General features: G+C 37.1%; 1 protein-coding gene across 4 annotated transcripts; it reads right to left on the bottom strand.

The window, feature by feature from the left end:
- Positions 1-18,515: 18,515 nt before the first annotated feature.
- Positions 18,516-66,756, bottom strand: GUCY1B1 (guanylate cyclase 1 soluble subunit beta 1). Of its 4 annotated transcripts, XR_004247227.2 has the most exons (15): positions 66,624-66,756; positions 65,907-65,980; positions 50,806-50,906; positions 48,228-48,346; positions 35,760-35,957; positions 31,922-32,152; positions 30,544-30,660; positions 29,500-29,633; positions 26,018-26,215; positions 23,530-23,767; positions 22,346-22,486; positions 21,368-21,522; positions 20,886-21,012; positions 19,564-19,725; positions 18,516-18,961 (listed from the first exon to the last, which is right to left on the bottom strand). XR_004247227.2 is itself a non-coding variant. In XM_032148592.2 (14 exons), exons 1-14 carry the CDS (start codon positions 66,624-66,626, stop codon positions 19,702-19,704), a joined length of 1,860 nt encoding a protein of 619 aa, XP_032004483.1. In that variant the 5' UTR covers positions 66,627-66,756; the 3' UTR covers positions 18,516-19,701. The 4 variants fall into 4 exon arrangements, 3 of the variants coding, with proteins under 3 accessions (XP_032004483.1, XP_032004477.1, XP_032004500.1); XM_032148592.2 differs by having other exon boundaries at positions 18,516-19,725; XM_032148586.2 differs by lacking the exon at positions 19,564-19,725.
- Positions 66,757-68,321: the final 1,565 nt, after the last annotated feature.

Raw genomic sequence — 68,321 nt, 5'->3', positions numbered from 1 at the left:
CCTGGCATTACTGGAAGCTGCCTGAAAAGATAATGTAGAGATACAAGGGACAATAGATGTTTCTACACTAATGGAGCATCCCCTTCCCAAACATCCTGGGAAAGAGCACATATCCTCAGTCAGGAAGGATTTGATAAGATCTTGATTGCAATAATAGGGCAGCAACATAAAAATAAATGAGCTATCAAGCCATGAAAAGACATGAAAGAACATTAAAGGCATATTGCTAAGTGAAAGATACAAATCTGAAAAGGCTACATTCTGTAGGATTCCACCGATACAGCATGCCAGAGAAGACAAAACTATGGAAACCATAAAGAATTTTGAAACATCAGTGATTGACAGGAGCTTGAAGGAAGGAGGGAAAAATGAATAGATGAAGCACACGGGATTTTTAGGGCAGTGAAACTAGTCACTATGATACTGTAATGTTAGATACATGTCATTATGCATTTGTCAAAATCCATAGAATGTACAACACAAAGCGTGAATCCTAACATAAACTACGGACTTTAGTTAGTAATAAGGCATCAATATTGACTCATCGATTGCAACAAAAGTACCACAATCATACAAGATGTTAACAATAGGGGAAACTGGGGGTGGTGGATTAAGGGAGTATATGAAAGCTCTGTATTTTTCACTCAGTTTTTTGTGTGTTTGTGTGTGTGTGTGTGTGTAAACCTAAAACTGCTTTTAAAAGTGTATTTAGGCCAGGCACGGTGGCTCACGCCTGTAATCCCAGCACTTTGGGAGGCCGAGGCAGGTGGATCACCTGAGGTCAGGAGATCGAGACCAGCCTTACCAACATGGTGAAACTCCATCTCTACTAAAAATACAAAAAATTAGCTGGGGGTGGTGGTGGGTGCCTGCAATCTCAGCTACTCAGGAGGCTGAGGCAGGAGAATTGTTTGAACCTGGGAGGCGGAGGTTGCAGTGAGCCGAGATCGCACCCCTGCCTTCCAGCCTGGGCAACAGAGCGAGACTCTGTCTCAAAAAAAAAAAAGTGTATTTAAAAGTGGGGAGGCAGTGGCTCAAGATGATAGGGATTCCGGCTAGAGGAGTACATTTGTAGGACTATTACGTACAGACTAAGCCAATGTCAATGATTCTCTGGTAAGAACACTCATGTAACATTGCTATTTCCTGGCCAGAGTGCTGCAAATGAACAAGGAATTTTCCCATTGTACATTCAATTGGTTGGGAAGTAGATGGTCAGTGCTTCATAATGATTCCTAGTAATATGGTTTGGCTCTGTGTCCCCACCCATATCTCATCTTGAATTGTACTCCCATAATTCCCATGTGTTGTGGGAGATAATTTGAATCATGGGGGCCCTTTCCCCCATACTGTTCTCATGATAGTGAATAAGTCTCATGAGATCTGATGGTTTTATCAGGGCTTTTTGCTTTGGCATCTCCCTCAGTTTTTCTCTTGCCGACAGTATGTATGAAGTGCCTTTTGCCTCCCACCATGATTCTGAGCCCTCCCCAGCCATGTGAAACTGTAAGTCCCATTAAATCTTTTTTTTCTTCCCAGTCTTGGCTATGTCTTTATCAGCAGTGTGAAAACGGACTAACACACCTGGAATCCTATGTTGTTGAAAAAATGTATTTCTTGAAGGCTGAGTTATGGTTATGCTCCCCCTATTGTAAATGGAACCTGAAGTTTCATGAGCCTCTGGTAACTACCATAGTAGCAGGAAATGCATTTTATATAGAAAATCTGTGCCGGAAGGTTTGGGAAATAACATGATAACATCAACTGAGGTATGGTATATAAAGTAAAAATTTAATCTCTCCACTGAAGTTATATGTTATAATAAAAGATTTATGATTTTACTTATAGACCTAAATATAAATGAAAGGAGTAGACAATAATCCTAGAATGAAGATGTGTTTGTGGAAGGAAGTACCTGAAAATCTTGTTGATGTCATATCCATGGAGATTGAATGCCAAGGAAAAAACAAAATTAAGTTTGGAAAAGTTGTATCTGCAGTTAAATATCCCTAGCAAAACCTACTCAAAAGCAGGCAAATAATGGATAAGGAAGGAAATAAGTAGTTTAAGTGGCAAAGAATTATCACAAAAAACCTATGAAATTTTTGGACATGGTTAGCACAATTCAGATTTAACCAACATTATAGTTTGGCGTATTTCCATCCTATTTTATTTATATGAAATCATGCTATGTACATTAGCCTGAAAACTACTTTTCAATTTTACCCATTTAAAGTGTGTTCATGTTAACAAATAAAGATCTGGTTCATTAAACTGTCGCACAAAATTATATCCATACATATATTATGGTTGATTGATTGATTTTCCCCTACAAATGCATATTTACATAGTTCCAAATTTCCACATATAACAAAAATACTGCAATGAAATTCTGTATACATTACCTTTTGGTATGTACCTGGAAGTGAAATTGATAAAATTTTGTGGTATATGCATCTTTACCTTGACTACATATTGTCAAATTGCTCCCTGACATAACTGTACCAATTTATACAATCAATAGTAGCACATAAAAATTCAGAAATCCCCCATTATCTTGTGATAAAGATTTTTCCAAACTAATTTGTGAGCATTGATTTTTTGCTATAAAAGCTCAGTAGGCATTGAAGGGCAGATGGAATCTGAGATGTCCTAGAGAACAGGACATCATGGTAAAGTAGGAAGAAGCTGCAGCTGAAAGATGACTAGGTATCTGTGTAATTTTGATTGGATTCAGAAGATAGCAAAGCTGCTACAGAAATTGTGATGCCAAAAGAGTCAACAGGGTGAATGAACAGTCACACTTATATTTTATCACCTGTAACATGATGGAGGGTGTATTGTATGACTTTCAGGTAGGTATTGGCCAATCTACCTAAGATCGATATTGACCAGCTTCTTAGGTTGTTTTGTTGTGGTGTGACAAGATAATCGCAGTGAATGTCATAGTTACTGGGGAAAGAGTATTCTAAATAAGAATAGATTTCAGATAAGTGTTGGTGAATGAATTGCATTTTAACTATTTTTCTATAAATAGTGATCCTCAAAGGTTTATGAAATTTTTTTTATCGTGAACAAAGAACAAATATTTGAAATCATTCAGAAAACAAATAAATGTATGTAGTCAGCAAGGAATAAATGGCCAGCTTTAGAAAATATGCCTAATGTAAGGACTGTTGTATCTACTTGGTTGCTTATCTTACTAAGTCATCCCATTACTAACATTATGAAAGCCTAGTAGAGCTTCACTGTTCATCTGAAGGCAGAGTGAGTGTTGGCATGTAAGACATTACCTTTAGATTTAAGGTGATAGGAAGTTTCCTTCGAAGTTTCAAGATTTAGCAAGAATTAAAATGGTCTCAATGGAATGCCTATATCCAAAATCAGAATTAAGGATGAGAAATGGGAGGAACAGAAGTCAGATGAGAAGGGATTTGTATCTCAAATTTTCACTAGAATCAACTGAGATAAATTTTACCAGAGTTGGAAGTAGAAGTAGGGAACAAATAAGAAAAAACATTAAACACTGCCAAAGTGCTCAACAATTTCCATAACTGGTCCAGTAATTATTCCTATAATAGTGTCTGGCAACTTTTATGCCAATCCATTATTTCATCAGATCTTACACATCTGCACTAAATAAATGCCTGCAGAAAGAAGACTGTAAGTAAATTTTAAAAAAATAACTCAAAGGATTCAAATGTCAATTTTAAATGACATTTAGAAATTCATAGGCTAACAAATCACAGCATACAATTCAGTTATACAGGTTTCTGTCAGTTACCACTAAGATGTCTTGAATAAATTAATATATTTTTCTAAATCACTGGCAGAGTTTCTGCCGTTATTAATGTTGTAGAAAAAACCGAGTCCTTGTCACACGACCAGGAAAAGTTAGACACACAGACACTTTGAAGGATGAGGGGGGAACGAAATTTATTGGGGGGAAAGGAAAAAACACTCTCAGCAAAGCGTGAAGTGTTCCTGTTAATAGGCCCCCATCTCACAGATTGAATCCCAGTCACTACCCAGGAATAAGAGAAGACAGTCTCCTCCCCTCCGCAAAGGGCACTCAAACGTCCCGAGGCTCCCCTTTGTCCTCCTAGTGCCCAGGTGGGCATTATTCAGAAAGAATCAGTTGGAAAAGGAGAGGCCTCATGCCCGACCCTGCAGTCTGGTTTTTCAGCCTTCAGGCTGTTTTAGGCTTGAAGGCAGGGTTTCTCTGGGGGATCCTTGGCTACCTGCTCTCTCTGTCATTAAGGACAAGTCAAAGTCACCTTCAGGTTATGTCCCTTGTCCTGCTATGCCCTTTATTCAAAGGGTAATTGCTTACAACAGAAATGTACTTTATCCTTGTTTCTTTCTCTTGAATTCTAGTTGGGAAACAAGCCCTCACATTGAATATTTTTTTTTTTTTTTTTTACAAATAAGAAAGAAAAGAAAAAGAAAAACAATATATGATTTATTTTCAGACTGTTTATTGTAAAAATTAGTTCAGAGAAGATAAAGAGAAATAATTACTAAAGTTTTTGAGCTCAAAACAGTTGAATCCTGTAGACTGGATTGTTAGAACTTGGATAAATAAAGAGAAGGAAGCTTGAAAGCAAATGCCAGCAGCAGCAGATTTGTATTTGCATCGTGTGTTTGCAAAACAGCAAGAAGATTAGCTTAGAAGAATTGGAAGGGGAATAAAATTGAGTAATCAGAAGTCCTTTTGGATCAAAAGAGAATGAACAGATTGTGGGGATTTTTGAATTCTTATCCAAGATCTTCACCCTACCGCAAATTAAGAAAGAGCTACTGCAGTTTCTTAAATGAAGTGGTCAGAATGCAGTTAAGGCCAGAAAGAAAAGTAGGCAGTATAGTGCCAAATATTGGCAAGGAATATAGGAATATGAGAATTCTCATGCCCTAGTGATGGTAATGACCATAGGACAGCAATTCTGGAGATCACTGTGACAGTACTTAAGGCAAATTAAATATACACATAATGAGGACCCAGCAATTTTACTCTCAGAGAATGTGTGCATGTGGGTATGAGTGTGTGTGAGTGTGTGTACCACGTATGTATGTATATAAAATCTCTCTAGCAGGAATTATCACATAAAAACATGAAGAGACACATACATCACTACATTGGGAGTTGGGCACATTCTGGGATCCATTAGTAAAAAATATTATTTTGTAGACTGTTATATTGATGACCCCCATACCTCCCAGTATTCATACGCTTTGGTAATCTTCTTCCACTTTGGGCTTGGCATTGTGTTTCATTTTGACCAAATGGGTCAGATGTTATGAAGAGGTTTATTAAGAGCTTGCATTTAGGGGCTTGTCCCTTTGAAATACTTGGATCCAGCTGCCATGTTTAGGTCACATACAGTTGAAAAGGTCCTATGGAAGAGTACTGAGATACGTAACAAACAGCTAAAGTCTTCTTGGACAGTTGCCAGCTAAATATAGCTGAATGAGTGACTCTAGCCAAGGCTATACAGAACAGAAGCAGCACCCAGATGAATATGCTATTTTAAACCACAAAATTTATATTAAAATAACACAGAGATATGAAAATATACAGCAAACAAGGGAAGGATAACAACAACAACAAACAAGAGAAAGAGAGAGATAAAGAGAGAGAAAGAGAAGAAGGAAGGAAGAAAACCAAGTAGCTGCTGCTACATTGGAAATTGTATGATTGTTGTGAATGATTCTCTTAAAGGTGTCTATAAGCACTCATAATTAACACGATTTAGAGAAGGGAATGACACACAGTTGCATCATGCGTGGTCTTTTTTTTTTTTTTGAGACGGAGTCTCGCTCTGTCACCCGGGCTGGAGTGCAGTGGCGCGATCTCGGCTCACTGCTAGCTCCGCCTCCCGAGTTCACGCCATTCTCCTGCCTCAGCCTCTCCGAGTAGCTGGAACTACAGGTGCCCGCCACCAAGCCCGGCTAATTTTTTTTTTTGTATTTTTAGTAGAGACGGGGTTTCACCGTGGTCTCGATCTCCTGACCTCGTGATCCGCCCGCCTCGGCCTCCCAAAGTGCTGGGATTACAAGCATGAGCCACTGCGCCCGGCCCATGCATGGTCTTATATGTATGATACAGACAAGTGTAGAAAAAAATCAAGCTTGGTGATCTAGGCATGCTGGGGACAAAGAACTACATGCACAAATACCTCTAATACACAGAATGTATGACTCTATTTGGTCAGAGGTGGTCAAGAAGTCTACAAGACAAAGAAGAAAAATCCCCTCAGAACACCATTTCATTAGTAAATGCTCAACCACAATAAACATTGCAAAAGAAATGGAAATAAAAGAACAAAAAATACTGTGTACATTAGCAGAACACTTGTATCTCTATTACACATGTGTTTCAAAGTGTTTATAAAAACAAACATCCCACCACCAGACAGCAAAAAATACAAACATGCCATAAAATCATAATATACAATGTGTATACAATATTGTATACACAATGTACTACCTATGAGATTTTTTCCATATAATTCAATATATAGATATATCATTAATTTAAGTTTTTTATAAGTTAAATGTTTTCATTTTTAATTATTACAAATCATACTTCAGTGAACATTCTTAATCACAAAATGTTTTGCCCATTTCATATTATTTTCAGAGAATAAATTTCAAAGATTTCTTGATAATGTTTAATGTGTTTTTAATGTATTTCCAAATTACCCTTCACACGGTTAAAGACAAAGTAGTAGTTTAGGAGTATGTCCATTTTCCTGTATTGTCAACTTGTCAACTGCAAACAGAGTTTTTGGTTTTATTTAGAGACAGTCTCTTTCTGTCAGCCAGGCTGGAGTGCAGTGGTGTGATCATAGCTCACTGCAGGCTTGAACTTCTGGGCTCAAGCGACCCTCTGCCCCAGCCTTCCAAATTGCTGGGATTACAGACATGAGTCATCATATCTGACCAGTTATCATTTTTATATTCTTTAAATATAATTTATATAAGCAAGGATATCACTGTAGCATTGCTTATAATAATTGAAAATTGGAATTAATCCAAATATCCAACAAAAGAAGAGTTATGAAAAAATTGTGGATAAGCTATATGATGAAAAATACATAGTCATCAAAAACCACTGCCAGGAAGCAGTGAGCAGACAACTGCAAAAGGCGTGAAAAGGTTTCATGAGTGAGAATAGCAATGCATGCAGGATATTTCAAATATCTCCCTATTACATTGGATCGAGAGATAACTATGAACTGTCTCAGTTTCCCTGCGACATATATTTTCTTTCATATAATTAAACTCGTAGGTACTAAAAGGCTTGGTTGCTCTTGGTACACTCTCCTTTTGGTTTCTGGAACACAAGTAACTTGAACCTGTCATGAGCCCAAATACTGGCAGTCTGTCCCTCAGCTGCTTCTTTCAAATACTTGCAATACCTCCCTCACAGCATTCCAGTGTTTGCTCACTCATCACCTTTGCCCTTCATTGAGGCCAGCCCCAAATCTCAATTTCCAAATTGCAAGTAGCCCCACCCCATCCTTGCACTCCTGATCTCCCTTCCTCTGTGCTTAATTTTTTCCCCATAGAATACATCATCCTCTATCATTTAATTTACGGTTATATTATTAGGTTGGTGCAAATTATTTTTAATGGCAAAAATACAATTACTTTTGACCCAACCTAATACATTTATGATGTATTTTCTGTCCCCCTCTGCTAGAAGGTAAGCCCTCTGAGGGCAAGGAGCTCTGTTTATTTTCCATCAATCTAACCTATGCTCTTAGACCAGAGTCTGGCACATTGTGGGAGCTCAATTAATATGCGCTGAATGAACAAGTAGGTCTTGCTTCAGTGTATTAGGGCTGTACCATGTAGGCAACTGAAATGCACAAGAAAACTGGGCTGTACCTCACTACCCAATCCATCCTCAGCTTCTGAGTGTCGATGTCTGGCTATGCTAAAATGGTTGAGAAAATCATGGTCCAGCTACAGGATGAAATTTTATGTGAACATTAAATACTCACTCTATGTGGAAAAATGCATAACTATGATATTGACTGAAAAAAGGACTCAATATTGCATAATCTTTTACAAAAAAAAATAAACTGGGGAAAATACTGTAACTACAAGCATGGGGTTATTCCCTGAGGATACTTTGAGAAAAAAAAAAAAAAAAAAAAACTTTTCTATTATACTAAGGATGGTGTAACAGAGAACCATTTTTAAGTACACAAACCACTTTTTATGGTAAAGGGAATCTCACAAAGATATAGAATACTTTAGTTCTAAGTACCTGTTGATTAATTTCACTCCATGTTAGATCCATTACTCCAACTCTCCAAATTCTCTCCTTCCCTCTCCCCAAGTACTGATCTGTTCATAATTATTTTTATTGAAATCATTCTGTAAGGAAGAGTTGACCTTTATCCCTCATTTATTTATTATTTAAGTCATTTGCTTACATAAGTATGAGTTCAGGAAGTTTTCTTAATTATGTGGGCTATAATCCAATACTGTCATTATTAATTTTACTGCTCAAATCAGATTCATATGAATCACTGAGCAAATCAGGTTCTTTCTTCTCTTGCAATCTGATATAGAAAAATGGATGAAGATTTTATATTTTGGTGACATTTGATATTTGTTTTCAGTATAATTTGGCAGCATAAATAACTTAGGCTTGGGAAAATGGTACTTTGTAGTCATGAAAACAGTATTATTCAATGGTGTTAGTGATGGTAAAATATTGATACTTCTTTGTTATTATTCAGCTTAATTCATGCGTTAGTTTTAAAAGGAGCAAAACTTTCTAAATGATTTTTTAATGATGTAATGATGTTTTAATGATTATCGTAATATATTGATAGTAATTTTAAATCAATTTAAATCTAGTCATTAAAATGTGGATAAACATATACAATCCCATATAAATAATGTGCAATTCCTAAATTACTAAGTGAAAACCAGAGGGGGCAAGGTACTTTTTCTCTTCACTTAGAGTGGTTGTTGCTTATGGCAAATATCTGCAAATCACGTTCTCTTTCATGGCACCATTTAGAAGAAAGTGCATACACTATGCTTGAATGCTGGGATGTCTTTATATATATCAACAATGTTTTACTATCCGATGGTAAGGATAATTGCTAACAATTTAAAAATTATTCCCTTAACTTCATAATAAATTGTGATAAGTTCTAGACATTAATAATGCAAGAAAACAGATGCTACCTTTAGGTAGGCCAAGAGAGATTTAGAGGCACTGGGACTTGGTGAAGAGTGAAGATAGAAAGATTCCTCACTGAGGTGTCCTTTGGCTGGCACTGGGATGTCATGTGATTGAATACAGCCAGGGGAATTTAGAAACTTGAGAAGAATTTTTTTTTTTTTTTTTGAGACTGCGCTCTGTTGCCAGGCTGGAGTGCAGTGGCGCGATCTCAGCTCACTGCAACCTCTGCTTCCCGGGTTCAAGTGATTCTCCTGCCTCAGCTTCTCAGGTAGCTGGGACTACAGGCGCCAGCCACCATGCCCAGCTAATTTTTGTATTTTTAGTAGAGATGGGATTTCACCATTTGGCCAGGATGTTGTCCATTTTTTGACCTTGTGATCTGCCCACCTCAGCCTCCCAAAGTGCTAGGATTACAGGCAGAAGAATTTTTAATCTTGAGTGTTTTATATTCTGCACAGCTATTCCCTTCTGATATTATCCTTCAAATGTTCAACAATGCTTTGTTAAAAACTACAACGTGGTATCAGTCATGGATGTGCACATGTATATGATGGGAAGGCCATTCTAGTAAATAAATCTATAGTCAATGCAAAAAACAGACCATCAAGTGGAAAACACAGATACCTTACAAATTGTACAAATGCCATTCTTCTTCACCAACCGTTCTCCAGTATTTGGAGGAAGGATACCTGACAATTCTGAACCGCTACTATGTGACAAGGCTCTGGAACTGGCTGCTGGGGCTAATGAGTGGATGTTCAGTGTCTGACCTGATTTCTCCCACAGTCTATTTGACAAGAAGACAGTAAATCATTAAAATTGTAACAGATAGAAGAATAGCAATAGTCTTCTACTCAGATACTATGGAAGCACAGACCTAACTTAGATTGGGAAAGCTGAAAAATTTCTCCTATATTTCTGGAAGAACCTGTTATAAGCCTTAGAAAGAGCCCCCTCCCTCCCCAAATTTCCGTTGTCAGAAGCCCATACAAATAAGATGAAAATGTTAGTCATGGTGTCAGAGTGAGGAAGACTGAGGCTGACTACCTTTATGGAAGATTCCCTCCACATCCAGCAAGACTGCTCTCTTAGCAGCTGCCTTAATGGGAGGATACAGTCAAGGGCATTCTTTTCCTACTTGTACAGTTCATCAGGGTTTGCTGTTGGAGCTCATCAATCCCAAAATCTGAAAACTCTAGAACCAATCTGGGTATCAGGCAGAAGAATGTAAACCTTTTATACATAGGGAGCGAATTAGCATCAAGCTGTTTTTCCTCCTGCACAACATATAGGTTCTCCCGGTCTAGCCTTTATAATTGCTGTCTTGTGATCCACCTTTAGGGAAACATGTTTGCCTTCCCTGCTTCACTCCCCACTGCTTGTGCCCCAGGCTTCCACATCCTGTGGTTCAGAGTTAGTCGTAAAGTTTAGGGCCAATACCACCTGCCATATCTTCTTCACACTCCTTGCCTGCTTGCCTGACTAGAACTTTGTTACCTGACACACACTCATCTGGTGTTAAAACTCCCACCAGATGTACACCACTTGCCAGTCGCTTGCTTATTTTGTTATGAGATGCATCTGAGCATCCTAGTTGGAAGCTTGGGCTCTGGAATCCATTTGTCTGGGTATGGATACTGGCTTTACCCACTCACGCTCTGTTAAACATTTGGGCAGTTCCCCAAACTTTATGTGCTCTAGTTTCCTCATGAGTAAAATGGAGTCGATAATAAGAGTATATACTTAATAAATTGCTGCAAGGATTAAACATGTAAAACGTTCAAATCACCATTGAACTTGCAGTGACTGTAGGATTGCTCCCTGATTGCCATGCTGGTAGTTGTGAGCCTGAGGGGCAGCAGGGATCTGGTCACCCCTTATCTCAACTCTCATGTCTGTTGTTTGGTGGTCAGTTATAATACAGCACAATATTTAAAGAAATATATATTTTAAAAGCAAATCTTATAACTTTTACTATAGTATTAACACTATCTTTAAAAGAACTCTTTTTTTTTTTTTTTTTTTTGAGACGGAGTCTTGCTCTGTCGCCCAGGCTGGAGTGCAGTGGCACAATCTCGGCTCACTGCAAGCTCCGCCTCCCGGGTTCACGCCATTCTCCTGCCTCAGCCTCTCTGAGTAGCTGGGACTACAGGCGCCCGCCACCACGCCCGGCTAATTTTTTGTATTTTTGATAGAGACGGGGTTTCACCGTGGTCTCGATCTCCTGACCTCGTGATCCGCCCGCCTCGGCCTCCCAAAGTGCTGGGATTACAAGCGTGAGCCACCGCGCCCGGCCAAGAACTCTTTTTAAAAGTGCTTTACATGTCAAGATAGCCAAACAAGCTGTATACAATGAGTTTTGAATTTCAAACATTCATGAATCAGGAAGAACTTCTGGTAAATTCACAAAAAGACATATGGTCATTGTGACAGGAACATTTGCTCCTCCTGAGGTCTGAAGGGTTCTGAACATTCTGATACATTTACTGAGCGCAAATCAAGTAAAAATTGTTCATGTGTATTCAAGGGTACAAATCTTTTGGTAGTCAACCTTTGCATAATTCGCTTTCAGTTAATACTTAAGGTAATATTACTGTCAAGTGCAAAAAGAGTAAGTTGGGTTGACAGGGAAAGAACAACCTTTAACAAGAATACAAATGAAAAAAAGAAATATGATGTGGGTGGTAACTGACTGATGAACTAGATATTTATAAAGAGCCTTAACTTTGTCAAAAGATAATAGGTGCTTCTTAGTGCTTTATAATTGCTTCTTATTAAAAGACTGTAAAATAATTGTCAGGTGAAAATGTAAGATCCTTTATCATCTCAAATCGTGAAGTTGCTAATGTTAGCAACTTATAAAATAGTACACCTTTTCTGTAAATGTTGTTTGAGAAATACCTCATATAGAACTCATTTTCTTTATTACTCTTTTTATCACCATTTATATTATGTTGTAGTATATAGAATGTTAAAGTTCAAAAGAAACACTCTATTCAAAACTACATCTTATAAATCAGAATAAAAAATATAAACCTGCCTATACTCTTTTTTCTTAATGTAATGACCACTTCAACTACTCAGCTACTTGTTTTGTTTTTATAAATAACAAGGTTGATCCAATTTTCTGGTAAGGAGGAAACAAAACAATCAAGTATCTAAGATGATCGTTTTGGATGAAAGATCCAATCAATAACCTGTATATGTAGACCTGCACTGTTCAATATGACAGCCACTAGCTTCATGAGACCACTGATCACTTGAAAAGTGGCTGGTCTGAAATTAGATGTGCTGCAAAGTGTAAAATACACACTGATTTCAAAGTGTATAAATACACACTGATTTTAAAATACACACTGATTTTAAATATTTAATTAATGATTTTAAATGTATTACATGTTGAAATGATAATATTTTGCTTATACTGAGTTAAATAAAACATATTATTAAAGTCAGTTTCACTGGTTTCTTTCTACTTTTTGAAGTGTGGGTACCAGAAATTTTTAAATTTGAAAATCCACATGTCATATGTGACTTATATTTGGGCCTCACATTGTATTCCCATTAAACCATGCTGTTAGACATTACCCCTGCAATTTATTTTTTATTTTTTTTTTCTGAGCTGGAGTCTCACTCTGTTGCCCAGGCTGGAGTGCAGTCGTGGTATCTCAGCTCACTGCAATCTCCGCCTCCTGGGTTCAAGCCATTATCCTGCCTCAGCCTCCTGAGTAGCTTGGATTACAGGCATGTGACACCACGCTCGGGTAATTTTTGCATTTTTAGAAGAGACGGGGTTTCATCATGTTGGTCAGGCTAGTATCAAACTCCTGATCTCGTGATCCGCCCGTCTCGGCCTCCCAAAGTGCTGGGATTATAGGCGTGAGCCACTGCGCCCGGCAGTTTTCTAAACGGACTTAAAAACACTGTGCTTTAGAGGAAAAAATAGTTATACTAATATATTAAGAAATTGCAACCACCCATTATTCAATATCCTGTCCAATACTTACGATTGAGGATATACAATTATTAAACAGGTGCCAAAAGCATCACTGCACACACAAACTAGCACTGTGCAAAAGGCTTCCAACACCAGACACACTTAACTTCATAATGCTTCCTGCCTGTAATGCTTCTTCTGGCTACTGGCTTCTTTGGACAGACCACTAGTGTTTTTTGTCAGATCAATTTGAAATCTACATATTTCCTGAGACTTGTATTTTCTTCAGGCCCTGCCCTCACCTTGTCTCGGATTCCAGGACACAAACTTCTCAGGGACTCCCCTGTCCCCTCCTCTTCAGAACCCCAGTTGCCCGGGAGCAGAGGACTCAGTCACTGGTTTCACCCATGCATGCCTTAGACTGTAATGATTTTTACACAAAAATACACAAAATCTCTTTGATTACGTCATTTGTACTAGTACATCTAAAACTGTATGTAGTCACAGTGTCAGATTTAGGTGCTGTTGTTGTCCAGAATGATATGATGGTATTATATTTATGGGTATATAAAAATTATTAATACATTGAAATTTATTCATGTGATGCAGAAAACCACAAAAGGGACAGTATTTACAACAGTTTAAAAGTGTTTTCTAAGTTAATACTTTAATTTTATGTGACTCCTTTCCCCTAATGATCTAAAACTGGTAGGCAACTGTGGTCACTACTTTACATAATTGGGAAATATATTTCATAAGAATAACATTTTAAAAACCCCAACCTATATGTAATATTGATATTTCTTACCTGTAATTTTTTTTTTTTTTTTTAGAGGGGGACAGATTCTTGCTCTGACACCCAGGCTGGAGCACAGTGGTGATCTCGGCCCACTGCAACCTCTGCCTCCCAGGCTCAAGTGATTCTGCTGCCTCAGCCTCCCGAGTATCTGAGATTACAGGTGCCCACCACAACACCCGGCTAATTTTTGTATTTTCAGTAGAGACAGGTTTTCACCATGTTGACTAGGCTGGTCTCAAACTCCCAACCTCAAGTGATTCACCTGCCTTGGCCTCCCAAAGTGCTGGTTTACAGGAGTGAGCCACTATGCCCGGACCCTATATTTAAGCCCTATTTGGGATAGACTGTACCACAGCAGTTGTGTGAATACATATAATTGAAATAGAGACATATATTCTCTCCTTGTTTTGAGGTCATCAAGAATGTGACTGTTTATTAAACACTTAAATTTAGCTAACATAATTAAATATTATAGGGCACATTTTTAGTAGAAATACATAACATTAATACTGTTATACACTAACCAGGACCTTAGTCATTTTGATTTTAGCTTAGAGTCAAAAAGTCCTCACCCAGGTGTTTACCTCAGATTTGTTTATTTCTTGGAAGTTAGCTTTCCAGTCTTTCAGTTGATCTATTCAACACTACTAGATTGTCAAAACTTTAGATTGTATTCCCAAAAGGTTCAGGCCAAAATCCTAGCACAAGAGTTACTGGAAAAGGGTACTGATCCAGACCACAAGAGAGAGTTCTTGGATCTCATCCGAGAAAGAATCTGAGGCGAATCCACAGAGTACAGTGAAAACAACTTTATTAAGAAAGTAAAAGAGTAAAAGAATGGCTACTCCATAGAGCGGTGGCATGGCTGCTGGACTGAGTAAACTTATGATTATTTCTTGATTAAATGCTAAGCAAGGGGTGGAATATTCATGAGTTTTCCAGGAAAGGAGTGGAGAATTCCCAGGACTAAGAGTTACTCTCCCTTTCAGACTAGATAGAGTAACTTCTGATGTTGCCATGGCATTGGTAAACTGCCATAGCACTAGTAGGAGTGTTTTTTAACCTGCTAATTTATTATAATTGGCATATAATGAGCAGTGAAGATGACCAGAGGTGGCTTTCACTGCCATCTTGGTTTTGGTGGGTTTCGGCCTGCTTCTTTACTGCATGGCATTTTATCAGCTGAGTATTTGCTTAACTATTGTTCTACAAGAGTCTGTATTATTATCTTTGAAGCAAAATGTATTCTTAAGAATACATTTGTTCCTAAGATATTGGGACACCTGGACATTTCCTGGGTCTGTTCAGTCCTGGGTCTGTTCGGTAAACATTATTAACCTATTCCCTTAACTGTAGACATTCTGTAACTAAGAATGCCCAATGTCCTGGGAATGCAGCCCATCAGGTCTCAGCCTCATTTTACCCAGCCTCTGTAAAGATGGAGTCGCTTTGGTTAGAATGCTTCTGACACAAAAACCCTGGAATTGTTGTCAACAAAATGATGGGATTTTGGAGCAATAATTTACTTTGGATATCACCTTAACCAGCTCCTTTTTTTCAGGTGAGGTAACTGAGTTGTAAAGTTAAGTGACTTGTAAAGGCCACAAGATTTCCTTACCAGAATTGGACTCAGGTTCTTGATTCTCTGTACAGTGCTTTGTTTTTTGTTAAATTTTGTTTTGTTAATTTGCACTATAGTTCTCTCTGATATGGTATAAGTAGCAAGGAAGAATCACAAAAGCATTTTCTATTAATGTAAAATAAATTTTTTTCCAATTTTATCCTTATAAGTAAATAGTATCCTATTTGTATTTAATAACTTTTAACATGCGCTACGAGCAACTTAGTTTACTCATAAAAATATTGTACAAAACTATTGTTCCTATTACAAATTGCTTGTTTTAGCAAATGTTTTACCTTCCTGCAAAATTAGCAGGAAATGTTTTGGTGACATTTCAGGACAAGATACGTGTGGATAGATTTCATGCTATACAAATGGTCATAATGAGTAGAAATGATTATTTTTATTATATTGCTTTGAACTTGAGAAAGAGTGGAAGGAGTGAATTCGAGGTTGCACACAGGAAGTGACAGCTAGGAGACAAGATGAACTCTCTTCTGTGAGAGAATCTGTCCTTTCAGTTCTTTTTCAGATTTCAATTACAAACAGCATTCTCTGCTGCCCTCTAGAGGTTCTATAAACCATTAGTGAGGGTGGTACAAAAAAAAAGAAAGAAACCTATGAGGGAGGTAAGCAAATTATTTTTCCTTTCAATGACAAAGGAAATAGAACATATCATTTGGTGAATGAAATACAGATTTAAACTGAATGAAATAGTGAATTAGTGCTGAAATACATATATGTAATCTATAATATAATAAATATATACTATATAATAAATACATAAATATATAATATATAACTTATATAATTAAGAATATATACATTTAAAATGGTATTTAATTGTTAAAGTTTAAAACAATTCAGTTAAAACTGATAAACTGTTATCGTTTCACAACAGTTGGTTCTAATTTTTTGGTGGTTTTCATTGGGTTTGTTTCAATAATTGGCAAAGATAAATGTGTTCATTGATTTTTCTTGTTGACCCTCCTGTTTTTTCATGACATGTGCTGTCCATGATTCAACTATAACAATGTCTGTTGCCAATGATTTGTGAATTTGCATTTCTTAGATTACCTTTTAGTCTTCCTGAAATGGCAAGCCCAAGTTCCAACTCCTCTGACTTCTTCGTATTTCAATTTGATCTGGTTAGATCATTGTAAAAACAGAGATTATAATAATCACTCACCAGGTTACACAAAGGTTAAATGACTTCACCAATATCATGGAGCTAGTAACAGGTTGTTTGGAAATTCAAAGCAGTTTGGCCCAACTTGAAAAAAAAAAAAGTTCTATTCTCTCCACACATTAATGCTACCTGAAAATAATTGTTTTTCAGAAATGTATTCACCAGAACTTCAAAGCCATGCCTAATATTAGGCACCTTTCCTCTAAGCTCAGTTACCTTTCTACAGCCTCCACCACGTGTAATGGAACCATCAACTACCCACTAAGCAAGCCAGAAGCTTTCTACTTGGCCCTAACCTTCTCATCCTCTTTGGCCTGTGAGTTATTATGCACTTTTAATGTGAATCTTGCTTGCTCTTCAGTTAGCCTCCTGTCCTGCCATCACCTTAAAGCAGGCCTATGCATGAAGTACAGTAGCCCCTTAATGCCACCCTTAAACCAGGCTCTTTCCCTCTAAATCAGCCCCTGCACCAATGTCAGCATGATTTTCTCTAAGCACAAGTTTAACAGTGCCATTTTTGTGCCTCCTTTTTTCTGCAGTCTCGTTTATTATTTCTCATTCCCTTCAAATCTGGCTTCTAGCCTCACTGCTCGAAGAGGCTACTCCCTCCATTCCTTTGTTCAACAAATATTTGTCAAGTGCCTATTTTGTGGAAGGTTCAAGGAATATCTGGGGAAAGAGGAACTATTTTAGCCATAAGAAACTTAAAATCTAATAAGGAATCCTATATATAAACAGATAATGTGTGAACCATTGTAAAGATCTTGGGACAACAGGGGAAGCTAAACTTGCCTAACAGGGAAATTTCCAACAAGAGGATATTGAGCTGAGTCTTAGCAAGAAATAAATTTGTAGCAGAGTATGGGTAGAGGGTATTCAGACAGAGCAAAGCATAGAATTACAAAGGTAGCAACTAGCAGATAAGGCTTGTTAAGCTGACAATGTTTGCATGCTTTGCTAAGGTGTACAGACAATGAGTAGCATTTAAGTGATTGTAGGCAGGAGACAAATTTGGATTTGTAAAAGACCACTCTGGCAGCAATTTGGGAGTATGGAATGGAGGTGGCAAAGGTAGGAAGTAGATAGATTTATAGGGAAGATCTTGCAATTGTTCAGGTTACACATGATGAGTGCCTGGACTTAGGAGAGTGTTGGCAGAATAAAGTAGAGATTTAAAAACATGCAAGATGTAAAAACTGGAATATGAGGTATTCAAATGCAGAGATGTTTTGTTCAATGACACATCTCAAATATCTTGAGCAGTGCCTACCCAAAGTAGATGCTAAATAAATATAAGTAGGATTCTGGGAAGATTACAGTGTCACTGCAGTTTCTGAGTATTCCTAACTGTCCCCCCAAGAATAGGCATAACAACCATCCCCACTTCACCTCTTTTCTCTCAAGTTACTCTTTCTCTAAGTATTATTTCTGTATCTGAATATTTCTTCATTAAGAATATCACATATTTTCATTACTTGTATACATGTCTATCATCCCTAAATGATTCAGAGCTCTTTAAGTAAGCTGATGACATTCAATATTTAACTGTTTCCCCTTTCCATGTCCAGTCTTTATTTCCTGTCACTTTGTTGGTATTAAAAAGAAATATCGCATTTAAGAATATGCTGTCTATGAGGAGTCAGTGAAAATTTATAATGGTAGCAAATAGGCAAAATTGTAAAATGTATTTACAAAATAATGGCATTAATAAAATAACTAATGTTAATATCATTTTTATTGAAATAAAAACTGTATAGAGACAAGTGAAAAAAATAATTTATTACAGATTCTTTTACACATTAACATGGAACATTTATACATATATCGATGTGCTGATATGAAATACTAAATTTAAAGGCAAATATTTTTACACAAAAGTAGTTGCACTCTATTTTATAAAGATAGATATTAATAAGTTATCAGAGACATTTAAGAGCTAGAGGCCAATTATTCCAACAGTAATGCATTCTATGCTGAAGTCAAACTAAGTTTTCTGAACGTGATGTCCTGGATATAATCACATTCTTCTAAGCTAAGGAAAGGGAGCTCATTTCTGGGAATACAAGACCAAGAAGGGCTCTAACAGGAGTATCCCAGCAGTGTGTTTCCAGATTTATTCTTGGATGTGGTTGGAGCTCCCAACATTTAGCCTGAACTAATGTAACAGCTCAGTGTGAAACAATGCAGCTTTCTGTAACAGCCACCTGTGGTTAATGAGATTTAATACAGGGGATACAGTTACAAATGATAGCATTTTAGAAGAATTATAATTGCCACATGATTTGAATTAGTAATCAAATACTTTAATAACAGAAACATGTATTCTATATTTCTGAAAGGGAAGTAGCATACTTTAAAATAGTCACTATTTCCTTAGCACGATATATTAATTCTTACTTTGGGAGTCTGAAAATAAATTGCATTTTTCCCCTAAAACTTAGAATTCACTCCTTTAGAAAATGATTTCTATAATGATATACACCAACATGATATAAACTTTATTACATGTTATAGTCATTAAAATATACATATACATATATATGGAGCACTAAGCAGATTTGGTAAACCATGATATAAATATACACATGGCCAAATACTGTTCAGTTTCATTTAACTAAATTCAACAAATATTTATTGGGTGCCCACTACTTGCAGATCACCATGTTAGGTAATGCTTGTAGTAGATTTTAAGACACATGAAGCTCACATCATCCACATCAAAAGCCAAACTTTAGATAATATACTAAAGCCTAAAAAATAATAAAAAGCAGAGCTAAAGTTGAATAACGGATAGTGAGAGATATACCTAGAAGAAAGGCTTGGGGTAATGGACAAGGACAAAAGAAAATCTGTATCCATAGGGAAGAACTGCTCCTGGGCTTGGCATGTGTTACAAGAAAACTGGAACCTAGTCTGTACTCCTCTTCACCCCATAATCCAAGATTCAGTCATCATCCTGCTTTGTTTCCTTAAAAAGGCAGAAGAAAAGAGGGATTGATTTACAGTGATAGTGAGGTTTATAATATCAATTAAATATATTTTTCTCTTTATGAGAGTGTGATCCATGTTCACATCTACAGTTTCTGTAAATCATTCCCACCATAATTCTGGGAAAAACAGGACCGCATGACTAAGATGACCAATGTTTGAGGTAATTATGGTTTAGTTATCAGAAGAACATCAGTAAGCATGTCCACCTCATAGGAAAATGATTTAATGTTAAACCAGGTGAAAGAAGATAAATATTTCAAACCCTGGCATTCTATTCCCTTTAGAAATTATTATGCTCTAAAAGCATTTTTAGATAATTTATACATACTAAAAGAGAAATATGAGCATGTAGTCTTATCCCCCATGAAGAAACAACACATCAACAGGGTAACAAAGTATCAAACTTGCTTCTGATGCCACTCCTTACAAAAGGCTAGGAAGAGGCTAGCCATGATCTTAGTGTGTGCAAGGCCTCTATGAGTGGTGTGATTCCACTTTGGATGTGCCACTGTTCTGAAGTCCATTCTAGCACATGGGCTCTGCCTGGAGTATAATCATAGTACTAGAAAGAACTTAAATCTTCCCTAAGGAATTAATCAGATTCCAGCAAGTTAAAAATCACTCATCTATCTAGGAGAAACACATGAGGGACTAGGATTTACAAAATTCCCCAATCACTCCATAGAAAGATAGCCTGGCCCTTAAAAGGATCTTAAGCTTCATGGTTAAGAAACCTCCCATGAACCACAGCCCTTATTTAACAATGCTGGTGATCTCAGCCAACTTAGAGAGCTGAGGAAAGGGGTCAGGGGAGCCGCTCACAGCCCACTTACCTTTGAGCCAGACTTCAGAGGAAGAGCAAAACAACCACAATAGCAAGAAAAAAAGCAGCCTTCTCAATCCAGTCTGTTGGTTTTCATTTCATTAGAGGACAAAAGTCACTAAAGTATCCCCTAAAAAGTACTTATCATTGTAACTGGCTCATTAATGTTCAATTATTTCCACTGCTTTACTTAAAAGTTAATTTCTGTTAGCAAGAATGCTTTTCAAATGAAATACATTTTCAGTGATTATGCTATAGTTTTCCATGCTTATACTCTGTCTTAAGTACACAAATTACACTTTGATTAGTCATACCTCCGTTCCTGTATTTTTTCTGGATAGAAACCAAACTTGCATTGGTTCTTTTTTGCCCTTCATGGACACTGGGCCTCTGTGCTCCAAGTGGAACTGTGGATCTGAATTTTCTGGAGACATAAGACATCTAAAAGACAAGGGAAGGGGAGTAGAGAGAGAAGTATACAAAAGTTTTATGGAGAAGGTGACATGTATCACGTTATAAATCAAGATGGCAAGAACAAATGCTGAAGTTGTACTGAAAGGTAACTCAAGGCTTTAGAAACAATGATCATATCAGGATTTCCTAAGATGATGTGAAATCACATAAAATGGAAATAATGACACAATCTTCTCAAATAAAAAATAAACAATTCTACAAGCAGTGGGGAAGAGTGAAGGTGATAACTCTCTTAAAGCAACAAAATCTCTCAGAGAATTAAACCACATGCAAAGACACATTTTCTTTGCAAATCAGTAAATACCAAGACATTTTCTCTCACCTGTATGTATATTCAGACACATTTATTTTTCCCTTTTCTCCTGTGGTTTCTGTTCGGCTTGTGAGGTTGACAGTATTTCCAAAAAGACAGTATCGAGGCATCCGCTGTCCTATGACACCTGTAACTACCTCTCCAGTGTGTATCCCTATTGTTATCTGCAAAAAAGAAAGCTTTGCTTCAATCACTTTGATCACTAACACATGAATTTTTTTTTTAAATTTTACTTTAAGTTCTGGCATACAGGTGCAGAACATGCAGGTTTGTTACACAGGTATATATGTGCCACGGTGGTTTGCTGCACCTATCAACCCACTATCTAGGTTTTAAGCCCTGCATGTATTAGGTATTTGTCCTAATGCTCTCCCTCCCCTTGCCCCCAAACTCCCAACAGGCCCCAGTGTGTGATGTTCCCCTCCTTGTGTCCATATGTTCTCATTGTTCAGCTCCAACTTATGAGTGAGAACACGTGGTGTTTGGTTTTCCATTCCGGTAACACACGAATTTTTGCTTACTTTATATTACAGAATAATGTAGAGTCATCATATAACATCATAAGAGATGTCTATAAGAATTTCAAGCATATTACCGACAACTTCAAAAGCCCTCCATGAAATCTCTGTCTCCCCAGGGAAATATCCTATCTCAAGAGAAACATTTGAAGTCTGAAGATTTCAAAGATGTGAATCTAGTAACTTACATGAGACATGAAAGAGATTTTAAAAAATAAACTAGAAGGTACAAGAGGTTTTTTTCTCATCCCCATGACTTTCAGTACATGAAACGGACTAGATAATTTCAAACAGGTAGATAAATCTCCATGTCTATGAAAGAATGTAGTACAGTGGGCTGGATGAAATACTATAGTCTTTGTTGTCAAGATGCCCTTCTTTATACATGTTAATGATTTTCTGGACAACAGTATGAATCAATTATCCAAAAATGTTTACATACCATTATTACACTACTTCATTTACTAACCTGAACAGATTCACCATCTACTTGAACTTGGCCAGCAATTTCCATCATGTCCAAGGCCAGGTGGCAGATGGATCGTGCATGGTGAATGCATGGCTCTGGTAAACCACTCACTGTCATATACTTGTCACCAACAGTCTCCACCTAACAGTACATATATTTAGATGTTCACTGGTTAGCATAGAAAAGACTGTTTCATTTATTACCCTAATAAAAAACATTTTTTCAAGGCTACCAGCAACTTTAAGCTTCCTTCCCCCTTTAATTCTCTTAAAATTCTAATATATTCAACTCACTCAAAATGAAACCTTGCAATTACTTATAATTTACACACATGACGGACACTTGGGGTCTTTGATGATGGGCAGGTACAGACATAGAATTATTTTTCCTTTAGTAACCTATTAATTTCTCACCTCAGATCACTTTATAATTCAGAAGAATAATTTTTTACATTTCTCACTAAAACAGTGATGGCTTGATGGCATGGAGAGCCACCATTTGAAGTTCAGTGATTTATCACGGTCATTAATCATTTATTTTTATGATGTGCTCACCACATGCTACAGTGTACCTCAGAAAATGACTATAAAATAAATAGTCCTTGTGTAGTTATATTACCCCAGATACCTAGGGATGGTTTACTTAACATTCTTGCCTTTATGTAGCAATATTCCACTGACTTCTTTTTTCCAATATTATATTTATTTCTAAATGAAACAAAGGGCAAAAACGCATTATAAATGTTTATCTTCTTCAAGTTGATGTTATCTAAACGCAAATCTGAGTCCTTCTCATGCTCCATGACTTCTTTACTGTACAAGGCATTTATATATCTCAGTAAAAATGTCTCTTGCAGAGCACTAAAATGAATGCTATGTTTATACTAAATGTGATAAACAGCCTGTCCAGATTTGTTAGCCTAAGTGCAAATAAGATGGTGAACATTTCATTTTAACCAGGGAATCACCCATTCCATGAAACATTCATTGCGGTTACAAGGAAGAGACGGTTTTATAACAAGAGGCAATTATTTAAGAACATGGTAAAGAGTGAATACACGGAGGCTCACTGTACTCAAGGCTGCAGTACTGGAGCCAGAGAGCTGTGATGGCATGGCCTCTGGAGGAGAGGCTCAGAACGCCAGCCTCTGGATAGCTCTGCAGTCAGCGATAAAGAAGACTTGCCTTATAAACAAATGGGTTTTTCCGGGAATCAGTCAGTGTGTCAAATCTGGTGTAGAGGTCGTTGAGAAGGTTTACGATCTTCATGGCCCCTTCTCCAGATGCGTGCTTGCTACAGAAAGCATTGAAGCCCACAATGCCACTGAAGAGGATGGTCACATTGTCATATCTTTTGGCAGGCACTGGACGCTTGTGCCGCAGCTCATTGGCAACAGATGGAGGAAGGACAGAATACAGCAATCTGTTCAGTGGGATGAGGAGAAAGCCACTGTAAGAAATGCTGGGAAAGCCTTTAGTGTGTCGTTTGTACTTTAAAGGCCTGGATTCTAGCAGGACATCCTCTAAAATTAGCATCAAATATTAGCCGTATTTATAAGCAAGGATTTACAGAAAACATAAATTATTTGTTCATTCTAATCATATAAGACATCCGCCAGCCCAAACTAGTTCAAACCAAATCAAAATAAGCCAAGCAAACAGACAAAACAAAAAGACTGGTAATAGAAAATCAAAGTTTTCATTTGTAGTCCTGTATTCTGACCTGGCTATTATGATAGTCACGGTATGAAGATTGTCATTACCGGCACCTAAAACATGATATGAATAGCACAATAATAGAAACAGATTTGCCTCTTAGAATAAGAAATACATCTCTATTTTTGGTAAGTAATACTAAAAGAAGCAGAATTTCTCTTCAGTCTCATTCATGCCTCACTCCTCCATAGGAGAAACTGATAAAACTAGTGGAAGCTGGTCTGGAAAATAAAATATTATATTTCTTTAGGTACGACTGAGACTACTATGGTGACATCGGGGACCATGCTAAGGGACAAATGTTGTGAGCACACAGGAGGAGGATGACAGCTGCTGAATTTAGAGGGAAAGAAGCAGAAACTAGACCTATGAGCTCTGGACTGGAAGACTGAAGAGGAACAAATGAGGCCTTCCTGCCTTTTTCTTCCTGCCTTTTGCTCTAAAGCAAAAGGGCATATGTGGGAAGTTTAAATATGCAAAATGGAGCTGAGCTCTCAATGTTTTTCCTAGTCATAGTAGAATTTCTCCAGTCTTTCATTTTCAACTTTTAAACATTGAATGTTTTATGAAATATTACAGCTATATTTGAATAGTAAGTATGAACAGTAGAACTACTTAGCTTTAAAGAAAATTAATAGTAAATGGTTTCTAATGACATCACCTTGAAACCCAAATATCTACAAAAACCAAATTCTAAATCTAATAATCTAAAATATAATATAAGGATTTTTGAAGCACAGTAACTGGAAATGGTGCAAATAGTTCCTGAATGTGAAACCCACCTTGGGGAATCCAAACAAAGAAGTAGTTCTGTGATAAGTACTTATCAGCTACTGTTATTAAAGACAAGGCCTCTGTTTAACTCCCAGCAACTCCCAGTTTTGGACTCCTGGTCTAGGAAGAGAAGCTAATACTCTGCTTAGGCTGACAATTTAGGAAAAAAAGTGAATTAAGAGCTTTTTCAGTACAGAATATCTGGATATGTCATAATTTAAAGGATATATTATTTATAATGCTGGTTATTTATCTATTTATCATGAATGTAGATATTAGCAAATTGAGTCACAATACAAAAAAAATGAAACCTAGATGATTTTCTAATACAAAGAGCCAGAACAGAATATTGAGTAACTCAAACCTACAAACCCATGTGACTTTGAACGTTAGTCCTAAGGTCTTAGAAGCTCCACGAAATGTTTATATAAACATTAAAAAACCAACACATAAGAACCTGGGTAAAATAGCTTATAAATGTCAGTGATGTGCTTTTAATTAGCATATGAAAGCAAGGCCAAGTAGTATGCATGCTATGTACTTACTTAAATACATTTCTTGAAAATGAAGTATTATCTTTCATGTCCTTGCTCAATATTTCATAATTTAATCCACCACTCACAGAAATGTTTTATATTTTGATATTTTTGCTAATGTATGTCACTATAGATATAATTGTTGTCATTACATATGATATTGCAATTTGTCAGATTCATTTCTTTCTAATCCTAAATTCAAGGTCTCAGAAAATAAATTTTTAAACATGTAATGGCCAATGATAAGTTCATTGTGCAGAGTATCTCTCTGCACGTGGCAGCCCCCAGCATACTGAAGATGGTCAATATATAACTCTTGTATGAAAGAATGCATGAGTAAATGATAGTTAAACTTTAATTTTTGAACTAAATTTGAATTTGAGCTATTCTCATGATTTTCCAAAAGATATTTTGGCCTATATTATTCCAACTTGGCTTCTAAAAATAGCAGACATATTTCCACTACCATTAAGACTGGTTTATTTCCTTAAGCATAATTTCTTTTTAAAAGCAATGTGAAAGATTTTATTTACTACACCAGAGCTATTACAGGTCACATGGCTTTTTAGTCTGGTTCTCAATCTTAAATATAGTAGAGTCACATTATGTTATGAGTAACAGTAGTGCCCCAAGTGTTACATTCTTACGTGTCTGTCTTTTTCTTTTCATCTTCCAGGGCTCTTAACGTGAGCTGTAGCCTGTCAGTAAGGATTTCCAGCTCTTGGGTGAGTTTGTATTCCTCTCTAAATTGTTCTCCCAAAAGAACGAGATCGCGCGTGGCATCATGCAGAGGGATGTCACTTAGATACAGCCCTCTCCTTGTCAAATCGTCCAGGTTCATGACACTGTCATATGGAGAAATGAGGCAAGATCAGTCTCAACTTGTATACATGACAATGCAATCCTGATTTCTGTCAAGGAATCTGATCCTGCCACCTCCTACCATTCAAAACATCAGGCTGAAGACCATAGAATTATGGAGAATTGAATGAAGATTATGGAGAATTGAATGAAGAGTTTATTCTCTTAGATATTTAAACATCTACCAAAAAGCAGCGAACTTGAGATGTATTTTTACCGGGTTGCACTTTTTGGTGCCATCAGTCTAAATTGAAACGATCATGTAGAAAACATACGTTGAGGTATTTAACACAGGCTGTAATTTATTATTCTCAAATTTTTTCTCATCATAAGGAGAGGAAACAAATTTATCTTTATTCTCTTTCTCAAGAATAATAATGCTTCTTTTGAGATACTTTTATTTCGCTTTCTGTATTCTATGAATCTTGTAACTGGTTTTTTCTCTTTTGGAAACAATGAGTAAAAATTCCCAACCATGTTTATGACCCATCCTCAGCATGTAATTTATGTATCTAAGACTATGTGTCATTCTTACTTCTGGCTCTCATGTCTTCTTTTTCTTTGACAAATTTTTCTCATTTATTTGAAACATTATTCAATCCTGCTGAATTTTATGCATCATCATTGTAACTTGTGTCATTTCTCCAACAACATAATAATGTTTATTATTTTAGTGATGATCTGACAAGTAAAAAGTTAACTGCTTTTTAAAAATGTACTCTTTGAGGCTGGGCACAGTGGCTCACACCTGTAATCCTAGGACTTTGGGAGGCTGAGGTGGGCAGATCACTTGAGGCCAAGAGTTCAAGATCAGCCTGGCTAACATGGTGAAACGCGTCTCTACCAAAAGTACAAAAATGAGTTGGGTGTGGTGGCTAGCGCCTGTAGTCCCAGCTACTCGTGAGGCTGAGGCAGGAGAATTGCTTGAACCCAGGAGCAGCAGGCTGCAGTGAGCCGAGATCATGCCACTGCATTCCAGCCTGGGCAACAGAGCTAGACTCCATCTCAAAAAACAACAACAAAACCTAATTGGTTAAAATGGCATAAGGTTATATCTTTGGCTTGAATTTTTTAATGCAACGTCATTACTTCTGGCCACTCCAAATAATAATTACTCTAAAATGAAAAAAATTAATTATGACTTTGGAGAATCTGGGATTAATAATTTGAAGATTTTTGAATTAATCCTATTCAAAATTCTTTAAAAGGGGTGACTTTGCAGAATTTTGGATTAATGCAATATATTCTTAGAAGCAACGTTCATAAAGCAAAACAAAAAATTAGCATACCTGTAAGAACATAAAAGAATCAAAGATTTTACTAATGAAATACATGGTGTCTTTTAATTTCATTAAAATGGATATGTAAGTCCACTTGCAGAAAAAGATACATCTAGAAAGAGGCCAGATCACTGGCCAAAGGTATACGAGACCTGCCCATGAGCAGAGAAAAAACATGATTGTAAGTTCAAAAACTAATGGTCAAAAATACTCATACTGAGTTACAAAACTTAAATCATAAAGGTCTCATGGTTCTAAAAATGTCCTATATCATTATTTTAATGAACCATTAAATTTTTTCTAAATTTAAAAGAATCATCTTAGAATTATTTTACAAGTAAAACTACTTTTAATTGAACTTTTGTTTATGTAGTGTGAGTACAAATCTTCCTACACACCTGAGCACGTCTCATAGGACAATCTGCAATTTTCTCACTGGGTGACCAAAGTCTGCATATGGGAATTAACAAATAAACTCCAAATTTTCTGCTTTTATTTCTGAAGAAAACCTTTCTTTCCATAAATAGAAATTGCCCCTAATGAGAAGCTGACATTCTCCTAAGCTCAACCTGTAAAGAGGCAGAAGAAGAAAACACTTACTGATAGCAGATGGGACATCTTTAGATCAATGTAGCTTATTAATTTTTTTAAAAAGGGTTTATGTTTCTTAGTTTTGTTTCTTTTATTTTCATGATATTTATTTCTCAGGGAAAAGACATCCATATCCTTATATTATCTATTATTCTTATATGTTATAGTTAAATAATATTTAATTAATCTTAAATATACTTATCAGTTAATTACATGTTATTATTATTATTTTTTTTTGAGACAGTGTCTTGCTGTGCTGCCCAGGAGTGCAGTGGCGTGATCTCAGCTCACTGCAACCTCTGCCTTCCAGGTTCAAGCGACTCTTCTGCCTCAGCCTCCCTAGTAGCTGGAATTACAGGTGCCCACCACCACTCCTCGCTAATTTTTGTATTTTTAGTAGAGACGGGATTTCACCATGTTTGCCAGGCTGATCTCAAACTCCTGACCTTGTGATCCACCCGCCTCGGCCTCCCAAAGTGCTGGGATTACAGGTGTGAGCCACTGTGCCAATATATTATTCTTATTTGGCCTTATATATTATTGTTATGTAATGTATAATACAATAGTAATAATATAACAGGAGGTTGTTACAAAGTTTATGATATTTTTCAGAAATTTTAAGACCATTTTTTTATTTTTATTTTTTGAGACGGAGTCTTGCTCTGTCGCCCAGGCTGGAGTGCAGTGGTGCAATCTCGGCTCACTGCAAGCTCCGCCTCCGGGGTTCACGCCATTCTCCTGCCTCAGCCTCTCCGAGTAGCTGGGACTACAGGCGCCCGCGACCACGCCCAACTAATTTTTTTTTTGTATTTTTTAGTAGAGACGGGGTTTCACCGTGGTCTCGATCTCCTGACCTCGTGATCCGCCCACCTCGGCCTCCCAAAGTGCTGGGATTACAAGCGTGAGCCACCGCGCCCGGCCTAGAGAAGGTAAATATTTTTAATTTAAAATAGTTCAAACCCAGAAAAAGACCCTTTAGATTTCTTGCTAACATACTATAGAAAAGACAAGTTTTTGGTGTCAAATATACCAGTGTATTTATTATGCTATCCTATTAGCTGCTTTAAAAAATCGCTTTTCTACATAATGCCTATTTTGAAGATCCAAAAGTATAGAATTAGCTTACCGCAGATTATTTGTCCCATGGTGTAATGGCATAAACACTCCACAAATATATTAAGACATGGCAAATAACACAGAGTATGTGATTTCTTCTGAGTTCATTAGCAAATATTAAATAAGATTATCCTTGTTATAAAGCAATACATAACAAGGGCTATACAACCTAATTACACCTCAGAGAATATGTAAATGTAATGGAATAAAATATTGTGGCCTTCCTTTGTTAGCTAAAGATAGGTACTGATAGCCATTATAATTAGTCTAAAAATTGTTACCTTGGTGAACACAGAAAAAGTATGCTATCTGCTTCAGGTAAGTAGATCATTTGACCCTTCAGACGTAAGCAGCTGATCTCAGTCCCAGTCAGTTCATCCTCACATTCTAATTTCTCCACATCCAACAATCCTTCCTTGAAAAGGCAAGATACAACCATTGACGAATGCCTTTCTCCCTACCTAAGAATTCAGCAACAAGGACACACATATCTCATTTCCCACCAAACCACAAAGCAGAATAAGTGCATCATTAGAACAGGAGAGGGCCTTCCGTCAGAGATCTCTAATAAGCCTAGTGGCTACCTTGCAACACTGCAGAAAAGTGACCGTCCCCTTTGAATTCAGGACAGTAACTGTGCTACTCTTAGCATAATTATTTCAAGCTTTTGTGAATCTTTTTTATCCCCGATTTCCAGTATGGTTACAACATACATTACCAGACTCTCAAAGAATAAGCCAAGCCTCCCCATTCTCCCACCCTGTATTCGTACAGCAGCTGGAAACAGTCAGTTCCGAATACAGAAAGGATTCAATGGGTACTCTAGGAAACTGACTTTTGCTGTATCTATCCCAAGAACAGAACCCGTGAGATCCCAGCACTATCTAAATTATCAACTGTGTGAATATTTTATCACTTTTATTCACCCAAAAAGTGCTAGTAAGAACAATAGACAATTTAAGAAAGAATAAATAAGTGGTTTTGAGTGAAGTTCCAAAAAAAATCCTTTTTAGTTCTGATTTCTAAAATAAGGCACTGTAGCTGTACAGGGAGTAAAAGATGCTGTTTTTTTTGATGTGAAACAAGAGGCCGTCTCAGAAAGACAGTCTCTAAAATTTACCTCTGTTAATTTTAATCAGTTGATAGAGTCCCACTGCTCCTCAGGCGAACCAAAAATCAATGTTATTGCCTTTTAAATAGATCTTCCTTTGAGGTCTGGGTTTTATCTCTCCATACGTTCTCAGAGAATATAATAATTTTCCCCCCGAATACTTCTAATTTGTAAGATACCTTTCTCACATTTAATGAAACAATATCTTGATTACCTTGCTTCTCAATACAAAAACCGTATTGATGTGCGAAAGGATCCCGTGGAAACTAATATCAATATGAGGACGAACCAGTGAGAAGACAGACAGAAGGCTGCAATTCCCAGGCTGGAGCTAAAATGCAGATAGAGAGCAAAGAGTATCTCATCAGTTGAAATAGTTTTTATACTTTGATATTAATCACCTGATTAAATCAGCTCAGTTATATTTAAAACTAAAAAATTATAATTATTATAATTCAAGGGAAACTTAGCTGAACTATGAACCCAAATCTCAATCTATACAACTCGGTGATTAAATGGACATTAAATAGTTACAAAAACATGAAATCTGATATGGATTCAGATGACTAATATTGAAATGTAAGCTAGCACAAATTTACAATGCATTTTCAGAAGAAGAAAAAAATGAAAATTTATCTTTTAAAATGTACAGTGATATGTTAAATGTGCATGGCTTGAAATGTAATTAAAATACCAAAAACATGAGCGAACACTCTCTTAATATTTATCTAGAGGGCTAAAAGTGAAAACAATAGGTAACACTGATTGATTGCTTACAATTAACTAAGTGTTTTTCATATGCTTTCTATCCTCATGCCAGAACAAAGAGAAACAGGCTGAGAGAGGTGAAGTAACAAGTTGAAGGTCATACAGTGAGGGACAGACGGAGTCAATACCAGAGCCAGGGCAGCACACTACTCTGCTTCCATTTCACCTGATCTGATTGGGTTAATCCTGAATTTTCAAGACTCTTTAATTACAAGCAAAAAGTATCTCTAAACACATGCCATATACAACTCCAAAAGTTAGTATTTAAGAAAAAAAGAGTAAGCATAAAGGATTTTACCAATGGATCTGTCATAGAAGTCAACAGTAGGTTCTCATCATCAGCCCAACTGCTTCCTTTGATGCTCTTTCTACTCAATCCATGATCATCTCTATCATTTTGTGTTTTAGTGGGTGCTTTTTAAAATCTCCCCTTTTCCCTTAACACCATCAATAGTTGATTTTTAAAGTTATTTAGAGATGGTAGATATCCAATGAATATTTATTCAGTGAATAAATAAACATGTGAAAGGTGACTGTTACTAAAAAGTTACCCATTTTTTTCACTGAAGCAAGTATACTATTCTTACATAACATTCCTACCATTTCTGTATGTAATTATTATAAAAAAAATAGTTGTCCTAGGGAAAGTTGTTGTATGCTCAAATACACACGTAGTTCAAAATTAAACAATTTGTGTAACTTACAGTAAACTGCATATTACCTAATACGTAGTCAGAGGGTTAAATGAATGGATGCCTGCCTGTAACAATAGTATTTCTATGGGCTTTTGTCTCAGGCCCCAAGGAAGTGTGCTGTCATTTTACCTGGGGGAGAACTCTGTATATAGCATTGCCACACTGAGTGACCACTAGGTCCTGGTCAAATATTATATGAAAAGGAAAAGCTTTGCAGAATGTATATGGGCTGATGCGTGATTCCTGGGTGCCATTTTCTTCAAATCTGTCAAGATCTTCATAAAAATCCTCTTCTTTTGACTCTTTTTCTTCAATTAAAAATTGAGTATGATCACATTCTTCATTTCTTTGCTGAATAACCTGGATATCAAAGGGGGAAATGGCATGAATTGTCTTCATTTCAGTTTAATAAAAATACCTAAATATAAAAAGTGAGTTATGAATACTGCATTTAGAAGATTAATTACAAAAATTCAATACATATATGCAAATACTCCATATGTCTAAAATAGGAAAATATTTCTGGACTTTGATCTATAAAATTTGAAGATTGAATAGTCATTGTGAAATTACAAATCTGGTATCAGTTCCCCAGTATCCTATATGGTCTCTTTGGTAGAATTAGAAAAAAAAAGCACTTGTGGGCTCTGCCTTCTCAGCCAAGCACACTTGTATAGTCAACAATCTGAAAGCCATACAAGCTGGCACTATCAAATAAGATTACAATACTATTTTAAAACAATGGGAAATAAAATTGATAGAGATTCATATTAAAAAATAAATGCAATGTCATTTGTAACCATCAACTGGCAAATATATAAAGTTACAATACCAGGCCAGGCGCAGTGGCTCATGCCTGTAATCCTAGCACTTTGGGAGGGTGAGGCCGGCAGGTCACCTGAGGTCAGGAGTTTGAAACCAGCCTGGCCAACATGGTGAAACCCCATCTCTACTAAAAATACAAAAATTAGCTGGGCATAGTGGCAGGTGCCTGTAATCCCAGCTACTCAGGAGGTTGAGGCAGGAGAATTGCTTGAACCCGGGAGGCAGAGGTTGTAGTGAGCCGAGATCATGCCACTGCATTCCAGCCTGGGTGACAGAGCGAGACTCTGTCTCAAAAAAAGGAAAAAAAGTTACAATATTAAATTGGGTAAGGTACTGAAAAAGAGGCATCTCAAATATCACTGATGAGGGGGTATTTTGATTAATCTTTCTGAAGGATAAATTGACAATAGGCATAAAAATTCCTTAAAATGTTGTGGATTCTTTGATTTAATTGCAAATCTAGGAATTCATTCCAAGGAAGTAATCGTAATTGTGAGCTAATATCTATAATGTAAAAAAATCCTACATTTCTAAAGTATTATTCACAGGCAAATACATTATTAAAGTATAGATTTTCCTTTTCTTTTTAGGTTAAGAAATTGCAAGCAATGAGCCCTCTTACAAAGGGAAAACTCGATCTCAACGGGGAGGGAAAAAGTCTGGGACAACATTTCTTCAGTTACAGCTAAATAAAAACAAAATGTTGCTCATTTTTCTTTTCTTTTCTTTTTTTTTTTTCAGGAGTACACTGTCGCATTCTCTGCGATTTTTAGAAACAAATCACAGTAACTACAGATGGTATTGTATATATTCTTTTAGATATATTTTGTAGCAAAACTGGGATGTTACTACCTCCCTGTCAGAATAACTTACTATACTGGTTAAATATTAGTATCCTTATATATAATTTGAAAATTTTACCACATTAAGGTTGATTTCCCTAACTCATAGACAAGGCAAGAGAGTCAACCTTAAATGTCAGGCCTACTTTTGATGTTCTACTCTGTTTCTATTTAACTAGAGAAACTGAATTATATGTATCCTAAACTTATGAATTAATTATTCAATTCCAATTTTTTTGCTTCGATCAAACTGGCAAAACAAATAGCTTTTCTCATCATATTTTTAACTTCTCATTGGTATATCACTTTATGACATGATCTAGTATTAATTATGTGGTTCAAATTGTCTAGTATCTCTGGACCTGATAAACTTAATGTGAGAATGCCTCAAGAAGTCAAAACAGTGCCTTTGAAAAAATTAAATGCACAAAATATACTTATAAAATGCAAATATTTCAGAAGTTCATATTGAAGCACTTGAATAAATGATCAGAAGAGAATTTAAATATTTTATAAAGTGAACCATATAATTAAGTAAATACTTGAATTTCATACAGTTTGCTAAAGCCATCAATCTCCCATGCCAAAGATTCTAATACCACAGTAATAGTAGTTTCCAAGTGTGTCCTAATTTGTGTTTCTTTCTGAAGTTTCTATGAACCTACCTCTTTCTCAGTCTGGTTAAATAAAAATAAAACCAACAGTGCATACAATATGCATATAGGTTCACTCAGTACAGATGCTGTGTTTTTTCGGTTTTTTTTGTTTTGTTTTGCTTTATTTTTTTCTATTTTTTTGAGAACGGAGTCTCACTCTGTCACCCAGACTGGAGCGCAGTGGCGAGATCTTGGCTCACTGCAACCTGTGCCTCCCGGGTTCAAGCGATTCTTCTGCCTCAGCCTCCCGAGTAGCTGGGATTACAGGCGCCCGCCAGCATGCCTGGCTATTTTTTTGTATTTTTAGTAGAGACGGGGTTTCACCATGTTAGCCAGGATGATTTCAGTCTCCTGACCTCGTGATCCCCACACCTTGGCCTTCTAAAGTGCTGGGATTACAGGCAGGAGCCACTGTGCCCGGGCCATACTGTGTTAGTTTAATGTCAAGAACAAAAGATTGGAAATGTGAGGTATATACTATTTTGATTGAATACCAGTGAGCTTCCCAATCATGGATGAATTGTGATACTTTACCCAAGGCTTTAATTTTTAAATGTCTGCATTTGATAATGCCATGGTATACACAGTCCTACTTTCTATTAGGTTGGTGCAAAAGTAATTGTGGTTTCTGCCATTACTAATGGTTGTGGAAAAACTAACGATGCACCTGGGAATCACCAACGAGTGCCACATAAGAACTAACACCAACTTCTGAAAGAAAGAAAACCATGAACTGTAACGTAACTTTACGAGATTAAATACGTGGAATATCTTTCTAATTTAATTAAATGTTACTATTCTAATGTTGGATAATACTCCACTTAAGGGTTTTAGACCTCCCAAGTGTGTTACAACATATCTATGATCTATAAGAAAGAATTGTCTATTAGGTTTTCTATAAATAAAGGTTGGAAAAAGGTCTCTATCTCCCCACTTTGGCCTCAAGTTTAAGGCTACTGAGAATTGACTCTTGGGTATGAATATGCTGAACACATAAAAAACAGCCTGAGTGGGAGAAACTATAAGGGCCAGAGATAAAGAGAAACAGTGGTTCTCTTTGTTATATGGTTGCCCTATCAGTACCTTGAAATTATCACTCAAAACTAAGAGTGTGTATTATCAATAATAGCACAACTTTTAAAGTACCAGACCTGGCTTCTTTCACCAATTAACTTGATTAAAAACAAAAACAAAAACAAACACTTTCATTCACAAAATTAGTCATTCCAACTATATTTCAGGGCAGACAAAAATCGACAAAGAAATAATGATCTATAAAATAATAATTTTATAATGCCTTAGAATTTGACTATCCATATTATGGATATTTTGCATGCTGAAACCCACAGCTCAGTCAGTCACATATCCTTCTGCTTCCCAGCTGGTGTGTGTTCACAGGGAATGCAAAGTAAATTTCTTGTAGCCTTGAACAATATATAATTAGAAAAATCTGCCGCCAGAAGGAAAAAAATATCCTGTATAATGCACTCCCAGGCCAAATATAGAAGACTGTTGGTCTTTCCACTGTTATATACTTCCAGGAAAGAGCACTAACAGTGATAACTGCAGGTAAATTTAAAGAGTGTCATTTAAAATATTTTTAGATGTCATCTGTGTTCAGAAGTCTCCATTGCTGTTTGTTACCTTCATGTCTATTTCAGTGCCATGGATTTGTTGAGCCACTGTTTTGATGATTCCAATGACAATATCCTGAAGTCCTTCTCTCTCTGAGTAGTAGTGCAAAATGAGCCCTTTGCCCTTTTCTGCGTCAGTGCACCTGAAGGAAGGTGCACGCATTCCTGGGTAGATGGTAGCAAGGTGGTCGTGCAGAGCATCAAGGTTCTGCAGCAAAGAAGAAAGGGAGACCAATAAACAATGCTTTTGCAATGACAACAGACTCTGGGAAAGCAAGATATGAAAACGAGTCAAATTGGAGTCTGGTGGGCAGATCAGCAAAGCAGCACATGTAGCACATCCTTCACTCCACTGAGATATCTGGAAAGCAAGTGCCACAGAGAAAATGAAACTAAGATAGTAGAATTAAGAAAAATATCTGTGGCTATGAATAGTTAGCACATTTTAAGAAAAGATAAACAAGTGGGATTAAAAAGGATGGCTAAAACAGAAAAAACATAGTAAAGGGCTAAGGCAAAGATACTCATATTTACAAGAGCTTGGGGCAGTTGTTTATACGTGTTGTGATCAACAGCAGGGAATGTCCAAAGGACTCACACGTTTCCCTTCTGTTTATACTGCAATTCTAAAACTTAATTTTCAACTCAAAAAACTATGCCCAAATTATAAGCATATAAAACATAAGCATATTATTTTGTGATTTCTATTTAACTATTCTAACATGTTAGAAATTAAAAATCTATTTTAGAAACTAAAGCAATGTAATTTCTTCATGTTCTTTAGTACGCTATCATCAAGGTGGAGTTTCATAGCTAATCTGTGAAATAACTACATTTTGAAATGGAGGGCTTGGAAAACTAATAAATTGGTCAATAAATATTTTCTGTTCTTTGTAGCCTTGCCATGAATTTGGAAGATGCCACGTTTCCCTGAGTCTCAGATTACTAATATACAAAACTAATTTGTGTAAAGAGTACTAGAAGAAATGGTGTAAGCTATACATTTTATTTGGCCCAAGATGATTTTTCAAATAACACTCAGTTCATAACATGTTGGTGTGTGTGTGTGTGTGTGTGTGTGTGTGTCTGTGTGTGTGTGTGTGTGCTGCACATATATAGTAGGATATACACACAGCATATATAGTAGGATATACACACAGCACAGCATGGTATAGGAATTAAGAGCAATATGACTTAGGATCAAGTAGACATGGGTTTAAATAATGACTGCCATTTCGTAGTAAGGCTGCCAATTCGCCTAATTTTTCTAAGACTTTATTTCTTCTGGCAAAATGGAGATAACTTCAAACATGTATATAAAGCACTTAGCACATTTCAGATGAGGTTGGCAAAACAACTGTCTCTGAAAGATTCCCTTGCCTTAATCCCTGTGAGTGTGTTGTATCGCATGGTGAAAGGGATTTTGCAGATGTGATGAGGGTTATGGACCTTGAGTTGGGAAGATTATCCTGGATTATCCAGGTGAGCCAACCTAGTCACATGAGTGACTGTGCACTTAAAATTCAAGAAGCTTTCCCTGCTACATGGTGAGATAGAGAGGTACAGTGACAGAAGGTCAAAGAGATGGGAGTATGAGAAGGATTCAACACCATGCTACTGGTTCTGAGATGTAGGAGACTGTTGAAGGACTGGAGAGAGGTCTCCAGGACTTGAGGGCAGCTGCCTGCTGACAGTCAAGGAAACTGGGTCCTCAGCCCTATAACTGCATGGCACTGAATTCTGTCAATACTTGAATGAGGAAGAAAACAATTATCCCCAAAGGCCAACATAAAGAAACACAGTCCCGCCAGCACAGCACGCTGATGCAGGTCCAATAAGACCTGCAATGGACTTCCAACTTACGAAACCATAGGGTAATAAATTTGTGTCGTGTTAAGCACTGAAGTTTGTGGTCATTTGTTATGGTAGCAATAAAAAACAAATACACCAAGCAAGTAGTAATCTATTCACAACTGGTGATTATTTTTAAATAAAAAAAAAAACAACAACAAAACAGTTTCAAAATGTCATGGGCATTAACAGAGGATATCTTAAATGAAAGTACTGGAGATATGCCAAAATTAAACTATGGCTCTCATTCCACATGTCTCAAAGAGGTCAATTTAGAAAAACAAAAAAATCCAGTGAGATTACTGGGAAGAAACTAGAGTGAGAATGAGATGATTCTGCGGGTGTCCACATTTGAGCAATACTCTACCAGGGTGCCTACAGCATTAATTTTCTGTCCCTTCCACACATCCACTCAATCATGCATTCACTCTATAACGTTATTGTATGTGCTTTATATATCATACACTGTGTCATGTGGGCTGGGGGGCAGGTAGATGTTTGGATGCAGATCTGCATTATGAGGATTAAGCAGCTCATGGTTTATATCACAAATGGATGTGTAGAGTGGCTTTTGATGAGCAAACGAGGAAGCCAACAACTCAGACTGAAAGAATGGAGTTAAAATACTTCAAAATGAAGATGAGATTTGAGCTAAGTCATGAAGTTTGACAATCTAATCCAGATAAATGATTCAATGATCTCCTCAACTCGATAAATCTGGTGACTTTTTGAACTGTCTGCATCTACTGTTTTCTTCCCCACAATTACACCTGTTTGAGTCAAGCTAATTCTTAGCAAAAACATCAGTTCATCCGGATTGCCTCTAGAGGCTGCTATTGCTATGTAAAAGTAATCCAATATGGCAGACACTAAATATTGAAGAGCTATATATAACCTACAAACTCGAGTCCTAAAACTGTTTTACTTGGTTGAGTAGTATGAGAGGTTCTTCCAATGATGAATCATTCTCAATAGAACTCTTCTCTTAGAAGGGACGACCTGAGAACTGCTTCATAGCCCTCCCAGACCCCTTATACTTCTACTTATGTTGTGAAACATTTTGTGAAAGAAAATCGGGTGAGAAAAAAAAAATCACCAAGAGAGTTTTATTTTTATCTGCATTTCTCACAAAGTCAAAATTGAGCTTGTGGCTGCATTTAGAAAATGTTTCTAATAGAGTCAGGCCCAGGTACTGTGTTGTGGCTCACTTAAAAAAGAAATTGAGGCTGGGCACGCTGTCTCACACCTGTAATCCCAGCACTTTGGGAGGCCGAGGCAGGCAGATCACTTGAGGTCAGGAGTTCGAGACCAGCCTGGCCAAAATGGTGAAACCCCATCTCTACTGAAAATACAAAAATTGGCCGGGCGCGGTGGCTCACGCCTGTAATCCCATCACTTTGGGAGGCCAAGGCAGGCGGATCACAAGGTCAGGAGATCGAGACCATCCTGGCTAACATGGTGAAACTCTGTCTCTACTAAGAGGCAAAAAAAAAAGGAAATTAGCAGGGTATGGTGGCGGGTGCCTGTAGTCCCAGCCACTTGGGAGGCTGAGGCAGGAGAATGTCATGAACCCTGGAGGTGGAGCTTGCAGTGAGCTGAGATCTCACCACTGCACTCCAGCCTGGGCAACAAAAAAAAAAAAAAAAAAAAAAACAAAATTACCAGGCTGGTGGGCTTGGGAGGCTGAGGCATGAGAATCGCTTGAACCCAGGAGGTGGAGGTTGCAGTGAGCCGAGATCTCGCCACTGCACTCCAGCCTGGGTGACACAGTGAGATTCTGCCTCAAAAAAAAAAAAAAGGGAAATTGAACCAAACAATAACTTCAAATAGGCATTTTAATATTTTTTTCTATACAGAATGCTTACATATTTCCTAAATCATTGTATCAGTGTGCTTATATCATTTTCATACTCATCTTTTTTACTGGATTATTAAAACATTCCTACATTCACTCAAGCAGATAGCATAAGGCAATAACGACTTGCACCACTTATGTTACTGGCACCACTTATGCCAAGACAAGTCAGAGAGTGGATACAATCGTCCAAGTCAGTACTTCCTGAGTCACTAAAGATAGGCACTGCACCCTCACCATACCAAAAACACCAAATAAGAATGTTCACCTTTTCTGTCTTTTTGCGGTAACCAACTGTCCAGAGATTTACTGTGTTATTGAATTTACTATTAATTAATTGAACAAGTAAAGTGCTTTCCTGAATCATAAAAGATTGAACACCACTTAATGTAATATTGATTTTCTTTAGATAGCATCTAATGTAAAAAACACTCTTGGGATTTCTTGAGTTACAACCTTCCTTACTTGGCTTTACTCTTTCAAAATTTAAAGTAATTACCACAGCCAGACTGTTACAAGAAATGGGATTAATGATTAAAAGGTATTTTCATTTAAGTAACTTATATTGCTAATAAATGTGTCATCCTCATATACAGGCTGCAATTTTTTTTTTTTGCCACAAAAAGATTCTTACAATGGCCAAGAGAAAACCCTTTCTACATTTGATAATGCTATCTAAACAAAGATGATAGTTCATCCACATTGCTCTAACAATGTATTCTGGAGAATAAAGAGTTTCATATCAAAACTGATATTCTGTGTTATTTCTAAATATACCCACAGAAGCACTTACAGAAAGTAAAGAGCTGTGTGGCCGATTGCAAAGAAGTATGTCCATATGTATGAAAGTAAAAAAGACACTGAAAAAATGTAAACACTTATATTGCAGCACAAGTAGATTCCCAGGAAACAATGATGTAATCCTCAGCTATGCTTTGATTCATTCTTCTGGCCTTCATAAAATCAAAAAACAGGAAACATATAGAGAGTAGGTCCATTCATCTGTTTTGATATCTTGAGATACCTAAAGGTTTTAATTTCATCATTTCATTTCTTAATGTTCTAATATCATTTTATTGTTTTTCTACAAGCAAATGAATGTGGTTTTTCTACTCAGGAATTCTGCTTCCTGTCAGTCTAGTTTATTTTATCACCTTGCATTTATCATTTATAAAAGAAAAATTAGTTCTGGTATTCTGGGGTACTGTACTGGAGTTTCAGACATAGTACACTTCACAGATTTAGAAAACAAAAGACAACTTATCATTCCTTTGAGTAATAAAGTGTCACATCTTTAAAGATCTTGGAATGTTTCAAAATAAATGCACATTTTCTTTTTGTAATATGCATGCCAAAAATAAGTTCTTACATAATTACAGAGGTAAAGTCCCCAGAAGTCAACTACCTGATTTTCCTGTTTCAAGGACATCTAATTAAATTTTTTAAAGGATCCACAGAAATGGGTAAGACCTTGCCTTGAACCTTTTAAAGAAAAACATTTTCAGTCTCCAAGAATCCTTGTTTTAGTGGATGGGGAGAAGGGAGTTGCCTGTGTTGAGAATATTACTGCAGTTTAGATCTGCAAGAAATATTTAAAATCAGTCATTGCAAACCTCTTTTTGTTTTTCAATGAAGGAGGATGAGGTATAGGATTTTCTTTCTTTCTATCCCTCACACCTCTGAAAAATAGGGCCAACACCGACATTCTTTAATGAGAGTCATGTAATTTAAAAAAATATTTTGTTAAGTTTTATAAGAAAAAAGTCATTTTGGAATTTGAAGATAAAACACTTAAACAAAGTAGACCTAAGTAAAATGGAACATCAAACCCTAGATGATGAGAAACACCAAAGTAAATAGCATGAGATAGGAGTAGGAATTGAATGCTTTCATAATACTTTTCCTGCCTTTTCTTCTTGGAGCTGCTCCTTGAGAATTAAATAGCTTTCCAATTGAAAAGATATAGAGATTCTTTTCTAAAAGAAACATTGAAAATCTCTATTTAAAAAGAAACTGTACCAGAGTCACTAAAATTATTTAAATGGAAACAGCTTTAAAGCTATATCAGTTTATCATTACCATCCTCTCCAAGGAAATATTTTAATTAAAGAAAAACTGTTAAAATATTTCACTTATTCTACTGCTTTTAAACTCATGTTAAAAAAGATCCAGTCTATATAATACTGCATGTAACAATTAATCAATATTTTGAAAAATTATGAAAATATATACCAGTTATTCAAACTGAAAAGCCTTACAATTCTGGAATATTTCTTATCTTCCTTCACAAGTTTTTAAAAAATAAAACTATTTTTATTATTGGATTATAGAAATTGGCGTTGTGGATGCTGAGAAAACAGTTCTTTTTGAAATTCCAAAGTTAAAAATAAAGTGGTGCGCTTTTTTCTTAAGAAATATAAATAATTTAGGGAAGTATTAGAATTTTACAGCTGTTCAGGAAAATCCTCATAATTCCTAAAATAACCCTTTGCACAAACATTTAAGAATTAGATCAGTCATCAATCTCAGATTGTTCCTGGTGGCCAAATCACAATGTTGTATTTAATAAGCCAAAACCTGGAGCCAACAGGAATTGAAGAAAATCCCATTGCAGGCTGAACAGAGGCGCTGGTTGATAAACTCAAATATATCTGAGTTGAGTGAAAGACTGAAACTGTCACCATATCAAGGTTAGTTGAAGGAGCCAGTGTGTCCAGCAAATAATGAAAGAACATTGATCTAACTATTCATCTGAGTTCTAATTTAAATTAGGTCATAATTTAAATCCTAACTGTTCTCTAAAATTGCATTTGCCCACGTATATTTTCATAGTCAACCTGGCAGCCTTCGCTGCTCATTTTAATTGCATTTTAACTCTATAAATTTGTTGGGGAGGTAAAAACAATATAATGTAATAATAATGTAATACCATTGAAATTGAATGGGTAGCCCTGTTTGGGACTGACGTGGCTCCTATTCCCAGGGGTAATAGATTATCTTATCAAACACAGCTTTCTCAAAGCTCTTGACTCATTGTACAAGCATATACACACATATCAACACAGACATAAAATATAAAGGGAAAAATAATGCACAGGGTAGCGGTCTAGTTATCCATAGCTGTATGTCAAACAACTTTAATAATTTATTTGTTATCTTTCGTGGTTCTGTGGGTTGTCTGGCTAAATTAGAAAGTTCTACCCTTGGGACGGAATCAGATGGAAACTGGGCTGAAATTATCAGAATGCCAGAGCAGGCTGGTTTTCCAAGATGGATCAATCAAATGGCTGGCAGTTATTTCTAGCTCTTTGCTGAGAGCCCAGCTAGAACTGCTATCTGCCAGTCTACGCGTGGCCTCTCCATGTGGCTTGTGCTTCTCATTTCATGTGTCTGGGTTTCTAGAGGTACCATCCCAACAGCAACTGTTCCAAGATACCCTGGAGGAAACCAAGACTTCTTGTACTCTAGCCTGGGAAGTTTAAATATCTCACCTCTGCCCCATTCGATTGGTTAAATAGTCACTAAAGCCAACCCAGATTCAAGGAAAAGAGAATTTTACCTCCCGCAAGGAAGAGGCAAAATCATACTACAGAAATGCATGTGAGATGGGAGAGACTTGCAGTAATTTAGGGAAAATGTAATCTGCCATAATGCAATAGGACATTAGAGAGCAGAGGTGAGCGTGGATTAAGGTGGAAATAACATTAAACTGAACATTCCTTATCAGCTATTTTCTTATGAAGCTTTCAAATCTCATGTATTCTTTGCAGTCTTTTCATTAGTACACTAGAAACTTCCAATAGAAATTGACTATAGCGGCCGGGCGCGGTGGCTCAGGCCTGTAATCCCAGCACTTTGGGAGGCCGAGGCCGGCAGATCACGAGGTCAGGAGTTCCAGACCATTCTGGCTAACACGGTGAAACCCCGTCTCTACCAGAAAATACAAAATAAAAGAAAAAAAAAATTAGCCGGGTGTGGTGGAGGGCGCCTGTAGTCCCAGCTACTCGGGCGGCTGAGGCAGCAGAATGGTGTGAACCCGGGAGGCAGAGTTTGCAGTGAGCTGAGATTGCGCCACTGCACTCCAGCCTGGGCGACAGAGCAAGACTCCGTCTCCAAAATAATAATAATAATAATAAAAAAACATTAAAAAAACGCAAAAAAAAGAAATTGACTATAACAATAGCATGGAACCACACATTTTATTGTTAATTTATGAATAAAAAAGTGGAAAAACTAGACAAAATTCTTACTGAAATATGGTCCTGTCTTTAAGACAATATACCCAGGTAAAATATATAAGATCCAAAAATCAAATTTTAAAAATGTCTTATTTCTTTTTCTCTTTTTGAGAAATTATATTTTCAATTATTAAATCAACCAAAGAATAAATGCCAAAGATTATTACTTCTTTCATCAGCCCACAAGTTGATGGTTTCACAGGCGATTTAAGAAAAAATCAATTCTAAACTGTGAAATGCCTAGGGAAGAGGAGTCTTTCTACAAAGCTTTCTCTAAAAATATTTATTATATTTTATTACTTTATCAATTTAGGACATCTAGCTATTTTTTGTTAAAGTCTCAGGGTGGCTTAAAATAAGCATAATGCAAATTTTTTAAACTTGAATTTGGAAGCACAGGAAAGACTGCATAAGTAGGATCATGAATTGGATATTGGCACCAAAGCCTTTCAAGGGGAAAGATATGTTAGTATTCGTTAAGTCAACTATGAATGGAAATGATAACCTCCATGTGAGAAAACAAATATTTTTCTGGAGCTAAGCTACAGATATTATCTATAGAATATGTCCTTGAATAAAAAATTTAAGCAAAAGAGGTATTATTCTGATAAAACAGGCTGGACCAAATAATTATAAAGACACATATACTTCAGAATTAATTAATTCTATTATTCAAAGACTGTTTCATTAATTGCCTATTCTATGCTGTATCTAGCACTTAGAAATTTTTTAAATTATTTCAAGAAAAGTAAAAACAATGGTATGGTATGTATATACATATGTAAGACAGACCTATTCTTAATAATGTATCCAGCTGAGAGGCTGTGGACAGGCAACTTCCAAGGAAATTCTGCTTGCTATGATGAGTGAGTCAGAGTTGCTCAGCTAAGGCAGAATCAAATAGCCTCCCGTGTTATGATTTCAGTAGCTATTTTAGTGTTCCCTAAAAGCTTAAAATGGAAATGTTAGAATGACTATTTTAAAAGTGTCAACAGATACAAGCAATGTACCCTGTAAATTAAATAATAAACAGTAATTTAGTATGTTCACCTGAAAAGGAAATTGGTCTAGTGTATGTCTCTTCTTTTATATTTCAATCTATGATTCATCCATAAAAAAAATTACAAGGTCTCACTCGAAATGGGTTATCCTGAGTCAAATAATTCAGCTTGATCTATTGGTGTGTTTGCTTCCTATTGTGTGTTTTCTGCTTTTGCACAAACAACAAATATTCACTTTTTAAAAAAAGAGATATTCATTTATTCTCAGATATACAGATTGCATCTGTGAAGGCACAAACATTAAGAGATTATACATGATCTCTGGCTTCCTGAAGTTTACATTCCAGTCCATCAAATGGGAATGATAATGCAGTGTGAAAACTACTGTGGCTGGGGAAATAGAGTGTCCTATGAAAATAAGAGAGAGGTTAGTTACCGTGACTAGGATAGGGCAGAGCTTGGAGAGAGGAGTGGCACCTTCCCAGAGAAGTAATTTTACCTGCAGAATTAATAGAATTTATCTATGGGGAAAGTGCTGGAACCATGTTCCAGGCAAAGAGAGGAGCAGTGGAAAAGCTGAGAGGATAGCAGGAACAAGATAAATGTAAAGTTCTGAAAGAGGTTAAGTTTGGCTGGACTGGGGGAGAGGGAGAGGAAAGATGCAGAAAGGATGTAGGTTTCAATTGTTTTAAATATTTTGACAGCTTCCAATGAGCAATAAAAAATTACTCCAGAGTTTAAGTAAGAAAACGATATGACCAGACACATTTGCATTTCAGAAAAAGCGCTAGAGTTATAGGATGGAGAAGAGATTGGAGGAGTCATGAAGAGAAGCGAGGAATCCATCCAACCTCTAGATAATGGTAGACTCTCCCAAAGAAGTGTGGGGGAAATAGAGAAAAGTGGCAGAATTCCCAAAGCTCAGTATTTGGGAAATAGAATCTAAAGATGTGGTGACTGATTAAAACCAGGGCTGAAACAGAAAGAAAGTCTTTAAATTTTTAGTGAAGAGTTGAAGTCACCATAAAGAATATTTTATCAATTTATGTAATAAAAATGTCAATCTTTATATGTGTGCTGGTATGTTAAAACAATGTATGAAAGTTAATGATTTTGTTTTATAGTCACACAGAAAAAGTCCATTTAATTTCTGTGTAATCAAAGGCCGGGTGCGGTGGCTCACGCTTGTAATCCCAGCACTTTCGGAGGCCGAGGCGGGCGGATCACGAGGTCAGGAGATCGAGACCACGGTGAAGCCCCATCTCTACTAAAAATACAAAAAAATTAGCCAGGCATGGTGGCGGGCGCCTGTAGTCCCGGCTACTCGGAGAGGCTGAGGCAGGAGAATGGCGTGAACCCGGGAGGCGGAGCTTGCAGTGAGCCGAGATTGCGCCACTGCACTCCAGCCTGGGTGACAGAGCGAGACTCTGTCTCAAAAAAAAAAAAAAAAAAAAAAAAAAATTTCTGTGTAATCAGCCTAATGATAACAAAAATATCTACTTTTTAGAAAAGCAGTATTTTGACATATTCAATTTGCCCTTAAAATATATAATTTCAAAACCAGGAGAAAATAAAAGAACTGAATCATAATGTAAAATATTGATGAAAACTACAGTATTCTAACTTTCTTGTTTCTTCATTTTTCACTCTCACATTGAAAGAGAAATAAAATAAAATTGTGTATAATTTAAAGCTATGTTAACTACATTTTATATAACCAAATGCATCCAAAATATTATCATTTTGACATGAAATCAATATAAAATTGTGAATGAGCCATCTTTTATTCTTTTTGTACTGTCTTTGACATCTGGTGTATATTTTACACTTGCAGCACATTGTGCTTTGTTGTATGTATGTATGTGTACATGCATGTATGTATGTAGAGACAGGGTCTCATTCTGTCACCCAGGCTGGAGTGCAGTGATGTGATCACAGCTCACTCACTGCAGCCTCCATCTCCCAGGCTCAAGTGATCCTCCCACCTCAGCCTCCAAGTAGCTGGGACTACAGGTGTGAGCCACTCCCCAGCTTGCACATCTCATTTTAAATGCTGAGTAGCCTCATGCACTAGTGGCTGTCCTATTGGATAAAGCAGCTCTGGAATACAGAGAAACACACCTAAAAGGCTGCTTGCTCTCTTACTGTGCCATAACAAGCTTAGCAGATGGTCACAATGAGTAGAGGTTAAAGAAAAAAAAGGAATTAATAAAACCACTTGAATCTTTGTTTTGTTATGTAAACATGGGCATTAAGAGAGAGAGAGTTAAAAGTCAGAACAACTGAAAGTTGAAACTTTGCTATAAGTTGATAGTGGCCAACAAAAGTACTAAAAAGTGAAATATGTATTCAAAAACCCCAAATCCCCCAAAACATTTAAGTATCAAACTTTAATCCATTTAAAATAATCCCATTAAATGCTGCCTGTTCAATTTTATTTAAATATCTCTTGGCAGCTACTTCATTTGGAAGTGGCAGCTTTTTTTGACACTAGTAGTTTAGTAAATCCATGGCAGGAGATTGCAAACCAGTTTCCAACTTGATTTAATGCTGTTTTAAGTTTATAAGAAAAATGTCACTATGTAAACAACAGACATTTTGATTAAACACTAAAGTTCTTATTTTGGCTGTTAAATCAATAATGCAGCTGGATTGAAAGTAGTTTACATTCCCTCAAAACTGGGCTTCGTTTCAGCTGGTATTGCACTGACATCATTTTCCAGCAAGATCTGGCTGCTGAAAGCAGCCAGTTTAGAAATATCCTTTGCAAACAACTACATAATTTTCAATGTTAACACATTTCAAGAAGAGGGTCTCACAAATGCCAGTGCTTAAAATAGTATAGTCAATCCAGAAATAGTCTCTCATCTAATGTGTAATTTACTAGTAAAATCTTTTAAGGTAATTTTAACAAGAGTATAAGACAAAGGCCTGTGATTGCATTATTTATCTTTTTCACATGAAACTAACTTTGGACTGTTTCCTATTTTCCCTTGTACAGTAGATTAATTAATATGTAACTCATGATAATGGATCTTAAGTATGCTTTGGTGACAGAACACCTGAAAACCCTGCTACTTTTTCCTAAACATCGAGCTCCAGGTAGAACTTCATAAATACTGATACATTGCTCGATTATATCTACAAACTAGGAATGTTTTGTAAATAGAAAATAAGGCCGTATTAAATGTCTAAAACATAAAACCACAATCGCTAGGATATATAGCCATTACCCAAAAAAAAAAAGGGCAGTTGAACAGATCACAAAAGACCACCTGGAGTTTTTCAGGGAACATTAATTTACAACTTGCATATTCAGTATCAGCAGCCAGAAGTTAAAGAAAAAATATAATGCTAAAATATATTCAAGACCCTCCAATAACTATGATTTTATGTGAATTAGAAAAAGGTCACTAGGATTTCATTTCAGAAGCACGACACTCTCACACAGCTGGTGAGCAAAAGTATTCTAGAGTCTATATTTGAGAGTTATAAACACAGAACTTTTAACTATAGGACTTCAAATTGCTTACCTGTAGAAATTCTCTGACATTAGAGCCCAGGACACGCAAGATTGTATCATAACCAGATTCTTGGCAAAAGACGAAAAACATCTTCCCAAACATTTGGAGGATTTCTCCAGCATTGAGATCTATTTTACAAATTCAAGAGGGGAAAAAGAGCATACAATAGGTGAAATATTGTTAATAGAAAGAATGAAGATAAGTGTTTATTAAATAATGTAAAATGTCTTCAATTTTTGCGCATGGCAAACATAGATGATATGAAAACAATCCCGCCAGGACAATACAATGAAATCAGAGAAGACAGTGTATAAACATGTTAATGGTGTATATTTGCATTTACAAGCAAAGCAACCAGTTTTTCAGCTTCTATTACAAATTATAAGTGGAGCATACCTAATCTGAAAATCTGAAATTCGAAATACTCAATAACCTGAAACTTTTTGGTCACCAACATGACACTACAAGTGGAAAATTCTACACCTGAACTCATGTGATGGATTGCAGTCAAAACATTGTTTCATGCAGAAAAGCATTTAAAATATTGTACAAAATTGCCTTCAGCCTATGTCTATAAGGTGTACATGAAACATAAGTGAATTTTATGTTTCGACTTGAATCCCATCCTCAAGATATCTTCTTCTGGTTATGCAAATATTCCAAAATCCAAAATAAAATCTGAAAGCCTAAACACTTCTGGTCCCAAGAGTTTTAGACAAGAGGTACTCACCCTGTACTTAATTTTGATCTTTTTAAAGCATATATTTGATATACTACTTTTTTCCAAAAAACACGGATTTTTAAAATCATCAAGAATGCACATGACAATATTTTAATACAAAAGTCTTTATATAAATATGTATATTTAATAACTTGATTACATATAGCATGTACCCTGGTGTCCTGCTTTTTTCTTAATAAACAATCATTAATATATCCTAAAACTTAAATTTTCTCTATCAATTTTTTTTTTAATTTTTTGAGACAGAGTCTCACTTTGTCGCCCTGGCTGTAGTGCACTGGTATGATCTTGGCTCACTGCAACCTCCACCTCCTGGGTTCAGGCCATTCTCCTGCCTCAGCCTCCTGAGTAGCTGGGACCACAGGCACCCACCGCCACATCTGGCTAATTTTTGTATTTTTAGTAGAGAGGGGGTTTCACCATGTTGGCCAGGATGGTCTCAAACTCTTGGCCTCAAGTGATCCACCCGCCTCGGCCTCCCAAAGTGCTGTGCATCAGTTTTAATTGGTATCTTATTCAACATATGGATGCGATAATTTATTTTACCAATCCCTTCTTATTGAAAATGTAGGCTTTTTTTCAATTTTTGATAATATATGGAACTCCGACATGAAAACACATACATAAATCTTAATGGAAAGAGATCTAATGATCTCTTCAGGAAAAATTACTGAAGGCTTTTAATATTTTTTTAAAAAGGCTTTCATGAGGCAAAATTGTTCTCCAAAAAAAGTTTTCTTAACTACCATCACATTAAAAATGTGTATGATTTCCCATTAACTGTACTCCATCATTACACTAGATATTTCAATTTTTAAGACTGCCAAATTGATAATAAAAAAAGTTATTTCATGTTTGTTTCAATTTTGATTGCTGGAGGCTAGATATTTTTCTTGTTAATATTAAACATTTACCAATCTTTTAAAACAATTTTTATTCTACTATAGATAGTATTTGCTTTCCTAGTTGTATGTGGCAAAGCTAAAAGCTTCATTCTGTTGTATCCAAACTATAGCCCAGTTAAAAATTAAGCACTATGGGAATAATAGATACTACTTTGAGAACAACTTCTTCTCCATGAAATTTTTAAAACTTTGCCTTCTTCAGAAAGATATTTGTCTGTGGTAGATCTCAGTTTCATGTTTCTTTTACCAATAGTTAATATAACTTGTGACTGCAAAAGAGATTTGGAGAAACACATTATTATACTTGAATAACTACCATTTTGTTGACACCACAACTGATGTTGTTACATTAAGCATCAATAATTTTCTTTCCTTCCTGAATACGTGGCTTTCTGTTGGGGGAGACAAAGGACTGGGCCTGGCGTGGAGGCTCACACCTGCAATCCCAGCACTTTGAGAGGCCGAGCCATGTAGATCACTTGAGCTCAGTAGTTCAAGACCAACCTGGACAACATGATGAAACCTCGTCTCTACCAAAGATACAAAAAATTAGCTGGGCGTGGTGGTGCGTGCCTGTAGTCCCAGTTACTTGGAAGGCTGAGATGGGAGGATCACTTGAGCCTGGCAGGCAGAGGACGCAGTGAGCCGGAGTTGGGCCACTACTGCAGTGCAGCCTGGGTGACAGAGCCAGACCCTGTCTCAAAAAACAACAAGAAGAGCACATTTACTCTTTTCTATTCTCTAAAGAATTTGTAAAAGGAAAAATAAGACTTGGCATAGCCTGAACCTAACATGATATGTGGATGTCCACCACATAACTATGCAGGTTGTACAAATGCTCTGCACCACTTGCGTAACCCTGCATTGTGATCTTGAACCACGCATTCTGTGAGCTTCTCCGTGTAACTTGGCCAAAGAAGGAAAGCTGCATTCAACTTACTGAGGACTTTGCTTGCAGCAGCAACCAAATCATAAGTTTTGGAGTCATCATATATTATTCTGACAAGAAACTGTCCTTCTTCATCTAACTGTGCCTCTTTTCTGGAAAACAAAAACAAGAGAGAGAGACAGAAGAGAAAAGTTGAAGTTAAAAAAATAGCTACTATAGGTATAATAATTGTATAAACAATGGTTTTATCTCTGAAATAGAATTTGGTTTTTCTGGGCGAATTTGTTTAAACAGCATCGTGTACCTAAAATTCTAGTGAGAGAGCAGAAATGATGTCCTATCCCCCTCCCTAATTTAAAATGATATATTTAAGTATATTTTAGCAAGATTAACAGTACACAGTACTCTACTGCTCAATACAATACCTGCCATTAAATATAATAAATTAAATAACTTTTGGGTTAATAGATGTTTAGCAAGTTTTGTTGAGTCCCTATTAGGTGCCAGACATTGCTCTGGGTACTAGGGGTACAATCTTTAGTAAGACAGACAAAAATCCCTGACTTCTTGCAACACATATATTCTGGGAAGACAGACACAACATAAAATTAATAAATAACATATAATGGTAATTATTATACTTTGGAGAAAAATAAAGCAGAGTAGAGCAGCGGAGAGCTCAAGTACAACAGCCAGGAAGGCCTCACTGAGAAGCTGGCATTTGAATAAAGTCTGAAGGAGCTCTGAGAGTGAGCCACGAGCAATTTAGAGAGATTGTGTTCTGGGCAGAAGGAAGAGCAAGTGCAAAGGGCGAGGCAGGAGCATGCCTGGGGTGTCGGAGGACAGCAGAGGCCACTGTGGCTGGAACAGAGGAGCGGGAAAAGTAGCTATCAGGGAACGGGTGGGAGAGGTAACATGAGGCTACAGTGCTTGGCCTGATTGGATATTGGGGTAACTGCCATTTACTTGAAAGAGGTGAAGGACTTGAGCACTTGTGACATGAGTGGTGATATAAACTGATCTAGGTTGAAGGGATTCACCTGGCTACTGCGTTGAAAATAGACTAAAGGGGTACAAGACAGAGGAGGGAGACCAGTTAGGAGGCTGCTGCCAACATTCAGGTAAGAAGTGTTGGGCTGGGTGCGGTGGCTCACGCCTGTAATCCCAGCACTTTGAGAAGCGGGGACTGATGGATCACGAGGTCAGGAGATCAAGACCATCCTGGCTAACATGGTGAAACCCCATCTCTGCTAAAAATACAAAAAATTAGCCTGGCATGGTGACAGGCGCCTATAGTCCCAGCTACTCCGGAGGCTGAGGCAGGAGAAAGGTGTGAACCCGTGGACCAGGTAAGAAGTGCCTCAAACTCATATATATTCTAAAGGTAAATTCAGCATGATTTGCTATGGATTGGACGCAGGGTGTGAAAAGAGAGGACTCAAGGAGGACACTGAGGTTTTTGGTCTAAGCAACTAAAAGGATGTTGTCACCAGTAGCTGAATTGGGAAAGACTTGTTGGAGGCGGATAGGGGGTCAAGGTCAAGAGCTATGTTTTCAACATATTAAGTTTGAGATGCCAAGTGGACTGATAAAATCTTCAAATATATCCTTAGCTTATTAAACACAGTAGCTCAAAACATACACAGTACTAGTGAAAGAAAATTATAAATGTTTTTAAAAGTTGTCATGATTATATAAATGTATTTATTTAGATAGGATTTGAATTACTTTTCTCAAACAAGCATTCAAAGGAGAGGTGAAATCCATTGTTCAAAACATTGCCACCTACTATGCATGTAACAAAATTGCACATGTACCTCATAAATGTATGTAAATAAAAAAACCCACATGGCCAACTGTAGAAAAGAACTAAGTTCCAGATATCATTGCCAATGTTAACTTCACAAAAATACATGCAGCTCGGATGTCAACCTCTTACTCTCAATCCAATTCATCGGAATCCCTGTACGTTGCCAAGAGAATACAAAGGAAACTAGCCACTCTGATTAGGTGAACTTGCAACACAGCAGCTCAAATAACTCCTTAAATACTGTCAGGGCAGTCCTTAGTCGCTTTCTCTCCTTCAGAAGCTGTGCTATCACAGCTGCCACTCATGACTATATCTGTGTATGCTCAAGGGAAAAATTCCAAATGGTGGTATGTCTTATATCCATACCTTAGTATGCAGATAGTCTTAAAAACATCCTCTGTTCTTCAGAGCATATAATTTATTTGCCTGCATTTATTCGTAACTTTTTTTTTTTAAAGCATGTTTTCGGTAAGCACAGAGATCTGCATTTCAGAGCCCAGGATTTACCAGCTAAATGAACCTGAGCAAATCACATAAAGCACATAAGCATTAAAATCTCTCTTTTCTGGCCAGGCAGCTTGGCTCACGCCTGTTATCCTAGCACTTTGGGAAGCCCAGGTGGGAGGATCCGTTGAGCTCAGGAATTTGAGAACAGCCTGGGTGACATACCGAGACCTCTTCTCTCCTAGAAATAAAAAAAAAAATTAGGCAGGCGTGGTGGCGCAAGTCTGTAGTCCCAGCTACTTGGGAGGCTGAGGTGGGAGAATCTTGCTTGCGCCTCGGGAGTTGAGGCCTCAGTGAGGCTTGATCTTGCCACTGCATTTCAGCCTGGGCAACAGAGCCAGATCCTGACTTAGCTAACAAACAGGCGAACAAACAAACAAACAAAACCTCTCTTTTCTGAAGTGGAAGCAACAGATAATTCACCTTTCACAACAGTAAAGAGATAAAGTGTACAAAAGTATATTCTAAGCCGTTAAAGCACTATACATATTCCCAGTGAGCATAGCACTCTTCATGTCTACTCAATTATAGCACTGTACATAAAATATGAAATTCTTCTCCCTTTTTCCAAACGTAAACAGCTGTTAAACAAAAGCAACACAACTCTTCAAAGACCTCAAGTCTTTTTAATACCAAAAGTCAGTGAGATATCAAAAAGTTATGAAAACGTAATACACAAACATTGTCTTATCCTCTGATAAATGCTACTATATATTTTCTGCATTCTAATTTCTAATTGTAAAAATATATATAAAGTACAGGAAAGGAAAAACTAAAAAGAGAAAATAAGCCTCCACTACCCTGAGATAATCACTGCTAGTATAATTTTCAAGTTGTTCATGCTTGAATATACTTATATATAGAACATACTGCTTTAAAACCTCCTCATTTGAGTGAATATTTGATGGATATCTTTTCATATCATAATTATACTTCTATACCATGGCTGCATAAAATTACATTGTAGACGTATTGAAGTCTTAGTAGGTAGTTAGATGTTTTTATTTTTTCCACAAGTATAAAAAATGTGATGAATATCTTTGTAGCTTCTTACACTTCTATGTAAAAATAGAAAAAACTCCTAGGAATGGGATAAATGGTTTGACAGATTTGAATATCTTATGTTTTGTCATTTTGCTATTAACATTTTATTATGAAACAACACTGATCTATAGATTAAAATTTTGGAGACTCTGACAGAATATTCTAATTAAAGATACAATAAGGTAGAAATTTATTCATGTTTTCACCATTCTGTTTCTTCCAATTGGAATAAATCAAATCACATAAATTTCTGTAATAAACTCAGTTTATTTGAAACATTCACCAATCTCTAGTAACCCATAAATAAACAAGGTACAAGCAGAATCCACAGTCCCTCTGCATAAAATAGGGGAACAGCCATTTCCTCAGAAACTCCCTAATTATGGGTCAATGCATTGCTCCTTTCCTTTCTCCCTCTTTATTAAAATAAGCTCCCTTATCATTGAAACTTTACTTCCTGAAATGACCAGTGTCAGTGCTCCCCGGTGGGGACTGAAATAGAAATTAAACAGTAGTACATGGAAGGAAATAATAATCTTCTTTTAAAAATTTCACTCTGAATTTCTTTGAATTATTCAAAGTACTTAGGACTCTATTTACATCTTTGGGAATGTGGGGCTACCCTTTTTCTTTTTCTTTTTTTCTGATGGAAGAGCTTTACCACAAATATTTGGATGCCTATTATGTTCCAGCACTTTTCTAAGCACTTTTAATATATCAATAAACAAAAGAAGTAAAGATCCCTGCCCTCATAAAGCTTATATTTTAGCTGACAGATACAAGTAATAAGCAATAAACATGATCTATAACAAAATGATATAATATGTTATGAAGCAATAGATGCTACAGGAAGAGGTAGCTCTGGATAAAGACATGAAAGTGGAAATGCAAGAGGAAGGGGCTGGATGCAGTATACATATGAGGATAATATACATACGTGTTCATGGGAGGCTTCATGGGGACAGTGACGTCTGAGCAAGGACTTGAGCAGGAAACCTCCGTCCTTACCGCCTTATAGCTAACCTTTCTGGGGCCACTTCCTTTCCTTCTCTAGCCTATTCTTCATCTTCTTTCCTTTCAGGGGAAAAGCTAATTGGAAATATTGCAAAAGTTAATTGGAGGTATCACAAACTCTTTAGTATGAAGCAGTTTAATACACTAAACTGAGATGGAGAATATACAGTGAAGAAGGAGTAATAACTAAGAGAATTAATTTCAGATAATATGGCCTTTGAAGCTAGTAGAAATTTTGAATCAACAAGGCCTTCTCTGTTGTGTCTCAATTCTCAATACAACTTTTCTTCTAACTTTTAGGTAAATTTGTATATAATCAGACTTCACGCTGTTGAATGTTTTAGCCTCCAGAAAGCACAGAGATGTGATAATAACCATTTCCCAGCACTCTGCAAATTATAGCTGCCACTGTTCTTTCAGGAAAGTTTTAATGGCTTCCCTTCCCACACTGCAAGCTTCTTTCTCTCCTTAGCTTTAGAGCTGTTTTTTCATCTGCTACCTGAAGTCACAGAGGGCGACCAGTAAACTTAAGAAAAGTTAGGAAGTAAGCTAATATTTAGATTACATAAACAATTTACATAATTCAAGTAATATTACCTCATAATTCTGCATCCCCCACTTTGCTATCCCATAACTTTTAAGTTCTTTCCTCAAAAGCAAAGGCAAGAATAATACTTCTAATAATTTAAAATTTATTTTTGTGACAAGTAGAATTTATATGGGCTTAAATTATCCAAATTCAGCCAAGTACATTTACCAAATTTTATAGACTTATTCATTCTTCCAGAACTATTTTTTGAGCTCCAATTTTGTTTAAATTGTTGCATTATATATACACTGTTACATTATTATTATGTAATTATATAATTATATAACAGGGAAATTATGCAATTTCCTTATTATTTAAATTATACTTATTTTACATGTGAGAAAAACCACAGGTTTCCCTAAGAACCACAATTTAATATTTTTATGAAAATTTTGGACATACTGTCATTTTTTTCAATGCTTCTTAGATGACAAAAAACATCATATAAACTATAAGTAAATTGGATTAAACTGTGTTCAAGAGTGCTCATCTATCAAATAATAACCAACAGCACTGCAATCTTCATGCATCCTAGTTTGTATTACATTCTGTTGCTGCTTACTATTATTATTTTTATTTTTAAAAGCCCTACTGAATCCCAAGTGAATACAGTCTTTCACTATTTTCAAATACTCTGACTTGCCATATTTACATACCCAACGACTCTGCTTGCTTTAAGCGTTAAATTTTTCTATTCAGTGAATTACTCAATGAAAGAGGTCAGCAGACAATAATAAATATTTAGAGAGGTTCAAGTTTAAAAGCACTTTCATCAGCTAACAAGTAAACCTAGATAAAGAGAAACTCCCTTGATTTCATCTGTGTCATAAGTCAAAGTCTTTCCTTACACAGTTGGAAAATAAACGACTAAGCCAATCCTATGTGCAGTTTGGGCAGATTCAACTCTTGTTGTTTCATTTCCTCGTCTGTAAAACAGGCAGCAGTTACCTCCGGTCATTGTGTGGGTTAGCAGAATTAATCTATGCAAAAACCTCAGGGTAGTACTTCTCGCGCACTTAATGCCTGATACTTCCTCTAACTGGTAAGTTATAGTAGTTGGAGAAGATGAAGGAAGAAGGCAAAAAGGAGAAAGAGGAAATGGCAAGTGGAAGAAAAGAAGGGAAGAATGACAACAAAATCTTAGTCATTTTTAGTCAGAATCAAATAATTAACGTGCACTTAGTATGCAGATTTGCTGATAGAATTTACAAACTAAAATAGCCAAGAAACAAACAAGCTCTGTCTCCCCTAAGAGCTTTAAAAATAAAGATCAAATTCTCACCTGGCAACAATATCAGAAATAATCACATTCTTTGTACCTGTAGCCACAACAACTGTTTAGAAGTTGAATACGTATAAGTGAAATAGTTTCCCAATAGCAATCAACTTCCTACTTACTCTTATTTGTTGAAATTTAAGCAGATCCTTTATTTATACTAATTACCTTTTCACAAAGAGGTAGTTGGTATTTTTATAGTGGTGGTGTTTGGTAAGTTGGGATTTTTTTCTTTAATGTAATTACTGGTGCCTAACCCAGGTTCCTGGAATTGCATATGTGCTTAATAAAGGTATACATATTTAAAAATTAGTGAATGAATTAATGAAATCAATTTCCCCACGTTTCCAAGCTCCCTACAAAAAAAAAAAAAACAAGCAAACATTACTAACAAAAGTCCATCATTTGCTTTCAAAATAGAGAATATTTTTTATTATTTATTTTTTAAAACTAGGTATACAATTTGTCCAAAATGTCCAGGTAACATTTCTCATAACTTCACATACAAGGAGATATTCCTCACCTACAATATGTGAACACAGAAAAACTGAATTCGTATTCTGACCCTGAGCTGCTGCTACTGTACATTTTTAGAGTAAGTTAAGAATATGACAAGACTGCTATATTTCAGTTAAAGAAGTTTCCCATGGAGTATTTTGAAATGGGAGAGCCTGAACACAGGCATGTTGAAAACATAATCTCAACACAAGGTCTGCTCTTGGGCAGAAAAGGTCAATCAGGATCAAACAATCAAACTGACCAATGACAGCTCCAAGATACTATTGATCCCATAAACAACATTAGCAGAACACATGCTGTATTAAAAAACAGTATGTAGATGTCGTTTTGATAATAAATCCTAGAACAGTCTGCTGTAGTGAGCTGAAATGGTACCATAATGTTGCATTGTCCCCCATTATTAAAACTAAAATCTCCCACTACAAACTGTGGACAGTAACTATACATAACATCTAAAAAAGTAACACTTTATATTGCTTTTTTGTAAGTGGCTGTGAAGCATGAATAGCCTCTGAGTTTTCAATAGCCTAATCTAATGATTCTCGGTAAGCCTGAACCCCAAAGGAGAGACTCTAGCTTGAGGGAGCTGCCAAGTGGGGAGACAGGCCCTTTAAATCCGGTAACGACTTCCTGCCTGAACCCCCTTTTAGTTAGTAAAGGCCAGTCCTTTCATGTCAGTGTGTTCACTCACTCATCCAAGCACTGTAAACAGTAACCATAAATGCTCTCCTGAGTGACACCCATACCTTAGTTTTAGGGGAAACAACAACAGTCTTGATACATAATTGCATGTTTCTTTCTGTGACCAGCCTGAAACAAGAGACCCTTAATGGCAATGTCTCCAATTTTGAAAACATATCCACAAAACTTACAAATCTTCATTTGAGCTGCTGAGACATTTTCAGCAGCTTTAATAGACAAATGAATTTACTTAGACACTTGTGTGTATGCTTCATGTCAATTCACCTTTAAAAATATTATTGTCAAAAATCACCTGTACGCATGCTTGAGCATTCCAAGAAAAAAGAAAAAGCAGCAGGCAGTACTAAAACACATAAACATTGCCCATGTCCTTGCTAAATTGGTTGTCTTTGGACAGAAGAAGGTTATAGGTCTTTCTCTTTGGAGGAAAACATACAACATGGTAATTACAACTTTATCTGTGTTCAAATCCCAGCTCTAATAATTAATAGCTGAGTGTTTGAGGCAGGCTTTTTTTTAAGCCTCTATTCTCTTATTTGCAAAATGAGGATAATGAAGGAATCTATTTTCTGTGGTGGTAATGAGGATTAACTGAGATAATGAGTATAAAGCACGTAGGACTGTGACTGCAGAACCATAAAGTATGTGTTTAATATACGTGACATATTACATTCGAAATAGCATGACATGGTGAGAGCCCATCTGGTTTTCAAATGTAATTTCAGTATTCTAAACACTGAGCTACAGTCCATGACACTGACTTTAACCAGCACCACACATCCCTGCCTTTTAGACACTTGCTAAAGGATTCAATCATGTCTTGAATCCAATCCAGTAATTGTCTTTTGACATATGAAATTGCCATTCTAACAATAGAGCTCTTAGTCCTTCCAATATAGCCACATGACATGAGAAAACATAAAAGAACTCTGACTCTTCCAAAAGGAATTGCTGTTATGTATTGCCATATTGCTCTATCTTCTGCCTTTGCTGATATAAGAAATGTTTATTTTGAACAGCAATGTCACTATTAACAATTACAACGAACAATTACAGTTAGCAATACTATAACGAATACTTGAAATTTGTTAAGAGAGTAGGTCTTAAGTGTTCTCACTACAAAAAAAGAGGGTACCTATGTGAGGTGATGAATATGGCAATTGGCTTGATTACAGTGATTATTTCACAATGTATATGTGCATCAAAACATGAAGTTGTGCACCTTAAATATATACAACCTTTATTTGTCAATTATATCTCGATAAATCTGGGAGAAAAAGAAATGTCTATTTGCAAACATCTTATATTTAAATAGTAGTTGAAGATGTCACCATGCCGACATAAATTCTGGTTGCAGAAAAGAATCTTTGATAAAAATATGTGTGTGCTCTATTCTTTGGAAATGAAAAATGTGAAAGATACTTCATTCACATATAAACATCCATATTTTTATTACAGAAAGAGAGCCTGATATTTTATTGAATATATACAGAGAGGGAGAGAGAGAGCACTCTAGAAAGAGTTATGGAGGCTAGAGTCATGGAGGATAGACATTAATCAGCAGTACAAATACTTAAGTACAAACTCTTGCATTACAGCACTATGAAGGAAAGGGAAAAGTTTAGATGTGAGAGAAGGTTCCCTTAAGAAGTGACATTTGTTCTGACATCTCAAAGCTGAGAGGTGTTTACATTTACAGGAGGGTTGGGGAGGGTGAAGAAAAGGAGACCACAGCAAGCACAGGTGTTAAACGGACACATTTAAGGCTCAGTATGGCTGAGAAACTAAAAACAGGCCCATGGGGCTGGAATGCTTAGGGTATGTAGGACAAGTTGAGTGAAAGGTTTTCATATTTGGGTTATCTGAAGATTGACCACAAAGAATTTCAATAAAGTTAACAATTTCGTATTTCATGATTCAACAATGAAGGGGAAATAGACCAGAATATGCAACAGAACCAAAGCCACAGTAACAAGGAGGTCCAATAAATACTTCAGAATGTCTTTTACATGGAATAAAATCCACTTTAACTTCACTATCTTTTGATATAGTTTGACACAGAAAAAGATGCTTCATTTTGCTAGATGTCAACAATAAAGACATTTTTTTCTCCCACCATTTCCACTTTAATTAACAAGGAGGCAAAGGAGAGAATGAAAAGGCTGTAAGTACTCACGTCTGCTGAACTGTCACCCTCAGATCTAGCCAGTTAGATTTCTTTATAGCATTCATTTCCTTAAGTGTGTTTTCCTGTTGATGTCTGCACAGCATCAACCCATAACTATAGCTTTCCAACACATTAAAGAGAAACATTTGCTAGAGCCCCTTATTCTGGAGAAAGGCAAGGAAGTAGAAAGGACATTTTTCTTGCAAATCGTAACAGTGCTTAGTAAATGTCTGTCAAAACTAGATCTGGGTACATTAAGAGTGAGAATACAGATTTTCTGATTTCTGATGCTCACTGTAATGTGCAAAGATCCTTCCGACACACCAAATTAAATGATGTACTCCTCTGATTTTTTTTTAATTCTCAACAATCACAGAATTCAAGGAAAATAAAGACTCCAAGACCCAGCTTGATTTCTGGGGGATACCTCAGATCATCAGAACCAAAATAAAACTCAAAAGAAACACCCACACACCCCCTGAGATCACGTGATGACCCGCCTTATCACCTAGGTGCCTGCCATGCTGCTCACAGACATGGTCCAGGTTCTGGAAGAGCTCTATGCAAAGAGCTCAATAGCAGGTATGTGATGGAGTATACACTTGGGCATCCAGTTCCAGCTGCAAAAGATAACTTCAAACATTAGCAAGTTTATCAGCCAACATACAATACAATGCAATGCCTTCCTCTGTATTTCAGGCTAACTGGCAGATCTTTCTACAGAAAAGTATCCTGATCCTAACAATGATCTGGTTTACTTATTTCCTTAGTCTGTATATTAATGTGTTTATTTGTACTGAGGAAGTTTCTGGGTAAGAAAATAAATGTAGTTTCATTTTTGTATGTATACTACATTAGTTCCTATTTCACAGTTATATCTTCAAAGAAGCATTAAACCTGGCAACAGAAGAACAAGGGCTGAAGTTCTGACTTTTCAGTTTCCTATATGTAATTCTCTGGGACAGTAAGTAATTACATATAGGAATTAACCTCTTGGAAAATCAACTTTGTTATTAAAAAAAATTGAGCTGTAAAGTCCTTTCCTATTTCAAATGGCTGTTGTAGCAGTCAACCAAAATTATAGAGAGAACAAAACTTTGGAAATTTGAAATTGCTTTATAATATAAAGTATCCTTACTACTTTAAAACATACATAGGCTCATTCATACTTAAGCAGGTCTACAGAAAGGTATAGAAGTTTAAATCACGCCTTCATAAATACGAAAATCTGAATAAACATGGCAAAACATGGTGATGTGCTCTTTTGTTTGTTTTAATTTGCTTTGATACAATGGATATTAAGAGCATATGTTGCATTTCAAAACAAAATAATGAAAAATGATGATGATGATGATTACTTATCCTAGAGTGATAAAAAAATTTAGACTGATAGAATATAGACTGCAATAATATTTTTTAAAGGAGGGCTTAATATCTTTCAAGTACATTGGGGAATGGAAAATTTAAAAACTCTGATTCTAGAGTAAAATAAAAAAAACCTCATTTATTAAGCTATTGTCAAGAACTATGTTAAGCATTTTGCAGACATTATTCAATGCATTACATCAACTCTATGAAGTATTATTTTTTCCTTTATGCAATGGAAGCTTGCAAAGTTTAGGCAACTTGCAAAGTCCCATAACTAGTTTATAGCAAAGTGTTTCCTTATTTGAACAATAATGATTAATTTGTGATTAGCAAGTTTAACAAGACACATTAATTTCAAAACTGGAAGTATATGCTATCCAACAGACAAAAGGTTCCCGTATTTGAGTTACAGGCAAGAAAATAAAAACAAAATAATAAGACTAAAATATCATGAAATCTCTAGAATTTTTTTTTGAAGGCAAGGATTACATCATTGCTTTTCTATCCTCAGTGCCTAAAACACTGACTATGCTCATTAAAGATAAACGTTTTATCTGATTTACTTAAGTCAGGACAGCGTACTTTTTTTTACAGACTTTTAATCATTTGGGATTTTTCAGTGTTTTGGATCTATCTTCATAATTTGTATGTTTCCATGAGGTTAGAACATCTAAAATTGGGCTGGGTGTGGTGGTGCATATAATCCAATACTTTGGGAGGCGGAGTCAAGAGGATCACTTGATGACAAGAGTTTGAGACCAGCTTGGGCACACAGCAAGACCTGTCTCTAACTGCTCCCCTCTGCCGCCACCCAGAAAAAATAAGGAAAGAAAGAAGAAAAAAAAAATCTAAAATTAAACCCAGTAATTTGACGCAACGATGAGTTTAGTCAGGGCTGATGGAAGGATAACAGTGATGGGAAATCAAGTACTTAAGTGCTTTTCTAGGATATATCACTCCTAATTTTATTTACTTTCTACCCTGATAATTTATTTTTGTCATTACTTAGAAATCATAGCCTCTTAAAAGGACTATCTGAATGTTGAATGGAAATCAACAAAACAAACTTTGAAATAGATTCAAAGGTCTCTTTTGCTTTTTCACATTGGTTATGGTCTAAATCAGAGGTCAGCAAACTATAGCCCATGGATCACATGTAGCCCACTTTGTCTGGTTTGGTTGTTTGTTTGCGTTTTCCTGGTCCAAGAGTTAACAAGGGTTTTAATATTTTTAAGTGGTTACATTTTAATAGTTATATTGATTCCTATATAATATCCTCAATTTTACCTTGGCCTGCAACACCTAAAACATTTACTATCTGGCCCTTTAAGAGAAAGTTTGCTGGTCCTTGGTCTAGACAATTTTTCTTCTTCTTAAGAGGAATTTAAAGCTTTTGTGAAATGGTTATATTGTTGGTAAGAGTGTAAGTGGATACTGAGTTTACAATGAAGCATTTTTGGCCCTTATCCACTTAGAATTTTCTGTCTGCTGTCTGGAATCTGTTACTTAGGGTTTTATTTGTCATTAAATGTTTGGCATCTTTTCCCATCCTTTCTCATGAAGGATGGATGGCCATTTCCCAGTGAAGCAAAAAAGTATAATGTAAATTTGTATAAACATCAATTTAGATAGTTTCTCAAAGACCAAAAGAAAAAATAAGAGTTCGGTACTTACTGAGACAAAAAAAAATTTTTTCCTCCTATATTCAATTTCTTATAAAAGTTAAAACTGAAAGCATCTTGGACCAATGACTGCTGTAATATTCCCTGAAGCAGAGGGTAGGGAGGAGAGGAGGAACCAGAATCACCCAAGGAGTATTTTTCAATTACACTCCTCCAGGTTCTCCTCCCCTCTCCCCAGGCAGCAAGATTCTTTTCTGTGGAAAGCAAATGCTCTCCCAGGGAGCATTTAGTAATTACTCAGGGGTATTGGGTTGGAAACCAAGGAGCAGCTTTAATCCCCTCAGTGCAGAAAGTTCAACCATGTTCTCTAGCCCAGACACTAAACCACACCCAAGATCAGCTGGGGTCCACCAAAAGATGCTTAGACAAATAAAGAATCAACACTAACACCTGGATTACTAACACCAGTGTGAATGACAGTTTTTCCCTTGCAGGGGCATAACCTTGAGGCAATTTTATTTAAGAAAAGACCAATCTAACTTGTTTTATTTTTACCAGAAAAATTATGTTGTGGATGATTGGAATTTTTATCCTCTAGACAAATTATGAATATTGTTGGAAGCTACTTAAAGATAAATTAGTAAGTTAATAAATAATTTTTAAAAGTAGAATGGAACAATATTCTCAGCTTGATTTTGCAGAGTTAAATTCTCATCAATTGAATCTTTACATATTTGGACTTTCTCCGGGAAAATATGAGCAATATAAACAAATCTCTTGATAATTTTAACTTTTTTAAATGTCTGATACATTACTCTATAAAGTATTATTTTTCATCTCTGTATTTAATAGTGATCTAAACTGATAATGGCTAGGATATACAATCTAAATCTGATTAAATTACATAATGACTGTTTAATCATAATAGCCATCTTGTATTCTGCTCTAAAAATTCTAAGCATATTCATTGTCATAGCATATCTACCAGCAAATTTGGGAATTTCTATCTTACAGATGCAAAAGCATCATATGGAGGATATATATATATATATATATTGCATTTATAAATTTACAAAGGAAGTGGCTTAAAAATAATTCGGTAGTTAAGTTATACTGTTAACAATCTTTATTTGATGTCTGCCTTCTTGATATCTGTCTACTAAGCAAAATAAAAATTATAATGGTATTAAGATGGCCAGAAAATTCAAATCCCAAAGTAACTTTTGGTGCCTATGTTCTCAATTCGACCACATAATTGCCAAGTCTCAGCTTCTGTTTATAATATGTAGGTAATATGCCCTGTGGATAATATAAATGGTTTCTGAAACATGAAAGAAATGCTCAGTGATAACAGATCCAGGGGAAAGAAAAGTTACATTTTCGTGCTTAATATATAACCCTGGTCATTTCTATGGAAACAGATAGTTATGAGAAATCACCATCATGTAACTGCATAATAAGGCCTGTTAGAATTGATTGCTAATAATTGTAATGTGCTTAGGGAAAAACAGCATGGAAGCCTCACCTACCTGAGACAACAAAATGAAATCAGTAAGTACAGGAAATCAGAGTGAATAATAACAGCGTATTTCCATCTGCCCACCCAGAAAACCCTTCCTTCCACCTTTGTTACAATGTGATAATCTGACTGTTGCTCTAATATGAAAATCCATAAATATGGTTTTGGAGTAGCTAGTTAGTGGTGGTCAGCTATACCATAAGTTAAATGCAAATTTTATGAGAGTGAGAGGGAAAAGGAGAGAGAATTCTATTAGAGTGAAACAGTCAACCTGCCTGCAGACATGCTGACCCATCAGTCATTCCAACAGTTTAAACTCTCAGGTGGGTGTGGTATTTCCGTTCACATCTCCAGTACTGGGCTCAAAGCTCCAGGACTGAAAGTAGAATGCCTCCTAGAACTGTAAGTCTTCAACACAGTAGAAAAAAACAGGGGGGTGGGGGGGTGGGGGGGTGGGCAGTGGGATTTGGGGAAAACGAAAAACTTCCAATTTTCACTTTATTTAAAAATGAATAAATGCACTTAATTCACTGTTGCTCAAGAAATAATCTCCTGCGTGTTTCAGCATACCAAAAAGGCCTAACTTATGCCAGGTGTGTAAATCATAAAGGAGCCAAAGTCTTCCGTTTATTTCTAAGGCCTCCGGGCGCAGGAACCTCGCTGAGGCCCGTGTGGTCCCTCGGGGCTCTGCACGCGTGGGAGCTGCCCGGCCTGCTGAGCCTGGGAGCGCCGGCAGCGCGTTCCCACGCTCAGGCCGGGTCGGGAAGCCGTGATGACCCCTAGGGGCTCCTTTCCGCGGTTCTCGCCCTCGCAGCCCCGCCCCAGCCGCCCCTCCCCTCCTGGTTCCAGTCCCGGAGCGTGGGAGCGCAGCTGCAGCGAGCGGGGAGCGACGCGCGGAGGCACCTCCAAGGATGCGCGCCTGCGACCCGGCCAGCAGGCTGAGGACCAGGCGAGGCGCGGGGGGGCCTCCCACACTGGGCGCCGACCTGGGCCACAGCCAGGGGAGCCGGCCACTTACTTGATGTCTTCCCACACCTCGGGGCCGTAATTGCGGATCACCAGCAGCTCCAGGGCGTGATTCACAAATCCGTACTGCGGGGACAGGGAGAGACTTGAGCGTCAGGGACCCCTTGTAGCTGAGAAGCGGCTTGGGGGCGAGGCTGCTGCCTCTGCTCCCATGGCGCTGGCTTAACCTTTCACCCCGCCCCTGACTCCTCTCCCTTAGGGGTACTATGCACCAAAGGGTTTGGATCGTGGGGGCGCAACCCCCCAATCCCTGGTGGATTCTCCCCGTCACCATCCGCCCCACCCCCACGCTATCTTCCCACCCTCCTCACCTGTCACCGCTCCGGGAGAGGCTGGGCATCGGGGGCAGCGCAGGGACACGAACCCGGAGCCTTCCCTGCCTCTGGCGCTCAGCCTCCCACACTGGTGGGGCCGGCCAGAGCCGGGAAGACCCCACGCCTCCGCCGCACTTCCCCTTCCCGAGCTCAGGAAGCTGCGGTGTGGAGCGGCGAAACCGCCTGGGAAGCAAAGGCACCGACCGCCCCCGCCACGACTCGCGGCGTTCCCACCTCCCCTGCCTGGGCGCGGGCAAGGAGTGAGGCTGCTCCAGTGGCCGGCAGTGAGCTCCCAGGGCCCCCGAGCCAAGCTCCCGCTGCGCGGCCAGTTCCCTCGCTGCCAGGCCGGCCGAGGAGGGGTGAGGTTCCGGCCGCACCCGGCTGAGAGCACTTACCATGGTGTCTGCACCGGGAGCCGGGGAGGCAGCCCCCACGCAGAGGCACGGCCGAAGGGACCCAGGCAGCGGCGGCAGCGGCTACAGCGCAACCGGGCCGGGGAGGCAGCATCCAGCTGGAGCGAGAACAGCCGCCTCGGCCCGCCCTGATTGCCACCTCTTCCCAGCCAATGGCGAGTCGAGCCGCAGGGGGCTGGTCGGTGCCCCCCAGTTCTTCAACCAATCAGGAACAGAGGAGGGAATTCGGATGCTCTCAATGCTGCTGCGCTCCAGTGCCTTCCCGCCCCCGCCTGGTGACAAGGCCTTCATTTGAGGCCATAACAATGACAGTGGAGAAGCCCCAGCCGTGCTCCTTGCATGAATTCTGGAGCAGAGGAAACGCAGCTCTTGTGGACCCACTAAATGTATTATTATTCAGAGATCTGCCCTCAGTGGTTAACACAAGCAAAAGGGGACAGGGCGTGTTTGTTGTGTGAGCGTGTACGTGTGTACTTTGCAAAGGACAGACCTTAAAAGGAATATCCTCCGTTGTTGGCATCCTCATGCTTATCTTTGTCTTGCGGATAAACATTTCCTCTGTGGCTTGGTCCCACAACAGTTTATGGCAAATTTAAAGCTAGTTATATTGAGAAAAACATATTTTTACTTCTAGTCAATGAGACTAGTTGAGTGAACTACCAAAAATTTTCAGTAATGTAGTTTGGTGGGCTTCGTGTTAAATCCAGTCCTGCCCTTTGCTAAACTGTCCAAGATCCAGCGATATTCTAGGCTTGATCCCAGTGGGACACCTTTCCCTACACCATGTCCGGGAGCCATAATTCCAGTGAGTTCGTAACCCTCCAGAGCTGGCCTCTGTTGCTGTTTCTTAGCAATAGACGAACTGGAAAAGGACCAGTACAAAATGCACAGACTTTAACTACTCTACCTCCAGCTTACATTCTACCAGGCCCTTGGGTTAGTTAATGCTCTGAGTCCTGCCATAGAGAGAAGATGAGAGGAACGGGAAGTGGCAGCTTATTAAAGCTGTTTGTACATGAGGTATATGGACTCCAGTTGATTTTTAGGACAAGGTCAAAAGTGAGGTCACCAGTCTCAAGTGGATCTGAGAAGCCAGATGGTATTTTAAGATGTGAATAGTTTGTTGTGAGAACAGTCTCAATATGGTTAGAGAAAAATGTCAAAACAATAAGATTGTGCTGACATCAGCACCTAGAGAGCTATGATGAAGTAAACTGATACAGAAATAGTGGTATATAGCAAACAAACAAAACAACAAATTACTTTAAAAATTTGCATCAATGGTGGAATGAGTAAACAGATTAGAGCCTTTCATACAATCTAACACCTTGTTTTAAACAACCATTAAAATATTAATCATTATTTAACAACTATTAACCACTACTTTTGAACCATTAGAATGGCACATTAAACAACCATGAAGAAGCAGGAGGGTGACTAGAAAATGATGATGCAGAAAAGTATTGTCAAGTTTACAAAAAACCACATGAATGCAATCATTTTCCATTTTTTAGAGGTAGTATACAGTAAGGTGCTATGTGGGTAATAACACAGGCACATACAGGTTGCTGTAAGAATAATGGCTTGGGAGGAAACACAGGAAGTGTTGATATGGCTATCGTCTGTAATTAGAACCAGTGGCTGGAATGGCCATGACTCTTACTTTTTATAACTTTCTGT

This window comes from Hylobates moloch, unplaced genomic scaffold (assembly GCF_009828535.3).
Source record: "Hylobates moloch isolate HMO894 unplaced genomic scaffold, HMol_V3 SCAFFOLD_3, whole genome shotgun sequence".
Classification (NCBI taxonomy): domain Eukaryota; kingdom Metazoa; phylum Chordata; class Mammalia; order Primates; family Hylobatidae; genus Hylobates; species Hylobates moloch.
This window is presented reverse-complemented; position numbering and strand designations above follow the sequence as displayed.

Bases quoted from the DNA above. Each gene is read 5' to 3' on its own strand.
- GUCY1B1 (XM_032148586.2), bottom strand. The intron at 22,487-23,529 runs GCAAGTCTTCTT...ATGTACTGTTAG, and splicing joins AAAACCCATTTGTTTATAAG to GTGGAGACTGTTGGTGACAA. The intron at 21,523-22,345 runs GTTAGTAAATGA...TCTTTTTTGCAG, and splicing joins TAGATGGTGAATCTGTTCAG to ATAACAATAGGGATACACAC.